Source organism: Hyperoodon ampullatus (genome assembly GCF_949752795.1).
Source record: "Hyperoodon ampullatus genome assembly, chromosome: 12".
In the NCBI taxonomy this organism is placed as follows: Eukaryota; Metazoa; Chordata; class Mammalia; order Artiodactyla; family Ziphiidae; genus Hyperoodon; species Hyperoodon ampullatus.
The window spans coordinates 88,995,167-89,063,681 of NC_136925.1; the positions used below are offsets into that span (position 1 = coordinate 88,995,167).

The 68,515-nt window shown below is 43.2% G+C and overlaps 2 protein-coding genes across 3 annotated transcripts; one reads left to right on the plus strand and one right to left on the minus strand.

Annotated features, from left to right (window-relative positions):
* Positions 1 to 40,287: 40,287 nt before the first annotated feature.
* On the plus strand, positions 40,288 to 40,989 carry LOC307061117 (UPF0669 protein C6orf120 homolog; the record flags this gene model as incomplete). Its single annotated transcript, XM_079716106.1, has 1 exon — positions 40,288 to 40,989. The coding sequence occupies one exon, from the start codon at positions 40,288 to 40,290 to the stop codon at positions 40,840 to 40,842; it is 555 nt and encodes a 184-aa protein (XP_079572232.1). The 3' UTR covers positions 40,843 to 40,989.
* A 683-nt stretch (positions 40,990 to 41,672) lies between these two features.
* Positions 41,673 to 60,498, minus strand: PHF10 (PHD finger protein 10; the record flags this gene model as incomplete). Of its 2 annotated transcripts, none has more annotated exons than XM_079716404.1 (12): positions 41,673 to 41,850; positions 42,946 to 43,134; positions 43,402 to 43,510; positions 48,035 to 48,190; positions 50,095 to 50,248; positions 52,262 to 52,371; positions 52,981 to 53,130; positions 53,221 to 53,354; positions 54,235 to 54,318; positions 54,939 to 55,069; positions 57,552 to 57,658; positions 60,397 to 60,498. In XM_079716404.1, 12 exons carry the CDS (start codon positions 60,481 to 60,483, stop codon positions 41,765 to 41,767), a joined length of 1,497 nt encoding a protein of 498 aa, XP_079572530.1. In that variant the 3' UTR covers positions 41,673 to 41,764. The 2 variants fall into 2 exon arrangements, with proteins under 2 accessions (XP_079572530.1, XP_079572531.1); XM_079716405.1 differs by having other exon boundaries at positions 54,235 to 54,312; positions 60,397 to 60,483.
* Between the last annotated feature and the right edge of the window lie 8,017 nt (positions 60,499 to 68,515).

Below are 68,515 nucleotides of genomic sequence, written 5' to 3' on the forward strand. Positions count from 1 at the left end.
CAATAAAACAGAAGAATAATCCATACTGAAAAGGAAGCATGAGGATTCTAAGGTTCACCCTGATCTCGGAAAAATGTTAGTGAACGGATAGCATGTATCTTCAATCAGATAAATACGGTACTAAGAGACAAAGCCCGTTAAACACACCTTGAGTCCATTACTGAAGAAGTGTTGCTATTCCACAGAGATCTTTCTGATCGTCGTGCTCAGACAAAACACAGGACATTGGAACAATGAGGCTTTTTGTTAGCAATTTCTATTACAAAGACGTTTAGCACTGCATTATTTTATCATCATTCCTCCAAGTTAATAGCAGTTCTACAAAAACAAGTGTGGTAGAGAGTATGAATGTTTGAAAACCTTCCTTCAGGTTCTGTGTGGCCTCGTGGTTTCCTGAGATGCTGAATGAGAACATCGGCTTCTCCAGCTGCCGGCTCTTGGGTGGCGCCTCGTCGGGAGCCAGCGTCCCTGAGAAGCACCGGTCCTCCTTCCTCCCATTCTTTCCCATATACGTAGGTCACATTTGCTTCTTTTATTCATGAAAATAACCTCGATGGCAATAGAGACCTACACAATGTTTTCTAATTGAAAATTTTCAAGTATTCAAAAAAGTTCCTCTGATCAGTTACGCTAAAGGGTATTTTGAGGCCAACATTGAATTTTCAGTATTCCACCTGTCAATCACCACACCCAGCCCCCTGCCACACACCTTACTTGCCTCCTAGCCTAGCTCTTATCTTCTGGCTCTGTCACTCATGACCACTCCTCAGTATTACTGGCTGTGCCACTGAAAGGCTTCAAAAAGGAATCCAACAATGTCAAAAACCACCTAAAAATTTAGAATAGGTAATTGCAATGCATACTATGAATTAAGAAAAGCTGGTACACTACAGTATATGTAGCACAACCTCATTTTGGGAATGAATGAAGCATAATCAAGTGTACATCCCAGTATTGTTTATAAGAGGATAGAAAAATTTAAACCTAAGTACACATCAGCAGAGGATGCAAAGGCTAAATTAGGGTCAATGATGGATGGGGTACAAAGAAGACTGCTCTGTAGTCAAGGACACAAGCTTCATTTATTCAATTTTCCAACATTCAATACAAATGGAAGGTAAACTATGTTGCCAGGCACCATAACAGGCCCTGGACTGCAGCAATCCAGTGTCAGGGAAAGGAAGTAGGTACGGAACACAGCATCGATGGTACAGCCCCACACAGTACACACACACTCACGTGCGCAGTCACACAGCAGTTGCACTCTCGGAATCAAAGCTTCAGACTTAAAGGGACAAAATAAAATCAATATTCCCAAATACTCAAGTTTCATTAATATTTAACATTGCTTACATCTTTTACCAAAAAATCTCCTCTGCATTTTTATACAAGATCATTCACTTTTCTGGGTTGATTTGCAGTTGATGTTACTTTCTCTTAACCCTTTCTCCTAATTAAGATTCTTTAAATTTTGTGGTCCTCCTTCTCCATCTAAATCCCTTTACAAGAATTTCAAAATGATTTCCTTACTTGTCGTGTACTTGCTTTCTTCCTTCAATGTTCCTGTCCATGGATATCTCATTATTTTTTTATATTTCAGTTAGAGCAAATGTCCATCGGCACCAAATGACAAACACTTTCACCATAAAAGAAAACACCCTCGATTTCTCTTTCTCCCCAATAAAGGTCTACTTCCTAAGTTCATCTCCCTGCACTTGATGAAAGCTGGCATGTAATCTTTAATATTACAAAACTTCACCAAAATACAGGCTGACAGATAGAAAAGCTATGATGTGAGACTTGTATGAAACAGAGGAGACCATACCTGGGCAGCGACCGTGTTCATGCGTCCTGCCTGTCTGCAACAGAAAGTGTTGGAGCTGGTTTTGTACATGTACGCCTAGAAGACAGAACGCAAAGCTGTTCCGTATTGCAGACTCGGATGACCCACAAGGAATTGTGCAAAGCTGAAGTATGTTCGCCAGCTGATCAGGCATCAGAGCAGCAGCTGGTCGACAAAAATGCCGCCTAAGCCACGGAAGTAACTTCATGAAATATGCTTTTCTCTTTTCCCTTTTAGAAAGTTTATCATCTTCACGAATTTACTTCATCCTTTCTATTTTCTATCATAAGCTTCCACAATACCCTGTGAACAGTTTTAAATATATGCTCATTAGGTGGATGGACCTAGAGTCTAGAGTCATAGAGTGAAGTAGGTCAGAAAGAGAAAAACAAATACCGTATGCTAACACATATATATGGAATCTAAAAAAAAAAAAAAATGGTTCTGAAGAACTTAGGGGCAGGACAGGAATAAAGACCTTGATGTAGAGAACAGACTTGAGGACACGGGGAGGGGGAAGGGTAAGCTGGGATGTAGTGAGAGAGTGGCATGGACATATATACACTACCAAATGCAAAATAGACAGCTAGTGGGAAGCAGCCGCATAGCACAAGGAGATCAGCTCGGTGCTTTGTGACCACCTAAAGGGGTGGGATAGGGAGGGTGGGAGGGAGACGCAAGAGGGAAGAGATATGGGGACATATGTATATATATATAACTGATTCACTTTGTTATAAAGCAGAAACTAACACACCATTGTAAAGCAATTATACTCCGATAAAGATGTTTTAAAAAAACACTATTTAAACCTTTACATATTTTTTAGCTTTTCAATTCAAATTAGCTGTCTTGTATTACATATTTACATCATAAAAAATGCAATTCTGTCTCATTCAGACAGAAAAAAAAGAGTAATAGCCAATCAGATCTTTTAAATATATAAGGAAAAAAATCTGCTACAATTCTTAAAGATATCAATAAATCATAAGAAAGATTTACGTACTTTCATTCTAAAACTAAGCCTTTTTTTTTTTTTTTGCAGTACGCGGGCCTCTCACTGTTGTGGCCTCTCCCATTGCGGAGCACAGGCTCCGGACGCGCAGGCTCAGTGGCCATGGCTCACAGGCCCAGCCGCTCTGCGGCATGTGGGATCCTCCCAGACTGGGGCACAAAGCCACGTCCCCTGCATCGGCAGGCGGACCCCCAACCACTGCGCCACTGGGGAAGCCCATTCTAAAAATAAGCCATTTAATGATATAAAACATAATTCAAAAATATGAAAATATGGCCCTCACTTTTTTGTGAACTGCATGATAAAATGAGTTAAATTCTGCTTATCCAACACAAGGAGACAGCTATAGGGGTAATTCTCAGAAGAGATCATTACAATGTAGCAGGATGCTTGCAAAAGAGCATCACTGACGCATGATAAATGTGGCTACACTTGTCAATAAGCTTAGAAGAAATTAGAAACGACCTATTTTCTATTTTACTGGAAACAGGACCTTTGGGCCAATTGTGATTTGTGCTTCCCCTGAATTTGGACTTGCAGGATGACAGGTCTTACGGGGCTGTGGTTAGTTGGAGCCCTTTGATGTACACTGAGTAACTGAACAGAAATTTAAGAGAAGTTTAAGAAAACAAGCTATTAAAACATGGTGTAAACCTCCGTAACCTTAAACTCCTGTCCATTCATTCCATCGTATACCATTCAGATGTTTATTTTCAAGAAGTAAAACCAGTTATTTTCCCATCAAAACCCCTCAGCACTGTTTTTCCCCACCTAACACCTCTCATCCAAGAGCACGCCACGGTGAGTCCTGGAATACCACACTCAGCACTGAAAGACCCGGGGGCCTGCGGTGACTCGGGCCCCTGTCCAGTCCCTGCGTGAGCAGCTGCCCAGCACAGAGGACATCCTCAGCCATTTCCTAAAGCAAATGCACTGAAACTCCTAACAAAAAGACACGAGGTTTTCAGAGAGAGGAATTCTCCCCGCGCTGGCATCCCAGACGGTCACTCACAGCCCAGCAGGGAGCATCTGGAAGGAAACTTCCCAGGACCCCTGTAGGGTCACCCCCCTGTAGGGGCACTGGCTCAGAGAGGTGCCACTGTGAGGGGGCCTCACAGCACTGTGTGAAGACGGGTATAGTCACGGCCCACCTCCTTCCTGGACTGCCCCCATGCCCTCCCTGCATCACCCCATGGCTCTCTGGTCCAGACATGGCCACAGAGCCAGGGACCAGGAGGACAGGGGCCACGGCAGACGCTGGGTAGAGCATGTGGAATCTGGAGGATGGTCTCCCGGAGCTGCTTTGTTCTCTCCCGATGGAACGAGGGACCCTCAGACTGCAACTGCAGGACCCACCCAGCATGGGGGACCTGGGAACACCCCCGACAGAGGGGAACCTCGGAGGCTGGTGCTGGGTCCCTGAGCAGGAGCCTGGCTGGGGCTGCCGCCAGGGTCACCAAGTGCCTGCTCTTGGGAGCATGAGGAAGGAGCTAAGTGCAAAGCCCCTTCACCCTCCTGCAGCCCGTTCCCGACCCCGGCCCCGGCCCCCAACAGGCAGAGCCGCACCCAGAGGCTGAGCTGGGCCGCTGGCGGCACGACTGAGCCATTTCCAACGTCCGCATAGACAAGGGGATGCGCAGCACCCACACGCGTGCACCCAGGCACAGTGAGGCCACTGGCCTCCTCCCCAACCCCTCCTGATGGCCCCCCACCCAGAACAAAACCCCATATGACCAAGGCCCATGAGCCCAAGGGACTGACACCTGCCCGGGTCAGCGCCCCCAGTCCAACCCCGCTCCTCCATGACCCCGCTTCCCAAGAGCTGCTCCTCCATCAACCTGGCTCCCTTCCCCACGTCACACACCTGTGGCTCAGGTTACCTATCAGGGAGGGTCCCCCAAGGGGCTCAGGCTCAGGGTGTCTGACCTGCATTGAACCCACTTGATTCTTTCTTTGTAAGACTACAAAATTCTCAAGTGTCAGGACCTTGCTGTGTCATTCACTCACGTGTCCCTGTACTTGGAACAGTGCCAGATACCAGTGGTTGCCAATAGGTACGATACAACTAAAGGGATTCATTCATAGGTAGATTACTATACATGTGCACATGTGCACACACACATGTGCAGGCATACGCATATGTATATACACACATTTACATATACACAAAGGTGCATGTGCATATGTACGCATGAAGCCTGCACGTGTGCACATGCGTGTGTACATGCATGTTACACGGATATACACATATGTACCCACACACTGGCTTTAAGGCAGGAGTTGTTGAAATAAACACTGACAGAGTAAACCACCCTGGGTTATTTCGACTGAATTTTTTACAGAGAGAAAAGAGAAGCACTTGGAAAATCAGATTTTGACAAAACTTAATCTCCTCAAAGTTTCATGTAAAATCCACTGTTACTCATTATTTTTGTTAGAGCTATAAAAACAGGGAGCCTTTAAAAGAAGTGTCACTTCTTAAGGTGCATCTCCTCGAAAGGGCGCTGCAGGGTAAGTCGTGCAGGGAGAGGCTCCCGGCGCCCGGCCCTGGTCTCTGCGGGTCCGCCGGCTGTTCCTGTCCTTCTCCCGAGGCGACCCGGCGGGCTCTGCTCGGAATCGAGCTGCGCCTGAGCCCCCACTGGAGAAAACAGCGCATGGCCTGACCCGGGCGCAAGGAGAGCTCTGCTACGCTAGGGCCGGGAAGAGCGCCACCGGCACGTGCGGGGCAGGCACGCTGAGCGCTGGGAACCCGCGCCCGCCTGCCGCCCAGGGACGGGAGGTGCGCGTCGTGGCGACCCCTCCGGTGGAAGTGACACCAGATCCATGCCGAGCGGGCCCCGGCTGAGTGAGGCGAGACACAGGAGCTCAGCTTCCCGCGTAGGACACCCAGCCGCCTTCATCTAAGAGAGAAGCTCACCAAAACCACACCCACGGCCCAGGCCACGGGGTCCCTCCTGCCTGAGGCGAGGCCCCCGATGGCTCAGCTGGGAGCTAAGGAGGAGGTGGCGTCCCAGCCTGGTTAAATACCGAGCCATGGACCAAGGAGTTTAATGTGAACGAACAGTGTTTGGGAAAAAAGGCAATTTAGAAGAGCAAAAAATGTACTTAAAATGCCAAAATGCCAAAACATAAAACATTCACAGGGTGTTAAAGGGACTCTGACTGACCCCTGCTGAGGTTCCAGCAGAAACAGACTCACAGGCCGCCTTTAGGTCAGGGCCGTGGAGAACCTGAGGCAGGACAGACCCTCCCAGTGCCCCGTGGGCAAACAGAAACGCGCCTCCGCACCATGCAGATGGGCCCCTTAAACTACCCGCGGCAGCCCTCTGGGCTCTGACTATGCAAGGCATTTTTGAGCGCCAACTGTATGCCAGCCAGGTACGGCTCTGTCCTCAAGGAGGTCGGAGTCTCAGGATCTCACGGGGAGGGTGCATCACACACCGTCCCCCAGCACGGAGAGCTTTAAGGAGGCACGGCCGCTGGGCAAAGGAAGGCCCCGATTCCAACCAGACAGGCCAGGCGGCCTCGTGGGACGGCGATGGGGCCAGTCTTGACACAGAAGCAGGAGTTTGCCGCTGGTCCAGGCCACGGAGGCAGGTGGTGGGAGGTGCAGTCTGGCCATCCGCCAAGACCTCCCGGGGGAGTGCTGTAGACGTGGAGGATGTGAGCTCATCTGTGTTCTAGAAACAGCTCCCCGAGGCTGGACGGGAAGAAGCCGGCGTGGGGACCCTCACCCAGTGGCCTTCCGCCAGGGTTTAGAGCCTGAGCTCTGCGGCCAGCCGGTGCCTGAGGTCACACTCACGGCCCACAGGTCTCAGGACTTGCCGATGCCAGGGTCTCAGCCGCCTCGTCTGTGAACTAGGATTCCTGTGAGGACACCAGGCCGGAACATGTGGCGCACGGGAACCCTCGGTGAGCACTGTTTATCACCATCTGCACCCAAGAGAGGACAGGGAAATGCCTGGGGGTTGCCCTTCTTCTGGCCTGGTCAGTGCCCCTGGGGCATCTAAAACTCTCCAGGGCTTGGTGCATCTCACAGCAGCACCCATGGTGCAAGAGAACGGCCTGGGCCCAGCCATTCGGGCCCCCCTTGGATGCCCGGCCCGAGACCAGAGGGTCCACACCCACATCTGAGGAGACCAGGCAGGGATGAGACAAGAGCAGTGGCAAGAGTCTGCCTGCAAAGTTGATTCCAACTCAGAAGCAGCTGGGACCTCGAGGAATTTAAAGCCAGACATTGAAATGGTGGTGTGTGTTTTAGCAGCAGGGTGGTTGGGGAAGAGCCCGGTGCAGACGGGCTGCTTAAAGTGGCAGGAGATGGCAGCTGGGACAGGAAGGCTGACAGAGGGCTGGGCCACACACCCCTGTACCTCCCTTCTGAGGGTCTGCACTCACCGCGGTAACACACGTCAACCCTCTTCCGGGATTTTAAATACGAGTCATTCTGAGAACAGACAGAGGCCTGGGGAGACCCGGGGACCAGTCCAGACCCTCCAATACATGGGAAGTTGAAGGAGTTAAGTCAACCTGCTTCTCTATTTTATGTACCTTCAAAGTCCCCGTAAAATCAAGTTCTGTCTAACAATAGGAAGGACGTGGGATTCCAGCCAAATGCAGCCTTCTCTCATCTTCCAGACAGAATAAATGTCCCAGTGCTCATTGCTCTGCGGCGCCCCTTCCTCTCACTTTACGGTGCTTAAAGAGTCAGCTTTGTATAAATGTTATTCACGCCCACATCTACCACCTTCTAGGCGGCAATTTCTGTGAAAGCAGAAATCATTTCTAATTCAGCTTCTGACCTTCTACTACAGGAAGCAAAATTCTGTGCATTTCTCCCTAAACTCATGGGAACAAACAAATTGTGTGAAATTAGTTGCACATGAAGATTAAAAGTTTTCTAAGGCAATGTCCACCAGCCTTCATAAATTTGTATTTTAAAAATGGCTTTCATTTAATGACTTTAGCATATGCTAAGAAATTCACATGCATTATCTTATTTAATCCTTATAACAGAGAAAAGTATTCTATGCAAAAGGTTAAAATATCTTCTTTTATGAAATGGAAACAGAGAGGAAGATGTCAGACAAAACAGCATCACATTACTTTTCAAAATGAAATAACTTCTCTGAAAATATGAGAAAAACTGGTTACCTAAGTTTAAAAGAATTGTCTTTACAATTATTTTAAAGCCAGGGCTTTATTTTTATGTTATAAGTAAAAGAGCATCTAAAACTCCAAAATTATATTTTTCATTTTTAACTTAAACAGCTGAAACAAATTTGGGAACCAAATTGAAAAAAAATCTCACACTAAGCTCTAATATGCCAAGTTTCAATCAAGTCTTTATGACTCTGTGATAAACTCCAGAAAGAAATAAAGATTAGAACATGCAAAAAAAAAATTTATGATGGAAATGCTGACAAGCCATTTTCCACACGCAAAAAATGATGACGGTGATGATGACAATGATGATGATGATAGCTTTGAAATGACCACCTTTAATAAGAGTCACATACAATAAATTCAAAAGTTAAATGAGCAAAGAAATCTTTTTCTAATACTGTAACTCATAATAATTTAGAGACAGCAAGTGTCCGAAAGCATGGAAAGAAGTATGTTTTAAATGTAACACATAACAGCATTAAAGGAACATCACACGTGAGATTCGTATTTATCTTCATGAATGAAGCATTTTAACTGAAGAATGGCAATATTTGGTAAATTTAGTCAATTCTTACTGCATTATATTAAATAAAGACTCTAAGAAACTCTGCAAAAACTGACCAAATATACAACCTATGTAACATTTCAAGAGAGACACTTGGATGTTAGAAATATGTATCTTTAAGATAAATTTTATGTACTGCATTTTGAGAATAGTACATTAAACATTCTAAATGCTATTCGTCAAACTGTAACCCCTAGAGTCTGTGTGCAGATGGTCTTTTCAAGAAACCCATTGCCCTCAGCACGTACATCTCATTTCCTGTAAGGGACTGTATCCTTTGCTTTCTGTTGGTAACAGTCAGTTGTGACTCAGGTCAGCAGATTCCAGGGATGGACAGCCATCCCGGGGGCACAAGGACCCACGTCTGGAGGTGAATGCCTCTGCCCTTTAAGATTCTGCGCCAAGAACAGCCTGCCAATAGCTCACTGAGTTGCACTTTAATTTTTTTAAAAAACACAACAACTAAGAAATTAGGTGGGTATTAGGCTAACAATCATTTTAAATACATGACTCAATTATCAAACTCATTTAAAAGCCCAGAAATACATAAGGTCTAATAATCAATCTGAAAGCTGATCTTGGCAGATCTTACTCTGAAATGAGCAGCATAAAATCATGGTTCCCAAACACAAACCCCATTCCCGCCATAAAAGACACACCCTTCCCATCACAGCCCTCCCAGAAGACACGCCAGGAGAACAGGGGTGTCACCACACACGGCCACTAACACGCACTCCAGTTCTGAAGTCTGCTATTTTAGTAGCCTCATGAAGTCACAAAATTCTTCAGAGGGATGCCTTCATTCATCGGGGGACCTACTGCACAGGGTTTAAAATATTTCTGTTCTGTTCTTTATGCAGTAAGATCCTGTTCAAAGGAAGGAAGATGCAGAAAAATAAGCTTTACTTCAACAACTCTCAGCAAGCGGATAGCATTATACAAACCGGGAAAACCTCCTCCTACCATAATTGAAAACGTCCTCATCAATTAGCCTCCAAGGGTAAAATGCGGGGCAACGTCAAGCTAGGATCCTATCTGGGCCTTCAGGGCTCTCATCCAAGAGCAGGTGCCCACAGTGAGGAGAGGGCACTTGGCCCCAGGAGAGGGGGCCCCTCGTCCCAGGCGGCCTCCCCGGCCGCTTGCCCGGCCCACGTCCCGAAGCTCTGCCTCTGGGCCACGCGCAGGAGCCATCCAGACTGAGCTCCCAGGACACGGACGTGGAGCCCCAGGCCTGCCCCCCAAATCGGGGGTCCCCCGCTGCACCCCGACACAGCCTGACTCTGGGTCCAGCACATCCAGCTCCCACTCACTGAGAAGGACGCTGGAACAAAGTCCATTCGAGCGAGTTCAGCCCCGCGGTCCAGTCTGTGTTCTGTCCTCATGCACACCAGTTACAAAGGCTCACAGATTATCAGACTGTGCCTGCCCTATTACACAGAAACTTAAAGTAAACCTGGAATAACATGTTGAAACTGTGGATAAGAGAGTCCTTTTAAGCAATATGGTAAGCCTTCACTGAAATAAAGAGGATACCCTTGAATCATAATGCAGATTTCAGAAGGCATTATACATTAAACTCTTAATTTAGAAAGCCATTCCAAATATATGAAAAATCAAAATTGTAGCTGTAGTCCTACAAACAGAAGTTTTGTTCACAAGGCTCTTAGTTGCTCTTTTGGGTAACAAAGTGTCTTCTGAACTAAACTGTGAGGCAATGAATTCATTGAAGGGGCCACCTCCTCAATTCCCCGATTTTCAACCCTCAGCTGTGAGCATTTTTAAACACATCCTCTGTAGAGACAGACTAGCTACATCCTACAGAGAACCTGCAGATTCCCAAAGGCTGTTTCGCATTCCTGCAGAATCTCCATGACTGTCACCCAGTCCACCTAGCGCTTGAAACACCCAAATGCTCCACCACATTTTAAGTGAAAATGGATTACCAGTAAAATCAAAAACTGGGCCCATAAACTAATCAAAGACAAAAGTGTAAACATTAACATTCGATACAGAATTAAAATGTCTTCTAATGTCAAACATCAAGGCTTAGAAGAATTTCATGCCCAGTAAAAACTACCGTTGAACCTGGCAAAAAAACCGATTGCATCGTACCTTTGCATCTGCTAAACACTTTAAACAAAGTTGACAAAGGCTGTGCACTGTCAAAAACTCACTCGCTTTACTTTGACAAATTTGGTGGACGGGGCGAGAATGGGCTCCCGCCGTGATGGCGGCACTGCAGCCGCACTGAGGTCAAAACCTCCAGGGTCCTGCTCCACCCAGCAGCAACCATGAGGCCTGTGACTCGGTTGGGAACTCCTTCCAACCAGAGACGCACAGATGGATGATTAGGTACGATTCTGAGGCCCCACAGCAGAGGCCTGACCACAGCCCCTCCCCTAGCTGATCCCAGGCAACTGGCTGGAGCCAGTGGGCGCACTGCTCAAACAGTGGGGAGACCCGGGCAGTATGGATTTCCAGGTGGGAAACTAAGAGCCTACTTAGAGGTAAGTGAGGCTGCAGATGTCAGACACCCCATATCAGAGGTGGAACGGCCGTCCGGCACGTAGGTACTGAGCTGGAAGACAGGTCTGAGCCAGAGGTTAGACAGCGAGGCCATGGGGGGGAGAGACCCCAGGCACAGGCTGCACACGTGAAGGACAAGCCCTCGACACAGCACGTGGTGGGTAAACTTCATCAATGTGGCATAGGAGGGACAATGTACCAACGACCCAACCTTCAGTGTTTAGCCCAGAGCACTGTCTTAAAAAGTATATGTGGGAGGGCTTCCCTGATGGCGCAGTGGTTAAGAACCCGCCTGCCAATGCAGGGGACATGGGTTCGAGCCCGGGTCCGGGACGATCCCACATGGCGCAGAGCAATGAAGCCCTTGGGCCACAACTACTGAGCCTGCGCTCTAGAGCCCGCGAGCCACAACTACTGAGCCTGTGTGCCTAGAGCCCACACTCCAAAACAAGAGAAGCCACTGCAGTGAGAGGCCCACACACGGCAACGAAGAGTAGCTCCTGCTCGCCGCAACTAGAGAAAGCCCGCACACAGCAACGAAGACCCAACGCAGCCAAAAAGAAATAAATAAAATAAAATAAATTTTTTTGAAAAGTGTATGTGGCAGAAAAGTATAGAGCAGAAAGAGTACTAGATTCAATAATAAACCCAATGCTAACACCAAAATATGCAGAAATCCTCACTCAAGGCCAGAATAATCAGAGTGACACATTTCTGCTAGGTGTTTTTTGTTTGGTTGGTTTGGGGTTTTCTTTTAGCAAAAGGTCCTAGCATAAAAATGTCACATTTCTCACCAAAATATACTAGAACCTGTAACACCTTGTATCAGTCCTTCTGAAATTTCAAGTATAACACTTTCCAAAAGAATTTGACTTAGACCTTTGAATAAATTAAAAGTTTATAAAACGAGTATCTGAAGCTCAGAGCTTTGCTTCTAAATAAATTAAAATCAGTGCTCTTTAATTTAAAATGATGATGTTAGCCACAAAAGCTCAAAACTTAAAGTTTTGGAATCAATTGCCTATTCAACAGCAACTGCTATAATTTTTGCCATCTTCCACATGAGATGGGGTAAACTGTTCAATTCATCACAGGATGCACATACTAAGTGTAGCAGTTTACTTTTTAAATGTACTAAATTACTATGTTATTTAATAGACCGGAAGCATCAGGTTATATCACCCTGCTATATGTCATATGCTCTATTGCCTCCAGTTTTATTTTTCCTTTGAGGCTCTTTTCACTACTGAGATGAAGCCATTACACGAAGGACTATGTGCTCCCCGAGTTCCCGGCGCTCAGCCCAAGCCTGGAGCTTGGACCTTCAGCACATGCTTTTGCTGGAAGGGCAATGGTAAGGATGTGATGGGAGGACGGCAGGAGGAAGGACACAGGAATAAAGATCACTCACTGCTGATAAGCTAGTAATCGTCTGCTGCATCTGTCATGGGGAGCCTGAAAACAGGTGTGTACCTGCTCCTCTGTTTATACCTGGAAGAGAATGAAATATGATCCATCATTTTGTTTCCCTTTCACTACAAGATTCTACCTTTAAAAAACTTGAAAATAAAAAAAAAAGTTTTCATGCCACTTAATAATCATATTTTACTAACACTAAAGGAATAAGCGCGGCCATAAGCACGAAAGGCGCGTCACACGTGACCCCTCCATCAAACCACAAGGACACCTGGATGCACAGCAAATACAGAGCAGGGACGCTGGTCTCAGGAAGAGGAAAGCGGGGGAACGGGGCTCGGAGGGGAGGCCTCCACTTTTCTCTGCAAGGTTTCGTTTCCTCAAAAAGTTTTGAAAACAAAGACAGTAAAGCATTAATATCTGCCAAAGTCAGGTGTGGCCAGGCAGGTGTTAAGTAGCCCACACAAACGTACATCTGTGGATATATATGAAATATTCCGTAATTTCAACTTATTATAAACAGTAATGGTTCTACATACGAAATGAGTTAAATATGTTGCTGAACCAGGGTGATGACCCCCTTTCCTGAGCCCCGGCCACTGGCAAGATCACCCCAAGCTGAGGGATGGCCCTACAGGGAAGCTCCACGTGTGGAGAAGGGGGGTTTCTGGTAACAGGAGGCTATTATCACATTTTGGATGGCATTTGTCAATGTAAACGCTTTGTTTACACATAACTCCTTGTGGAAATGCGGCGCCCCGAGTCCAGAGCGGACAGGCCAGAGAGGAGATGACTGCCTTCATATGGCGCCTTTGCTGGTGTTGATGTGATGCTCGAGCAGCTGAAACTCAAGGCTGAGGACGACAAAATAAACGCATCTATGTAATAAAACTGCACAGACTGTACAGGCTTAGGAAATGTGTCTTTGTCCTGCATTGAAAATCAGTAATCATTACTAACAAAATAAATGTCAATAAAAACTCTACTGCTCTAAATATGAAATCCTTTCATCTTAAAACCAAACATCTCTTTATTCTAAATGTATAGAATGTACTTTGTTAGACCCAGCTTAGTTTTTGGTTCTTCTTCCTGACTTTCTAAAAGATGTTACATGATTAAATTTTACTGTAATGAGTGTTTTGAATTCTGGCTGTTTAAAAACTCTAAAACAACTGGTCAGTAAACATATTTAAGCCAAAATTCTAAATCTGTTTTAAAACATAGTTCTGAGGTGTCTGCTGCCTCATTGCACAGCCCATGTCACAGGGTAAAAGTTGACAGGACTAAGGGCCTAAAACAAATTCCCTCTCTCTTCACCGCTGCCGAGCGCCTCACCCTGCAGAGGCCTGGGATTAACCAACTTTCCCTTCCTGATTAGTTTCCCCAGGATTCAGTCCCTTTTTACAAGACTCATAGAAAATAAATGCTAACAGCTTTCTTGAAAATATGCTTTTTGCCAGCACATAATCTGATGAATCGAAGCCACGTCTCCTGTCATCACCTCTTTTCCTGTCGTCTTCCTGTCCCCCGTTCCCATTCTATTTCCAAATGACCTCCTATAAGTTCACTGAAACAAGGCGTTTTTTCCCCAGAAGGTACTTCCTCCACATAGTATCCCTTGGGCATATTTTCACCTGTACAATAAAATCACATTGAATTTATATTTAAATTATTCCAGTATTTTAGTATTAATCACTGTCATTTTTAGGCCACACAAATGAAAGGCTTATTTAACTGTGTGTACATGTGTATGTGCACACATGTATGTACCTGTGTGCTGTGCGCGCATGCATGTCACGTATGTGTACGCACACACACACACACACGCACACACAGAAGAAAGTCCTGAACCATCGATCAGTGTCACTGTGCTGCCCAGCTGCCCGGCCTCCTGGTTAGGGTAGGAGACGGGGACCATGGAGGAGCTCTGCTTGGACAGTGGACTGCCCGACAGTCTCCCTGGGGTCACCATTACCAGACACAGTGCCAGCTCTGTCCTGCGGACCAACCACACCTTCAGCGTCCGTCCCAGGAAGCAGACAGCGCTCACTGCTCTGTCGTGACCTGAGGGGGAAAAAGCAGGAAGGAAGGACCTAGTACCTTCATCCAAAACACCAGAACCGCACCTCGTCCAGGAAAAAAGTAACGCTGGAAGCCAGAGGCATTTCCGAGCCAAGCGACCCAGGGGAACCAACGCCCAAGGAGGTGGATTTTACTTCATTTAAAGGCTAAATATGGCTTCTGAAGAAGGTGTTGAACTGTGACGTAACCCATCGGCTTGACCAGCAATAACAGCATCAGAATAATTAAACTTGCAGATAGCGGACCGGTTATCACTTACTGCATCCATTCCCTCCTTTTACAGGAAAATAAGCGTCTGCTCAGTTAAGGGAAAGGCAGTACTGCCCAGGTCATGCACCTGGCCAGTGCAACGGCCGTCCAGACGAGGGGTCCCGCGCCCCGTCGGCCCCAGCGCTGGGCTGCCGGGCCCGTCAGCTCCGTCCTGATGAAGCGGCGGGAAGCGCTGTGGTTTCTGTCTGGGCCCCGTCCTGCCCCGCCCTAGTGACCACCTCGAAAGGCCTTCGCAGTGGCGGGGGGGAGGGGCACCCTTAAAGTCACCCCCAGACGCTGCCACCGCCTGCCACGCTGAGGAGCCCATGCGGCGAGAGGCTTCTTGGAGGCGGGTTTCTGGAGTCTGGGAGATGAAAACTGCGGCCCTGCGAGAAGCGGGGTGAAACGGAAAGGGGGCAGGGCTGGGCTGCCCACTAGGCTCCGGTGGGTGCGCGGGCGGGCGGGCGGGCGACGGGGAGACACTCGAACCAGAAAACCAGCGATGCTCCCTGTGCTGCAGCAAAGCTGCGCTTCTGAGCCGCTGCCACGCGCTGGGAAGGGCTCCAGCCCCACGTCCTGGGCGCTGTGATCCTGGGCGATCCAAGGCCTCAGATCTCCCGAGTCTGACACTTCGTGACTGAAATCGCAGGGCTAGGAGACATCCTTGCCGTCGCAAGGAGCTCACCACCAGCTGCCTGTGCTCACGTGGGCTCGGCGTGTGAATTACAGATGGTAATTTAGAGATTAGACCGTGACTTGCAACATCACCACATCACACCTGTCAGAAAACTAACAGGAAGAACTGGAAACACCGGGAAAGATGTACAAGTGCACATTGCAGCTCTGTGACATGACCTCCACAAAACTGAGAGCTAAAATTTACCGAGCAGAGAAATATCCGAAATGGCTTTGCTGCCCTCTGGTGTAAGTTCCCGGGAGCTTCGCCGAAGCACCAAGGCCGGAGAAGGGGCGGCACCTCGGCGCTTCCTCAGGACGCCGCGCCCCCGCGCGCCCCGCGCAGAGACGGCGCTGCGGGCCCCGCGTGAGCGCGGAGGGCCCGACACCGTCCCTCGGACCTCCAGGCGCGCCCCTGTCGCGCTGAGCGGCCTTTCCTCGCACGTCAAACGAGGGCCCTCGCACCACCCACCTCCCCAGGCGGCAAGAGGCCGCGGGGCCACGCGTGGTGTATTCAGCGGGGCCCCCCGTCATCCACGGCGGAGCGGGACACCCTCCTCTCGTCCTCCCAGCCCTCCCACCACTGACGGGCATCCCTCCCCGGCTCCCGACGGCGCGGCTGCGGTACCCAAGCAGGCAGGGGCGCCGCGGCGCAGACGCCGTAAGGAGCCTCCCCGGCGCCTCAGGACAGACCCCCCAACTCCCAGTGACAACAACGGGACCCCAACGGGACCTTCTCCTCCAAGCTCCGCCTGGGCACACGAAGCGCGGAGCCGGAGGCCTGTGCAGACGCGTGGCCTCGGGGTGAGCACCGGGACCCCAGGGACCCCAGCCAGGACGCGCTTTCCTCTGTGTCCACGTGGCACACACGTCTTCTCTCGCCTCCGAAGAAGACCAATGTGCCAGGTGTGGGCGGGGACGCGCTCTAGAAACAGAGCGAGCAGGACACAAAACCCAGGCCCGCAGTCCTCTGTGCCCCAGGGAGGAGGCTCCCGCCCGAGCGAGGGGCAGGACGGACGGTGCGCGGACAGGGACGGGGCGCGAGGTCCCCACCAACAGGACGGGCAGCGGGAAGGGGGCCAACTCAGCAGCGCCCAGACAGACGAAGGACTCAAGACCCAGAAGCAAGAGTTCTCAGCTCAGTTGCATCCTTTTGTAAGAATTCGTTTTCATACAATTCCATAATACTTAATGAAATTTTAATTACTTTAATCTTCCGAAGTGACTGACCCCAGGATCTGGCTTTACACCCCTTGCCCTCAGCCCGACATGAGAGGGGTTGGGCCCCCCAGGGACGCATTCAGACCCACCCAGCCTGTCCCCAAGTCTGCCCGGTGCCAGGCGCAGGCTAAGAGGAGGCATGGGGCCGGGCTCCCCACGTCTCCAGGCCGGACAGCAGCGTGTGGTGGGAAACGTTCTAAAGCCTAAAGCATAAACACAGATCCCCTTAGTAAATTAAATATCATTGTGATCCATTGTTTTCACACGGGACACACCACCTGCTTGTGCTCTCAGAGGTCAGGTCCTCCAGGAGGGAATTTTAATTTAGTACCTAATACTGACCACAATCAAAATATCCAGAATACACTTCTCTTATTTCCCTTAGACGATGATGGAAACAAAAACCCATTTTCCTGCCTTCCAGGTAAACGCTGAGAGACCAATCCTATTTTCAAAGCTGAACTGTATGCCCATTAACCAACTACCCGCCTGGGGTAAAATGCTGTGCTGATAACAGGAAAGGTGGGTAATGATGACTCTTTTCCCCAAAATGGAAATAGAGCACATTTTTAAAATGCAAGCTGGACTATCCACTGCATTTTCTTAATTCAGCAGAAGCCCTTTTGCTAACAATAAAATCCACAGAGAGACGTCCACAACCAACGCAATCACCGTGGACACCCATCATGGGGGTTGCCCGGTGTACGTGCACCAGGGGCCTTAAGAGCGCACTCCCGACACAGGCACTGAGCCCGGCGGAGCCACGGGCCGTCCTGGAATTACATGGGCTAGAGGCTGGGTGGGTGAGGAAAAGCGACGCTGCAAGAAGCACGCCCCCCAGGCCCTGGTCTGCCCTTGGGAAGGGCCGCTCCTTCACTTTGTCCAGAGCCAGCTGCAGACTCTGGGAAGAGCCGGGGCCGGGAACCTGGAGAGAGGCCAGGGCGTGCTCTCATCCACTGCCGGGTGTGGCCTCCCTACCGGCTGGGGCCAGTGACCCCTGGTTCCTCCTCTATAGTTCACAGAAACACACGGATTAGTGACAGATTTTTTGTTTTTTCGGTTGTTGTTAAAATACCTACCAAGTGTTAAGTTTTGCAGCAAGCAGCATCAGGAGTCTCACGAAGAGGGGCGAGATCTCAAGGTTTAGGACCAGGAACCTACAGGTCCCAGTTACAAAGCCAAAGCGGCAGTAATTTTAACATCATTGCCCTCATCTCAAACCTACTTGCTTAAAAAAGTTCCTTGCCTTGTTCCGTTCATAAAAATGTTTATTTACAAATGCTACTAACTTCCAAACCATGTTTCTGTCCTATCTGTAGGACGACTTCACTCCCGCAAAACCTCGGGGCCCCTGCCACAAACATGCCCGCAGTTCTGGTCTCACAAATTACACTCACCCTTCTTGGTCTAGCGGAGCTCAGTGGAATCTGGTTTGTTACAGCTCATCATTTCATTCCCCAAGTCAAGCCATGGTTCTAGTCTGTCCTCGTCTTGAAGGGAACAAGAGTTGCACTTAGCAATTAATAACAGGACCATAATGAGGCCGAAACCATGCCCCATAGGATTAAAAAGCCTGTCCTGAAACCATGCCCACAGGGTTAACAGAAATGGGTGACCAGCGAAACCCCTGAGCTCGTCCTACAGAAAGCAGGTGAGGGAAGAGCTGGTCAGGACCCTCACTGGTAACGTGTCCCGACCAAGCTCGCCTTATCTTTGACTCCCTAGCCAGCTCTATAGATAACGCCTCTGATGTCCGGGTCCCTTGGTTACTGGGGCTTCAGTCCCCACCCCTGAGGAGCAAATCTGGGATGTGCTCTCCCGTCTTGTCATGAATAACCCCATGGCATCTCAGTGTCTGGCAGACGAACCTAGTTTGGTAACAAGACCCACTCATAAATCCACATGAACTACAATTCTACATTTTACCTGAAAAGACAGCAGGTGTCCCTGATCGTCATTGAAGACCAGGGACAAGTGGCTGGCTAAGTCACAGGCCAGCTGCTGTCCATCTCCTGCTTAAAAACGTGAGAGCAACTCCTTATAAATCATAACTCAGAGGAGTCACACTTGCAGCAGATAAAATGTAGCATCTCCAGTTAACCTGATGCTCGTTTTCTCAGGTAGTGAGGAAACCTGAAACAGGTAACAACGGTGTTTCCCCAGCACTGGGCACCAAGGGCCCACCGGGTGCCTCACTTCGTGGCCCGACTTCTTCTACAGCGAGGAGCCTGAGGGCTGGGAGCCAAGGGTCACGCCCAGGACGCAGGTCTGAGCCCAGGCCACCCACTCAACAGCTCTTTAAGAGGCATACTCGGCTAAGCCATTCCATTTGAACAGTTCCCTAAAACAAGGGAGAAATGAGTTATAGACCCCCCAACATTCCAACTTGAGGGCCCACTTTTTAATCAAACACTCCGTAAGCAAGCATGTTGAGTATCACAAAAATATTCAGTTTAACAGCCCATCATATGTGAAGACATCCATCTGGGCCCATCTTCTTTGTCTTTGTGGAATTGGGGAGCAAAGGAAACTGACACAAATATGCTGATGTTAATGCCGCCTGCAGGGCTGTACGCAATATAGTCCTTTGTTTCTGACTCAGGAGTCTTATACGTTCTCCAAGCATTCATGAAACCCTTGCAAGATAACTTGTTACCTTGCTATAGGATAAAATCTCAAATCTTCACATTTCTTGACAATTACATACTAATGGGCTATGCAAGTATGATTTGAGGTAAAGAATGCTTAAATGCATTGTCTTGAGGATTTATGTATCTTGCCCACAATTATAGTGAATAACTTGAAGTCTGGGGGCTGATTCCCATGTATTCTATCTAATATCATTTAAAACTAGAATGAAAAAGCCCAGTGTCTATGAAAAGATGTATTTTTAATATTCTTTTGCATGTACCCTTTAATATCTTTTGATATTCCATGATTATATTCATGTTTATATGATAATTATTAATGATCAAGATGCGTGCTATTATTTTCAGCTAAAGCCATTTAGTACTTCATCGTTTTAAAAAAAAAATCTCTCAGATTTCCTATGATAAAATGGTGCTAAAACAGAATCACTTTTAAGTACTTGCCAACAGCTCATTTCTATTTTAGTTGTATAAAAATATCTATTTATATATAATTTTTACAGGTTCCATGAATGTGAAGTCTTACTTGCTAATAAGCCTGAATAAAATATTTCTTTCCAACAGTAAAAAAAAAAAAAAAAAAATTCAGTTTACTGATAACACTACATATCTAATTTCCTAAAATTATTCAAAAAAACTCTTTGGCTAGAATTATATGAAAAACAGAAGGAAGCCATCACAGCTATAAATAACCGTAAGCTTTTGGGGTCTGCTCTGCACAGATGGCTGGCTGGTCAAGCACTCACGGAGGTTAGGGTGAGGCGGTGCTGGTGCACAGCAGACCCTGGGCTGGGAGCAAAGGCACGTTCTCACCTGTGAGCAAATCTAGGGAGCAGAAATGATGTTCACTTCTGAAAAGAAGAGCTCAGAGTGAAGCTGCCTGGATGGAAACAGCCTCCCGACTTCTTCCAAACTTCACCGAGAAAACTCCTGAGGTCCCAGAAAGGAATTAAAGGCATTCTGATGCGCTTGACGTCCCGGTGCTGCCACGAGGCCAAGAGTGCCCGGCCCTGAGTGCCGGGGGAGGAGGGCTCAACCCACTGAGGAACCAGAAGACCAGGCCTCCAGGGGACAGCTGGTGGCTATTTTGCAGCTTCTCTTTGTCTATGACTAAGCCTCTATGTGCAACCCTCCTGCCAGGCTCCCTTGGAGCTTATGGAGGAGATGGCCACACACACAGAGTGCAGACCTGGACCCAGTGCTCGTGTTGCAGGAACTGCAGGGCACACACAGACGCTCTGGGCTAATTCTAATAACATTCCAGGGGAAGTGAGTTTTGTTTTTAATATTGACTCAAACAGTGTCATATAACTTCAAGTAACCAAGATTTTAAAAATCTGTTTAAAATGGAACAGTGGGCAGAATAAGAGACTCTTACAAATGCAGAGAAGCACGGCTCCGGCTGGACTAGCATACCTGAATACTGAACACAGAGCATGGCAGCTTGGTCATGGGCCATGGCAAACTGCTTGCTGAGCCTGCTTGACAGAGGACTCTCCAAAGGGTACTCCTTACTTTAAGGAAGATAAGAGAAAATAATTGAGATAGTCCAAAGTCGCATTAGAAATAAAAAATAAACTAGAAACAAGGTGAATATTTCCCTATTTACATGTATAACTTTATTCCATAAAATTTATATATATGTATACATGAATTTATATATATATAAACTCTTATTCAAAACCATGAAATACCACCTATATGCTGCCTACAAGAGACTTACTTCAGAGCTAAAGACATATACAGACTGAAAATGAGAGAATGGAAAAAGCTATTTCATGCAAAGGAAACTACAAGAACACAGGAGTAGCAGTAATCGTATCAGACAAAACAGACTTTAAAACAAAGGCTATAAAAAAACAAAGAATGGCATTATATAACGATAAAGGGAGCAATACAAGAGGATATTATACTCATTAACATACATGAACCCAATACAGGAGCACGTAAATATATAAAGCAAATATTAACAGACATAAAGGGAGAAATTGACAACAATACAATAATGGTAGGGGACTTTAACACCCCACTGACATCAGTGGACAAATCATCCAGACAGAAAATCAATAAGGCAACATTAGTCTTAAATGACACAGTAGAGCAGTTGGACTTAATAGATATCTACAACATTCCATCCAAAAACAGCAGAATACACATTCTTTTCAAGTGCACGTGGAACATTCTCCAAGATAAATCACATGCTGGGCTACAAAACAAGTCTCAACAAGACTTCTCTCTCCCCACTGATAACCACTAGTTTGTTCTCTACATCTGTGAGTCTGTTTCTGTTTTGTTATATATATTCATTTCTTTTATTTTTTAGATTCCATATATAAGTGAGATCACACAGTATTTGTTTTTCTCTAACACATTTCACTGATCATAATGCCCTCCAAATCCATCCATGTTGCTGCAAATGGCAAAATTTCATTCTTTTTATGGCTGAGTAATGTTCCATTGTATATATGTACCTCATCTTCTTTATCCATTCATCTATCGGTAGACATTCGGGTTGCTTCCATATCTTGGCTATTGTAAATAATCCTGCTGTGAATATTGGGGTGCATTTGTCTTTTCAAATTAGTGTTTTTGATGTTTTTGGATATACACTCAGGAGCAGAATTGCCAGGTCATATGGTAGCTCCATTTTTTTTTTTTTGAGGAACCGCCATACTGTCTTCCACAGTGGCTCCACCAATTTACATTCCTACCAACAGAGTAAAAGGATTTCATTTTCCCTACGTCCTCACCAACATTTGTTATTTGTGCTCTTTTTGATGATGGCTCTTCTGACAGGTGTCAGACGATATCTCGTGATTTTGATTTTCATTTCTCTAATAATTAGTGATATTGAGCATCTTTTCATGTACCTGTTGTCCATCAGTATGTCTTCTTTGGAAAAATATAAATTTTTTAATCGGGTTGTTTGTTTTTCTGATGTTGAGTTGTACGAGTTGTTTATATATTTTGGATATTAATCCCTTATCAGTCACATCATTTACAAATATTTTCTCTCACTCCGTAGGTTGTCTCTGTTTTGTTGATGGTTTCCTTTGCTTTGCAAAAGCTTTTAAGTTTAATTAGGTCTCATTTGTTTATTTTTATTTTGTTTTGTTTTGCCTTAGGACACAGATCCAAAAAATATTTCTATGATTTATGTTAAAGAATGTTCTGCCTTTGTTTTCTTCTAGGAATTTTATGGTTTCTGATCTTACATTTAGTCCTTTAATCCATTTTGAGTTTATGGTGTTAGAGAATTCTTTTTCATGTATCTGTCCAGTTTTCCCAGCACCACTTATTGAAGAGACTGTCTTTTTCCCCACTGTATATTCCTGCCTCATTTGTCATAGATTAATTGATCATAGTGTGTGGGTTTATTTCTGGGCTCCTATACTGTTCCACTGATCTCTGTGTCTGTTTTTGTGCCAGTGCCACACTGTTTTGATGACTGTAGCTTTGTAGTATAGTCCAAAGCCAGGGAGCCTGATTCCTCCAGCTCCATTCTTCTTTCTCAAGATTGTTTTGGCTATTCAGCATCTCTTGTGTTTCCATACAGATTGTAAATTATTTGTTCTAGTTCTGTGACCCACCTAACTTTTTGACTTCATCTGATAAAATTCTCCTAACATCACTAAGCTCCAGCCTACAGGCTGGTTCTCAGCTCTTCAAACAGTGGCTCCTGCCCTGACTCTCCTCCTCCTCCAGCCCAAGCGCTGCCTCTGCAGAGTCCACGGCACTGTGCGCATCCTGCCCGCATTCCCTGCCAGCATTGCGCTTCCTTTCTCTACCACACTACCCACAACTGTATGCTTGTTTACACGTTCCTGGTCTGTCTCCCACTCTAAGCTATAGATTCACCACTGTCTCTGTAAGGAAAGAATATTTCAACTTGTCTACCTGCTTTCAGAGTTCCATAAAAATCACAGATTTCAAAATAAGACAATCTTGAGATGAAAACTAACGAGCCTATGATGTCAGCTCCACATACAGCCAAGGTCAATAGATTCGAATGGCCTGGTCTGCTTCCTACACAGAACCTCTAGCTTAGACACCTGGTTTCAAGGTTAAAGGAATCAAAAATGATCCCAAACCCTCTTGTATTTATTTAAGAACGAGTCATTCCCTTTGTGCACTTTTTAAATGTGTTTAAAATTTTCCTTTTCCTTGAAGCACTTTCTGTCTGCATTCATCCAGGTTCCACATTATGACATAATCTTGTGATGCAGAACAGATGAGAAGCGGACTCACTCTGTTTCCAAATGCCACGGCGGTGATTGGCTGATGGTGTCCTCTTAGGATTAGCAGCTGAAGAAATTAACAGAAAAAGCATAGATTATAGAAAACATTTAAAAAACAGAAGAACATAACATAACCTCAATCCTAAGGAACTAAATGCATTGAGTTTTTCAAACATATTTATTTCATACAGTCATTTCAACTTCATCTATTAAAACTGCTGTTCATGCACTGTTAAATTACTCTCTCATGTAAACCATTTCACTGTTTTTCAGGATCACAAATGGCACACAAGTGATTACATCCTCCCTCTGTTTCTTCTCTATTTATTAATTAAACAATGCATATTGCATCCCCACTCCATGCCAGAAGAGTAACAGCTAAATATTGAAGGATAAGGAAAATAACAAGGATTTGACAAGAGGAGGAGAGCATTTGGGTCGCTGGGGAAGCAAAGTGTGTTCAAGAAACTGCTGGTCCAAGTAAACTAAGAAGACGAAGCGAGGGCTCCCCTGATGGTGCGGTGGTTGAGAGTCCGCCTGCCGATGCAGGGGACACGGGTTCGTGCCCCGGTCCGGGAAGATCCCACATGCCGCGGAGCGGCTGGGCCCGTGAGCCATGGCCGCTGAGCCTGCGCGTCCGGAGCCTGGGCTCCGCAACGGGAGAGGCCACAGCAGTGAGAGGCCCGCGTATAGCAAAAAAAAAAAAAAAGAAGACGAAGCGAGAGGAAGTTTGGGTCAGGGTGCAAATGCCCTGACAACTACATACGCAGCCTAGATGGAGCTCTGGGGAGTTAGAGGCCAGCAGTGTACAAGCAGAGGGATGCAATGACCAGATTTGTTTTTCACGAACATAAATTTCTGCAAGTATAGAAGAGAGACCAGAGTGGAGGATACAGTGGAAACCAAAATATTCCAAAGGAGATACAGCATAGGCTTGAGCTAAGGAGGCAGAGGTGGAAATGGGAGGGATGACCAATGGACCAAAGGGATGGAAGAAAGGACAAAAGCCAAGACAGTCAGCTTCATAGGCTGAAATCTTAGGTGAATAATGGCATTAAGAAAGAGAGGAAACACAAGAGGAGGATAGGGTGGAATCTGCATGGACGTGGGGCACTTAGCCCAAGGCAAGTTGAGGTGCTCCCAAGCCAACCTCAAGTGGACAGCAGGCAGTCTGCTGTGAAGGCTCTGCTTCAAACGTGAGGCCTAGGAGAGCCCCACCTCCGGCCACAGCTAACTCATCTGCACCAACCTCCTGATGAGAAGGACAAGAAAAACCAGGCAAATTTTGCAAAAAAAATATTTTAAGACATCAGAGAGTAACGAAGGCAATGCATTATTATGATCAGAGAAGAAGAAAAGCGAGGGGAAAGATCCGAGCTACAAAAGGCAGCTCCTGACAATTCCAGTGGAGCATCTGAGAAGTGAGATATTTACTGGGCTGGAGGCACAAAACGGTGTAAATAGATGCATCGTTTCAGGACATAAACCAAAGGACCTTACTGGGAGAAGAGCAAAGAATTCCATCCCGTTACAAAGTACTTCTGAGAACAGACTCAATACCCTTAAGGTGGAGACTCTATATACTGTTTTCTTTAAAACACTACAGGTGGGGACTTCCCTGGCGGTCCCGTGGTTAAGACTTCGCCTTCCAGTGCAGGGGGTGCGGGGTCAATCCCTGGTCATGGAGCTAAGATCCCACATGCCTCATGGCCAAAAACCCAAAACATAAAACAACAGAAGAAATACTGTAACAAATTCGATAAAGACTTTAAAAATAAAAATACAGGACACTCAGTTAAAACTGAATTTCAGATAAACAACAAATAATTTTAAAAAACAAAACAAAACACTATGAGTGGATTTTAATAAATTGCTGCTTTAAAAAAAGAATACAACCTACTCAGGTGGGAGGGAGGGGTATGTTGCCAAACTTTCTAGGCTTAGAGCAGGAACCCAAAGGACCAGACCAAGGAGGGAAGATGAACTGGAAATATAAGAGCCCTCACAAGCACTGGACCCACCTTTTTTTTTTTTTTTTTAAGTTGAACATAATTTCTTTTTTTTCTAATTAATTAATTTATTTATTTTTGGCTGTGTTGGGTCTTCATTGCTATGCACAGGCTATCTCTAGTTGCGGTGAGCGGGGGCTACTCTTTATTGTGGTGCGCGGGCTTCTCATTGCAGTGGCTTCTCTTGTTGCGGAGCACAGGCTCTAGGTGTGCAGGCTTCAGTAGTTGTGGCACGTGGGCTCGGTAGTTGTGGCTTGCGGGCTCTAGAGCTCAGGCTCAGTAGTTGTGGCACAGGGGCTTAGTTGCTCCACGGCATGTGGGATCTTCCCGGGCCAGGGCTCGAACCCGTGTCCCTTGTATTGGCAGGCAGATTCTTAACCATTGCACCACCAGGGAAGACCTGGACCCACCTTTGAGTCCCCTCAATCCCTGACTGGATCAGGGTCATCTGGGGTTGCTAGTGCCCACGACTTGCCAACTACCAGAAGCAAACATAAATTCTTTCTGGAAGAAGCTAAGTGACAGAGCCTCAAACTAGCTGTATTTTTTTTCATATATTATGTCCAGCAATCAATCAAAAACAATCAGGTACTCAAGGAGACAAGACCATTTGGTCAAAAAACAAGAGAAATAAGAAATGATGGAAAATACCCACAAGTCGTTTAGACCTTGAAACCAAACCAGAACTGATCCAGGTGTCAAAACTACTAGATAAGGACATTTAAACAGTCATTATAACTTCATTTCATATGTTCAAAAGGTTAAACAGAGGCTTAGAATATATTTTAAAAAGACCCAATTCTAACTTCAAGAGACGGAAACTAAAATGAAAGACGAAAAACACACTGAGTGGGATTAAAAGCAGATTAGACATTGCAGAAAGAGAAGTAGGTAGTCTAACTAGGCCTATATCTGTTAAAGAAAATGAATCAATAATTGATAACCTTCTGAAACAGAAAGCACCAGGCCAACATGGGCTCACTGGTAAATTCTACTAAACATTTAAGAAAGAAATCAGACCAATTCTCCAAAACGTCTTTCAGAAAATAGAAGAAAAATAAGAGGAAACACTTCAGAAGAAACAGAGGGAATACCTCCTTATTCATTCTGTGAAGCCAGTATTACCTGAATACCAAAACCGGACAAAGACATGACAAGAAAAGAAAATTACAGATCAATACCTCTCAAGAACAGAGATGCAAAAATCCTCAACAAAATATTTAAAATATTAGCAAATCAAACTAAACAATGTATAAAATGAATTATAAACCATGACCAAATGGGATTTATTCCATGTATGCAAGGCTGGTTCAACATTCAAAAATCAACTAATCCACCATACCAACAGGCTAAAGAAGAAAAATCATACAAAAACATCAATAAAGGTAGAAAAAGCATTTTAAAAATCCAACAACAATTCATGATAAAAAAAAACTCTCAGTATACTAGTATCTCAGCATAATAAAGAATAGCTACAAAATATCAAAAGTTATCATATTTAAAGGTGAGAAACTAGAAGTTTTCCCACTAAGATCAGAAACAAGGCAAGGATGTCCCCCTCACCACTCCTTTCACCATCATACTGGAAGTCTTAGCTAATGCACTAATACAAGAAAAGAAAAGGAATAGTGTCTGAGAAGGAAGAAGTAAAACTGTCTTTGTTCACAGATGTTTCCATGATTGTCTATGTAGAAAATCCAAAAGAATGAACAAAAAACTCCTGAAACTAAGCAATTTATAGCAAGTTTGCAGGACACAAAGTTAATATATACAATTCTGTTGCTTTCCTATATACTAGCATTAAACAAGTGGACTTTGAAATTAAAAATACAATAACATTTACATTAGCAAAAATGTAATGTAATATGAAATAGGTACAAATCTAACAAAATATGCATAAGATCACCATGAGTAAAATTATAAAGCTCCGTTGAAAGAAATCAAAAAAGAACTAAATGAATGGAGAGATACTCCATGTTTGTGGATATGAAGACTCAACATTGTCAAGATGTCAGTTCTTCCCAACTTAATCTACAGATTCAATGCAATCCGAATGAAATCAGCAAACTTACTCTGAAGTTTACATGGAGAGGCAAAAGACCGAGAACAGCCACATAATACTGTAAAATAACACAGCTGGAGGACTGATCTACCTGAGTTCAAAGCTACTCCAAAGCTCCACCAATTGAGACTGAGTGATGTTGGCAAAAGAAAAGACAAACAGATCACTGGGAGACAGCAGAGAGCCAGAAAGAGTCAACCGACTTTTAACAAAGGAACAAAGGCAACACAGTGGAGAACACTATACACTTCTCGAAGGTAACATAGGAGAAAATTTAGACGACTTGCGTTTGGCAACAACTTTTTAGATAAGACACCAAAGACATGAGTCATGAAAGTAAAAATTAATAAGCTGGACTTCGTTAGCATTAAAAATTTCTGCTCTGTGAAAGACACTATCAAGAGAATAAAAAGACAAACCACAGACTGGGAGAAAATATTTGCAAAAGACATATATAATAAAGGACTGTTATGCAAAATATACAAAGACCTCTTAAGACACAACAAGAAAATAAACAACCCAATTTACAAATGGGCCAAAGACCTTAACAGACACCCCACTAAAGAAGATATACAGATAGCAAGTAAACATATGAAAAGTATATGTCATCAGGGAAAGTCAAATTAAAACAGCAGTAAGATACTACTATACACTTGTTAGAATGGCTAAAATTCAGAACACTGACAACACCAAATGCTGGCGAGGATGTGGAGCAACAGGAACTCTCATCCTTTGCTGGAGGGAGTGCAGAGTGGTGTGGCCACCTTATTAGAGTTTCTTACAAAATGAAGCATACTCTCATCATACAACTCAGCAATCCTGCTCCTTGGTATTTACCAAAGGAGTTGAAAATTTATGTCCACACAAAAATCTGCACAGAAATTTATGTTTATAGCAGCTTTATTCACAATTGCCAAAACTTGAAAGCAACTAAGATGTCCTTTAGTAGGTGAATGAATAAATAAACTCTGGTCCATCCAGACAATAGAATATGATTCAGCACTAAAAAGAAATGAGCTATCAAGTCATGGAAAGACATGGAGCAACCTTAAATACATATTACTAGAGAAAGAAGCCAATCTGTGTGATTCCAACGTACAACATTCTGGAAAAGGCAGAACTCTGGAGACAGCAAAAGATCAGTGGTTGCCAGAAGATGGGGGTAGGGAGGTATGACTAAGCAGAGCACAGAGGAATTTCAGGCAGTGAAAACACTCTGTATGGTACTAGAGTGGTGGGTACATATCATCATACACTCGTCCAAACCCACGAAATGTACAACACAGAGGGTGAACTCTAAGGCAAACTATGGACTTTGGGTGAAAACAATGTCCATGTAGGTTCATCGACTATAACAGACGTACCATCTGGAGGATGCTGAGCACGGGGGAAAATATGCATGTGTGGGTGCATATCACAGGTACATAGGAACTCTCTGTACTTTCCCCTCAATTTTGCTGTAAACCTAAAACTGCTCTTTAAAAATAATGGCCTCAAAATACAAAAAGCAAGTAAAAAGTAGAATCCAAAAGGAAATGTGTAGCCAAAATTCCAGAGTAAGAAATATTACCAGGGATAAAGCATGTCACTTCATAATGTTAATGGAGTCACTTCACCAAGAAGACATAAAGATACTGAACATTTACATGCTTAATAACAGAGCTTCAAAATACATGGAGCAAAACTGATAGAAGAGAAATAGACAAATTCACATTTAGAGTCATAGATTTCAATATGCTTTTCTCAATAACTGACAGAGCAGGTGGTCATAAACAGAAGACTAGAAAAACACTATCAACCAACTCGATCTAACTGACATTACTAAAACAAAAGACACACAAATATTCATAGCAACTTTCTTTATAATAGTCAAAAGTGAAAATAACCTAAACGTCCACCAACAGGAGAATGGATAAACAAATTACAGTATATCCATACAATGGAATACTACTCAATAATAAAAAAGGAACAAACTGTTGATACATGCAACAATGTAGATAAATCTCAACATAATTATTCTAAGTGAAAGAAGCCAGACAAAATGAGTAAAAACTGCCTGATTCCACTTACATAAAACTCTAGAAAATGCACACTAATATAAAGTTTATATTTAGAATACATAAAGAACCCCTTCAAATCAATAGGAAAAAGATAATTCAGTAGAAAAATGGCAAGAGATTGAACACATATATCACAAAAGAGAATGTCCAAATGGCCAATAAATGTGCACAAAGGAGTTAAACCTCATTAATCATCAGGGAATTGCAAATAATAATTAAGTACCACTACACCCAACAGAAGGGACAACATTAAAAGGACCAAGTGTAGGTGAGGATGTGGATCAGCTGGAAGTCTCACCCACCATGTGAAGAAGGACAGGTTGGTACAACCACTTTGGAAATCTTAGCTTAAACTTTTAGACTAAATATATGCATTCCTTAAGACTCAGCAATTGTATATATATGTGCATCACAAGACATATAAAAGAATGTAGCAATCAAAATATGGAAACCAACCAAACCTCCAATAATAGTAGAATGGATAAAGTGTGGTCTAGCCATACAACGCAATACTGCACAGCAATGAAACCAAGCAATGTGGATAAATCTCATAAGCATAATGGCAAACCAAAGAGACCAGCAAAAAAGAATGTGCTCCAACCAAAAGACACAGACTGGCTGAATGGATACAAAAACAAGACCCGTACATATGCTGTCTACAAGAGACCCACTTCAGACCTAGGGACACATACAGACTGAAAGTGAGGGGATGGAAAAAGATATTCCATGCAAATGGAAATCAAAAGAAAGCTGGAGTAGCAATTCTCATATCAGACAAAATAGATTTTAAAATAAAAACTATTACAGGAGACAAAGAAGGTCACGCTATGATGATCAAGGGATCAATCCAAGAAGATATAACAATTATAAATATTTATGCACCGAGCATAGGAGCAACTCAGTACATAAGGCAACTGCTAACAGCCATAAAAGAGGAAATCGACAGTAACACAATAATAGTAGGGGACTTTAACACCCCACTTTCACCAATGGACAGATTATCCAAATTGAAAATTAATAAGGAAACACAAGCTTTAAATGACACATGAAATAAGATGGACTTAATTGATATTTATAGGACATTCCATCCAAAAAACAACAGAATACACTTTCTTCTCAAGTGCTCATGGAATATTCTCCAAGATAGATTATATCTTGGGTCACAAATCAAGCCTTGGTAAGTTAAGAAAATTGAAATCATATCAAGTGTCTTTTCTGACTACAACACTATAAGACTAGATATCAATTACAGGAAAAAAATTGTGAAAAATACAAACACATGGAGGCTACTAAATAACCAAGAGACCACTGAAGAAATCAAAGAAGAAATCAAAAAATACCTGGAAACAAATGACAATGAAAACACGACAACCCAAAACCTATTTGATGCAGCAAAAGCAGTTCTAAGAGGGAAGTTTATAGCAATACAGTCCTACCTCAAGAAACAAGAAAAATCTCAAATAAACAATCTAACCTTACACCTAAAGGAACTAGAGAAAGAAGAACAAACAAAACTCAAAGTTAGCAGAAGGAAAGAAATCATACAGATTTTAGTCTCAAAAGGGATGTTTTCCTGGCTGCAGGATAATGGGTTTTAAGCTTTTTCTCACTTATTTATAATAGCTCTCTAATTTTTAAGGATAGTGGATAAAGAATGTCACCTGCCATCCCAGTAAACAATGAACGTTGTCTGCCATCAAGCCATCTGCCACGGTGCACACTGAGGGGACTCAGGATGGGGAAAACCAGGGTACTGGGCCTAGGTAGGTAAGGTGCATACCTAAGGAATGATTTCAACAAGCCTAGACTCTTGCATCTTCCTATATATATAAAAGCACGAAAAGTATTAACTTGAGATATCTGTTCCTTGTGACTAGCAGTAATCTTTCGTTGTTCGACTACAGGTTTCTTGTTCGTTTGTTTTGTTTTGTTTTTCAGCAAAAACTCCTGTATATCCTGGCTCTTCCCTGACCACTTTGGAGCAGGTCCTCAGACCCATGTGAGAGGCTGCCTCCCAGGCTATAGTCCTCAGTAAGTTCCCCAAATAAAACTTAACTCTCAACTTCTAGGTTGCACGTTTTTCTTCAATTGACAGGATGTTGATTATTTGTCTTTATTGTTTCAGATTTTTTCAATACTTATTTTATTTTATTTTTGAATTTTTGAAATTTATTTATTTTTTTATACAGCAGGTTTTCATTAGTTATCCATTTTGTACATATTAGTGTATACACGTCAATCCCAATCGCCCAGTTCATCCCACCCCCCCACCACCACTTTCCCCCTTGGTGTCCATACGTTTGTTCTCTACATCTGTGTCTCTATTTCTGCCCAGCAAACCGGTTCATCTGTACCATTGTTCTAGGTTCCACATATATGCGTTAATGTATGATATTTGTTTATCTCTTTCTGCTTACTTCACTCTGTATGACAGTCTCTAGATCCATCCATATCTCTACAAATGACCCAATTTCATTCCTTTTTATGGCTGAGTAATATTCCATTATATATATGTGCCATATCTTCTTTATCCATTCGTCTGTCGATGGACACTTAGGTTGCTTCCATGTCCTGGCTATTATAAATAATGCTGCAATAAACATTGGGGTGCATGTGTCTTTTTGAATTATGGTTTCCTCTGGGTATATGCCCAGTAGTGGGATTGCTGGATCATATGGTAATTCTATTTTTAGTTTTTTAAGGAACCTCCATACTGTTCTCCATAGTGGCTGTATCAATTTACATTCCCACCAACAGTGCAAGAGGGTTCCCTTTTCTCCACACCTCTCCAGCATTTGTTGTTTGTAGATTTTCTGATGATGCCCATTCTAAATGGTGTGAGGTGATACCTCATTGTAGTTTTGATTTGCATTTCTCTAATAATTAGTGACATTGAGGAGCTTCTCATGTGCCTCTTGGCCATCTGTGTGTCTTCTTTGGAGAAATGTCTATTTAGGTCTTCTGCCCACTTTTGGATTGGGTTGTTTGTTTTTTTACTATTGAGTTGCATGAGCTGTTTATATATTTTGGAGATTAATCCTTTGTCCATTGATTCATTTGCGATATTTTCTCCCATTCTGAGGGTTGTCATTTTGTGTCATTTGTGGTTTCCTTTGCTTTGCAAAAGCTTTTAAGTTTCATTAGGTCCCGTTTGTTTATTATTGTTTTTATTTCCATTACTCTAGGAGGTGGATCAAAAAAGATCTTGCTATGATTTATGTCAAAGAGTGTTCTTCCTATGTTTTCCTCTCCGAGTTTTATAGTGTCCAGTCTTACATTTAGGTCTCTAATCCATTTTGAGTTTATTTTTGTGTATGGTGTTAGGGAGTCTTCTAATATCATTCTTTTACATGTAGCTGTCCAGTTTTCCCAGCACCACTTATTGAAGAGACTGTCTTTCTCCATTGTATATCCTTGCCTCCTTTGTCATAGATTAGTTGACCATAGGTGCGTGGGTTTACCTCTGGGCTTTCTATCCTGTTCCATTGATCTATATTTCTGTTTCTGTGCCAGTACCGTATTGTTTTGATTACTGTAGCTTTGTAGTATAGACTGAAGTCAGGGAGTCTGATTCCTCCAGCTCTGTTTTTTTCCTTCAAGACTGCTTTGGCTATTTGGTGTCTTTTGTGTTTCCATACAAATTTTAAGATTTTTTGTTCTAGTTCTGTAAAAATTGTCATTGGTAATTTGATAGGGATTGCATTGAATCTGTAGCTTGCTTTGGGTAGTATAGTCATTTTCACAATATTGATTCTTCCAATCCTAGAACATGGTATATCTCTCCATCTCTTGGTATCATCTTTAATTTCTTTCATCAGTGTCTTATGGTTTTCTGCATACAGGTCTTTTTTCTCCCTAGGTAGGTTTATTCCTAGGTATTTTATTCTCTTTGTTGTAATGGTAAATGGGAGTGTTTCCTTAATTTCTCTTTCAGATTTTTCATCATTAGTGTATAGGAATGCAAGAGATTTCTGTGCATTAATTTTGTATCCTGAAACTTTACCAGATTCATTGATTAGCTCTAGTAGTTTTCTGGTGGCATGTTTAGGATTCTCAGTATCGTGTCATCTGCAAACAGTGACAGTTTTACTTCTTCTTTTCCAATTTGTATTCCTTTTCTTTCTTTTTCTTCTCTGATTGCCGTGGCTAGGACTTCCAAAACTATGTTGAATAATAGTGGTGAGAGTGGACATCCTTGTCTTGTTCCTGATCTTAGAGGAAACGCTTTCAGTTTTTCACCACTGAGAATGATGTTTGCTGTGGGTTTGTCATATGTGGCCTTTATTATGTTGAGATAGTTTCCCTCTATGCCCACTTTCTGAAGAGTTTTTATCATAAATGGGTGTTGAATTTTGTCAAAAGCTTTTTCTGCATCTATTGAAATGATCATAAGGGGTTTTTTTTTGTTTTTTTGCAGTATGCGGGCCTCTCACCACTGGGGCCCCTCATTTCTTCCTGGTTCAGTCTTGGAAGGTTATACCTTTCTAAGAATTTGTCCATTTTTTCCAGGTTGTCCATTTTATTGGCATAGAGTTGCTTGTAGTAGTCTCTTAGGATGCTTTGTATTTCTGTGGTGTCTGTTGTAACTTCTCCTTTTTCATTTCTGATTTTATTGATTTGAGTCCTCTCCCTCTTTTTCTCGATGAGTCTGGCTAATGGTTTATCAATTTTGTTTATCTTCTCAAAGAACCAGCTTTTAGTTTTATTGATCTTTGCTATTGTTTTTTTTTTATTTCTTTTTCATTTATTTCTGCTCTGATCTTTATGATTTCTTTCCTTCTACTAACTTTGGGTTTTGTTTGTTCTTCTTTGTCTAGTTCCTTTACCTGTAAGGTTAGATTGTTTATTTGAGATTTTTCTTGTTTTTTGAGGTAGGCTTGTATTGCTCTAAACTTCCCTCTTAGAACTGCTTTTGCTGCATCCCATAGGTTTTGGATCGTCATGTTTTCATTGTCATTTGTCTCTACGTATTTTTTGATTTCCTCTTTGAGTTGTTCAGTGATCTCTTGGTTATTTAGTAATGTATTGCTTAGCCTCCATGTGTTTGTGTTTTTTTCCCCTTGTAATTGATTTCTAATCTCATAGTGTTGTGGTCAGAAAAGATGCTTGGTATGATTTCAATTTTCTTAAATTTACTGAGGCTTGATTTGTGACCCAAGATGTGATCTATCCTGGAGAATGTTCCATGCACACTTGAGAAGAAAGTGTAATCTGCTGTTTTTGGATGGAATGTCCTATAAATATCAATTAAATCTATTTGGTCTATTGTGTCATTTAAAGCTTGTGTTTCCGTATTAATTTTCTGTTTGGATGATCTGTCCATTGGTGTAAGTGAGGTGTTAAAGTCCCTCACTATTATTTTGTTACTGTCAATTTCCTCTTTTATAGCTGTTAGTAGTTACCTTATGTATTGAGTTGCTCCTATGTTGGATGCATAAATATTTATAATTGTTATATCTTCTTCTTGGATTTATCCCTTGATCATTATGTAGTGTCCTTCCTTGTCTCTTGGAACGTTATTTTAAAGTCTATTTTATCTGATATGAATATTGCTACTCCAGCTTTCTTTTGAGAGAGAGAGGGAGGGTGGGAGGGAGAGAGAGAGAGAGAAAGAAAGAAAAAGAAAGAAAAGAAAGGAAGGAAGAAAGGAAGAAAGGGAGAAAGGAAGAAAGAAAGAAGGAAAGAAGCAGTACAATATCAAAGAATATAAAACAAAATAAAATTCGAAAGATAAAAAATATATTAGGAAAAATAAAACTATAATTGAAACAACCAGTTGATCGGGGTTCCTCCCATCCCCTTTGGGTCCGTGGTCCCCCACCAGTGCCTGGTTGGTGCCCCAGCTGTGCAGAGATGTGAATTTCACGGCCTCCTAGTACGCCATCTTCTCCTGCTAGTTTTTCACCAAAAAACCCTTCCACTTTCTCCCTACAGCCAAACCACATTTCCCGGCCTCTCTGGAAGTCGCACAACCCAGCTGAATGCAGGGAGAAGCTGCAGCCCTACGCACAGGCTCAGCCCCACCGGCACGAGCCTCCGTCCACCAGAACACCAAGAGAGAGGGCGCTTAGTGGAAAGCACCTGGTCACCTGAGCTGCTACCCAGTAGTGTTCACCTGACCAGCAGCACTGGGTTGGAGTGCTGAAAAGCAGGAAACGAACTTCTACTGTGTCAGGCACTGAAACGTGAGATTATTTGCAAAAGCCTGCCCAGACGCACACAGAACCCAGTATGCAGATGGTCCATGGTGACAGAGCATCTGGTTAAACTCCACTTTGTAATGACCTGGAAGGCAGACCCCTCTCTCTGATCCTGTAGCCCTCAAGGAAATGATGGGAAAGAACCAGCATTGGTAGCCCACACTTAAAGTTGGCTCAAGCAAGCTGAAACGAGTGGAAACAGAAAGTATCCAGAAGCCTGGGGGCTTCAGGGAGGCAAACTGGAATGGGTTGCCCCTCAAAGCTCGAAAGAGACCAGGGACCATCTAGACTCAGCCTTCCTGGAAAGGTCAGGTCAAGGATGGTTACCTTCTCACTCAAGCCTTTAGTTCTACATAACCTCCAGGTCTCAGCCATTCAGTTTCAAGAGAGACAAGAGAGCAAGTACACACAGAGAAAAGAAAAAGTCAGGCTTGAACAGCACACCCGGTGGGACTGAGGTAGAGCTGCCGGCTGGCAGGTGGAGCTGACAGGATGAACACAGCCAGGAGCCCACATGCTCCTGGGAGAGCCAGGAGGCCAGAGAAAGGGCACAGCAGGCACGACGGCTGACTGCTTAGGCCTGAGCATCTCTGGGCCCCCACCTTCACAGCTGCAGGAGGGGGACCATGGCAGCCCCCTTCTCACAGACCACTTTACACGAGGCCATGGAGGGGAAGGTCTGAGAGGAGGACCAAAGGCTTCAGAAAACAACCGTCCGGTCCCCAGGCAGTAGAGTCAGGGTCCACTTGGGAAACTCCTCCAACACCCACTCCACCTGATTTCAGCACTGCTATGGACCTGTCTCCCTTAGGAAGGGGAGAGTCTCTGGAGGGGGAGCAGTTCATGGGTCACTGGACCATGAGGAACCACGTCCGGGCCTGACGGGGAGAGCAGTGCATGCTGGGAGTCCTCTGTGTACTGCTGAATGCCCTGCCCAGGTTGTGCCCCGAGGAGGTGGGTTCTCCTTGTGGGCTCAGAGCCAAAGCGGACTTCTGGCTTTAGTCAGATAACGGAGGCTGCCCCTGTTCCCCAAGCCATTCCTTCCCTTCTGGAAACTACAAGATCCAGCTTCCTTGGAGCTAAGTGCCACCACGTGGTTGAGTTCTGGCCAGGGCAGCAGGATCAGGGAGTATGTGGGATAAGCAATGCAGGCCACTTACAAGCCCAGCCCAGAAAACCCTCCCACCTGACTCTCTTCCCTCCCCCCACCCCCTGGCTAGATGGAGAGGCCTTGGAGGGCCTAATAAGGAGGGAACCACCAGGTGGAGAGATGCTGAGGAGTGGCATCCGGCCTGAACAGCCACAAGGACCCTGTGGGCAGGAAGCATGCTATTATCTGTCAGGGTCCTTTGCTTCTGCACTAGTCTACCCACACTGACAGAAATCCTTTAACCTTTTTCATGTACAAAAGCAATACAATGCAAAGTATTTAAACAATCCAAAAATAATAGAGTTGGCCTTTCCCTCCCTACCTCCCCTCCTTGCTGTGTCTTCCCCGGGGAAAATCAATGTAAGAGTCCAACATGCGCATCACAGGAACAAGTCTGAGAGGACACACTACAGTTAGTTTCTAATAAGGTTCTTGTGTATCTCAGGCTACAGAAGCACCTTAGGAAAATCTGGAGACAGCGGCTGCTAGAGAGACTATTGTTTTAAAGTTAAGTCAGTAAACCCCAGACAGCTAGAGGCTGTATATTCAAGACCCTTTCACTGATACAGCAGAGCATGTAAATTGCACAAAATTAGAAAATCCAGACTAGAAAAAAAAAACAAGGGGCACCACTGTTAAAACCTTGCACATCTTCTGTTTTTATTTTCCTTTGTATAAATGTGTATAGGTATATTTTTTAGAAAGAGAAAACTACTCCCTTTTGAGTAAAAAAGATCATAATCTTTCTCTTTTAGCAGCTAAGCCAGCCAGAGATGTGCCAATTTATTCTTGAGTTAGGAAAACACAGTGTGGTAGTCAGGCAGCAGGTTGAGTGCCCACAGGCACCATAATTAAAGTACCCTTAATGGCTTACTTTGTAGCAAAAGAAAATATAAAGTTCTCCACATTCGCTAGAACCAGAGACAGGTTCTAATTCTAGCTCCTCTGAGGACAGAACTAGTATAAAAATGGAGCAATGGCTGATCACAGAGGTATGGGAACACTACCAAATTATACTCAGGCATTCCCGTGACTTTAAGTCCTTTCCTAAGTTATTAAACACTTTAAAAGGTATTACTACTCTTTATATTTAGCTGTTTTAATTTTAAAAAAATTTGATATACTCTTTCTGTTGGTCAGGCTGAGGAAAGCCTGATTTTTACAAACCTGTGGCTCTTGAAACACAAATTTTGTACTTCTATGCCATGTGAATGAAGAATGTTGCCTGCCATATCAGTAAACACAGGATGTTGCAGCCATCAAACCATCACATTACAGCATCCCAACGGTGCACCCTGAGGGGACTCAGGATGAGAAAACACAGGATACTGGCCCCCAGTAGCTGAAGTGCATATCAAAGAATGATTTCAGTGAGCCCAGACTCTTGCATCTTCCCATACATAGAAAAGCACTAAGTTCCTTAACTTGAGATATCTGGTTTTCTTTAACTAACAGTAATCTTTTGATGTTCCGACTACCTGGTCTTTGTTACAAAAATTCCTACATATCCTGGCTTCCCCCTTGCCTCTTCGCAGCAGTCCCTCAGAGCTATCTGAGAGTCCTGTCTCCTGAGCTTGAAGTCCTCAGAATGTCCACCGAATAAAACATAACTCTCAGCTTTTAGGCTGTGCATTTTTTTCAGTCCACACCACCATGACTTGTTAGGCAAGCACAAATCATTGACTACCAATAGCAGTAATGATGCTAAAGTTTTAAAGTCAATCTTTTCCAATGATTTAAAACAGATCCAGATGTATCTCTATAACCTACACACTCTCTTGTATTCCAGTCTGATATGCTTTCTTGACAGGAAAATGTTAAACTTGGAACAGCCCCGGTTCAGTGGGTGTCACAGGTAACCAGATACTTCTTGCAGGAGGAAGTGTTGAGGTCCACTAGTGCCATCTCATCATCAACCCCAACCAGTAACTACCCACCTGGATACAACTTCTCCTAACTTCAGGCAAATCAACCCCCCCAAAATAATCAGCCTTAAGTCTGTCATGTCTCTTTTACATGCCCAAAGGTGACAGCAAATGTAACTATTCAATGCGGCAACAGACACATTCTTTAACCCGACACATGACAATCTCCTTAGCAACATGACCAACCCACATCTTGTAGCTACTTAGCAGAGTTCAGGTCCTGTAGAAAGGAGCACAAGGGTCACTGCCTGTTTTTAATATTTACACTCCACCTGTTTCCACAAAAGTGATTCATTAAGTTCTAAAATGAAACACAGGAATTGGAATCAACACGAAAGTGTGATACTAAAATGCACATAATCTTTCTTGGGAGAATCTTTTCCAATGGCCAACAGGCCTCCATTAACACCATATTCCAAATTAACAAAATAAATCCTGAATATAACTACAACTTCAGTCTGAAGCCTCTCTTAGGAGCATTTCGAGAAGTAACACAGTTAAGAGAAACAGAGAACAGGTAACAGGTGCCCGGACAACGTTCCCTCGGGCACACCTGCTTCTCACCTGGGGACCCTCTGGGACCTGACGCTGAACTCGCCAAGTGGACGCGCAATCCAGGTGAGCACCCTGCGGCGTAGGGCCAGCGACCCGCCCCCGTCGCCCTGGTTACGAGCCCACGCAGCTCGGCGCCCTCACCACCTCGCCATTCTCGCGAGAACCCGGAGCCTACGCACTACCTCATTTCCGGGCTTTGCCTCACTTCCGGGCGCCGGTCAACTGCCGGCTTTCCTCACTTCCGGGCGCCGTGCCACCTCCGGACGCCTTATTTCCGGGCGCGCCTCAGTTCCGGTTCCTCCGGCTCGGCCGCCCGGCCCTCATGCTCCGGGCGCGGCGCCTGCGGGGAGCGGTGGTGAGTGCAGGGGCAGATACCGGACCTGCCGCCCACGCCCACCCCGGCGGAGCCCTGGGCCCCGAGCCGCCTTCCGCCCGACCCCGCGCCCGGTGGGCCCCCGGCCCACTCCCCTTTTCTGCCCCTCCCGTCCCGCCTTCGCGCGCGTCCTCCTCCCCGCGGGTCCCCTCCCCGGGCCGGGGGCGGGGCGGGGGCAGCGCGGGGCGGGCCGCTGAGGTGGCCGGGGCCCGCCCGCAGTTTGCGGCTCCGGACGCGCTCAGCGTGTCCTCCCGCTGTCGTGTGTCCGCAGGACAACTCACAGATGAGGAAGGCACCACACTAGGCGCCCCAGTCATGGCAGCTCCGTGGAAGAGCGCTCTGCTGCTGCTTCTGGCATCTCAGGCTGTCTCCTCGTTGAACGCCTCTGACGAGGAGGAAGTTCCAGAAGAATGGGTCCTTCTGCACGTTGTTCAGGGTCAGATAGGAGCTGGGAATTACAGCTATTTGAGGTTAAATCATGAGGGAAAAATAGTTCTTAAGATGCAGAGCTTGAAAGGTGATGCGGACCTGTATGTATCCGATACCACCCTCCACCCGAGCTTTGATGACTACGAGTTACAGTCTGTCACTTGTGGCCAGGACGTGGTTTTCATACCAGCGCACTTCCAGCGCCCCGTGGGAATAGGGATTTATGGACATCCATCTCACCACGAGAGTGAATTTGAAATGAAAGTGTATTATGATACAACGATCGAACAGCACCCGTTTGGTGAGACTGTTTATTCAGACGGTACAGATACGAGTCGGAAGCAGGCTTATGCTCCAGAAGATGCATCTCAAGAAGAGGAATCTGTTCTTTGGACGATATTAATTAGTATTTTGAAACTGGTACTTGAAATTCTTTTTTGATTCTTTTAACACACTGTTGAGTATAATGCCCTTAATCTGTGAAGCTGAGTGCAGTTCGCTGTGAACCTAGCTACTTGTACCTGGTTGGAATTCTGGTTACCTTTCCTAGATGGGAGATGGAAAAATAAAGCCATACAGTTTTGTTACCTCAGTCACCCCAGAAGTATGAAAAGCATCAAGCACGATATTTATTTTCTTTCTAAACATCAAAATTCCTGTAAAAGGAATGTGCATAATAAAATGTTTAAACCCCATTTTGATTAGTTTGTCAGGTAACTAAACAGATGATTGCAGTGACTTAATGAAGTTACAAAGTGTCAGCTTTGAAGAGTTACTAAAAGCAAGTCTGAAATGTAATGATTTCTCCACACTTGCCTGAGCATGGACTAAAGTCCCATGCCTGCACCCCAAGCAGGGACAGCACCTCCTGTCCAAACGGGATTTCCTGGTAGACAGGTCCCAGTTAAAGACAGTTCTAAACCCAGCTGCACCAAATCTCATCAGGTCATTTGTAATTTTATCATCTTGGGCTCCTATTAAAAGTCTTCCGTTATTAAATAACTTTGCTATGCTACCCATGGTAGACCAGAAAGGATACAGATTAGGGAAGTTTCATGAAAATAATAGTAACTTTTAGGCTAACGGAGTAATAAAGTATTTCAAATTAAGCTGCATGATATTACCACTGAATTTCTGGAAACAGACAGAGTACCAAGAAATAAAGACCTTTTGGAAGATGGAACTATTCTTCTACCTGAAATTGGTTTCAAGGGTAAGAGTAGCTTATAACAAAATGAATGAACTTGCAGATTTTAAGCACATAGTTAGTTTCAAAAATCTTTTATTGGCATAAAAATGAGAATGTGGTAAATTGGCACCAAATACTTCATTGAAATGCACATTACAGTGTTGGGGTCACAAACTATCCCTCTTTGCTGTTTTTCCCCCTTCTGCCCACTTTCCTGGGTGTTGGAGGGGCTTGCTGACAACAGTCACAAATCCAGCGACCTAGGAGAAACATTGTTAGTTAATACAGGATGAGATTTAACTGTTTAGGACTGAATTTTAAACCCAGTTAGCTCTCCTTCCTTAGCAATGGCTATTGATAATCCTCACTGGACTTCTGGTGGGACGGACACTAATGAGTTCCTTAATTTAAGGAGAAAAATGCAAACTTCTCTTAAGGTAATCAGTGTCATCAATGTCCTGTGAAATGCACAGGGGGAGGAAAGGGGTCATGGGAGGAACTAAATAATGGTAGAGACCTTTAAACAGTTAAAATCCTTTCTGAAATTCAAACACTACCATAATCTAAGAGTTCAAGCATACAAATCCCAATAGAAAACCTGTTACTGACTTTCGCTTATTTCCAGCCTTCTGTGCTGCTCAGCGGCAGCTGTGCGCTCCTGGCATCCTCTCAAGTGCTGGTGTGCTGCGCTCACACAGCCCTGTAAAGTGTGTCAAGTATCTGACAGCATTATGATGAGCTCTACAACATACTTGATCTCAATCACTAAACAACTCTGAATAATTAAGTTGCTTGCATCTCAACAAGTCCCAGGAAACCTAGGAATATACTTTATAAAGTATGAGACAGTGTCAACCATGCAAATAAGTTCTAAAGCTACACAATTATGTGTGTAATGTTTTAGTCCGATTACTATGATTTATTCTTTGATTTTGTGTTCATTCTGAAGTTACCTGGAATTGTTATGCTGCCTCAATTTACAAAAATCTGGTTTAATATGTATAAAGGCATAGCAGTCATTCTGTTAAGCTTCTAAATGACTTATAAAATCAAGGCTTTGAAACAAATTGATGCTACTCCTTTAGCTATTTCAGTAGAACACTGGCTCAATCTGTATACACTGAGCTCTACTTCCAAAACGTATAGGCAGTCTGATATCTCACTTGTCCTTTAGTCAGCTTGTCTAAGGATGAAAAACAGGTGGACATGATCACAGCTTTGGTCACTTCTTGTGAATAGAAGGATCTCCAGGCCCTTCATGTGATTATGGTGTTTATGCAGCCTCAAAAAAACAAACAAAATGCTGGAAGAGTCCCTTCACTCAAAGATAACATTCCTTCTTTTTTAATCTTTACCTGATGGAATAGCACCAAGGCCCACACAAAAAGTATGATAACCTCTGTCACACACATCACAGAACATCATTTCTTCTTCATGGTGGGGTTGTCCACATATAATGCAAGTCTTACACTCCATACACTGCCATGGGTAGGTCTTAATCATAGAAACAAGCTCCATGGTCATATCCAGGCAAGAAGGATGGCCTAAACCAAAACCAGTATTAGTTGTATTTCACACATGAATTTTTAACTTAATGTGGCAAAATAAAATGCTAGTTGGCTTGGACGTCTCAAGAATGGCTACAATGTTTAACTGCCAAAGAGGGATGAAAACACAAAGTCAAAAAAAATAGACGGACTTTATATATATTTGATGATTCTTTGGTTCAAGTCTCTAGCTGACAACTAAGAATCCTAGTTTTCAAAGCAACAAATAGGGTGGTTAAAATGTGAAGACATGTCAATACTTACCACTGTTATCACACTGGGAGCAGTGTATAAGTGATTCAGCCTTCCCTTTCTTGTTGGACTCCTTACCCTTCAGACAAATTCCACACAGAGCATTTGGAATGACCTTTGGCTGGAAGGGTAGAAGAGGGCTATAAATTCATGCCAGAAGAACTTACTGATGGGTTCAAAAGGAATTATCACTGTATTGCCTTATCTTTACTTCGGGTTAACTTGCTCATGAGGACCTTTTTGAAGGGCATAACCTGACATGAATCTGCCTTCAACATACAACAGCCTACCGACTAAAGCCTTAGATTTCATTTTTAAATTTTGTCAATGGCATGATCTCATGTTAGGATTAGATATAGCATTCTACACTCCCTACATGCCCAGTAAGATCTGTATAATGAACTGGAAGGGAAGCCTAATACATTGTCAAACTGCACTATTAACTGAAAGAGAAAAACCCAAGTACTGAGTGACCATTACACGGAAGTTTTAGGCTTGTTCCCAAAGAGAAGACTCCATTGTGAGCAGCTTATATGCTCATTTTGTTTAAAACCTGATATTCTCCAAAGTTGCAAAACTAGATTTATAAAATCTTAAGTTACAAAATCAGTGTTTTAACATTTTTAATTGCAAGATGTCTCAGCATACATTGTCATGTGCAAAAAAGGTTTGTGGGAGTCCGAGTTGTGTGATTATTCCCTTTGCATATCTAATACATTAATAAAAGAGCCTATATTTAAGAGAAAAAGCATTCACTATGACATATAAAACATGAAAGAGAAAAGTAGTTCTCAGGCAAAATATGAAATTATCACTTAAAAATATGCAGACACCCTATGTTTTTAGTACCATTCATTTTTCAGATTAAAAACAGGCACTATCCAATGAAGGCATCTGGGCTTTAAGAAAACACTTGGCAACACATGGAAAAGAACAAAGAAGAAGGTTCACTACACCTGAAATTGGGAGGGGAAAGGGGACACTGGAACATCACCGCCTTGACCGTAGTAACATGATGTTCACTGGCCCCACATGAACACGGGGCAGCAGTAGGAAAGGAGGGCAAGCCGGGGCCAGGCAGGAAACGGGGGCCGGGGGCATGTTCACTCACTCATCCACTCACTCATTCGTCCATTTATATAAAAACTGGGAGAAAAAGCATTTTAAATAGAAATATTGTATTTCTGTTTAGTACAGCCCAGCCAAATGCATCTTATGTTTCCCTTTCCTAAGTTACTGAACAAAAGAGGAGCCTAAACAAAATCCAACTTTGCATACTGTATTATACCAGCTTTGAAATGTCTCACTGCCACCTTCAAAACCTGCACAGCCTAATTTGTTCTTAATTCTTTAGGGTTTTTTTATTTTTTAAATTATCTTTCTCTACAAAAGATGACAGAGGCATTCAAAAATAATTTTTGGCTTATTTATTTAAAAAAAGTCAACCTTATACATAAATATAATAAAAACAATAACTAAACAATCACAAATGTCTCTACAAAATAATAAATATCATGGAAGTTAAAACATACATATAAAACTTTACTGTTGACTATTCTACATCTCCTGTATATCTTTATACCCTGCTCCCCAACAAAAGGATAGTGTCACATGCTCAAACCTCTTAAGTCTTGCAGTGTAGTTACCCTCTGTTGTTACTGCTACATTCTAAGCATAAAAGGTTCTCATTGTGTTTTCTTATACCTAAATAAAAAATAGCTAGGAAGTGCACTTCTATGATCCAAATTCTGGTTCAGTTATGATCAAATCTGTAACTGCCATAATATACAGCAGAAAGCTACCTCTCAATCCACCGAAGAAAGAAATATCTTTTGGTTATGGTACCTGCACTAACTGTAAAAGATACACTTATTTAATACTTATAGTTCAAGTTAGATACTGGCATACTAAGTACTTTAATATTTTTCAGTAAAGTCAAGGAAGTAACCACACAATATTAAAATCTAAATCAAGAACTCCTCATAGGAGATCCTTTACAAAAAATCAAAAGGAATAAAACACAAAGCTAAGTCATTCACATTCTAGAGCAGTTCAAGTTCTACAATCATTAAAATATACATTGAACACCTATGATAAAAGGGATGCCAAGAAAATTCTAGGTTTACTTCTAAGCTTAAAATCATAATGTTTTGTTAAACCACTTAAAATTTTTCTTACCCAATAGTCTTCATCTTGATGAAAAGAGGGAGAGACGGGTGGAGAGGGAGGGAGAGAGACAGAGAGACACAGAGCTTGGCAGCATTTTCTATGATGATGCCACAGCTCGACAGAAAAAGATACTTTGTTCACTCAAGCACTCTTGAGCTCTCTCAGAAGCCACACTGCTCACATCCAGGACTGTACACGTCGGGTACCAATCGCTGGTTGGGAAGCTCGTCTCTCGGGCTTTGCAGTGGTGATGGAGGAAGGGAACAGTGTATGGAACTCTCTGAAGGTTAATGAACGGAACCCTCCATACGTGTCTGATGGAGACAGTCCTACTTCGTAACAGCAAACATCAAAATTTCACTACTGACAAGAAAATTAAAGTAATCTCCCTAAGAGTTCTCAGCATCTCAAATAAAAGGCTCACAATACACTTATTTTCCTGCTTGAAAAACAACCAAAGATAGTGAGACTTTCATGTTAGCACTAATATAGCATAGATTTTAATTATATACTTTTAACATAGGCCTGAATCCTAATAATTATGCTTTAGTTTCAGGTTAATGTAACCTAAACAATACTGTCCTACAAAATTAAGGGCAAGCACTAGTGAATCTTATTAAGCAAGACATCAAATACATTATAATTTTTCTTAACTCCCATATTTTAAAACATATTTATATATATGACCTTCAGCTTAAAGTACCCTAATATTTAGGCACATCTTGGCTTATTAATACTTTTCATAGAGAGGTTAACTTTTAATAAACATGTTCACATTAATGTATTGTCTAGATACTGGTTGTTCCAAACTTTGAAATAACTGAAACATTTTTAGGTACTAAAAATGTTCACAGATTATAAAATGTGCATTCTGCATATCAGACTCCCTTGAGTACTACCAATTTAGGTTAATCAATTTATTTCTTCTACCTTAAATCAATGATAGCATTGAATAGTTCTTCATTTTCAGCCTCTAAACATCTGTTTCAGTATTCTTTCTTTTTTAACCCATGATTAATCCAGGCTTACTTTCTGAGAGGTCTATGTAGCACTGACAGTGTGCTCTGAGCTGCAACCCCCATTCCCAGCTCTTCTCGGACCAGAAGCTCACTGTTTACTACACACAGCAGGCTAACTCTCCAAAACTTAATCTCTGGAGTTCATTTGCTTTCAATTATTAAGCATTAATTTAAATCTTTAGTTTAAAAAAATTGGATAAGCTATGTATGTAAAACAAGGACAAAAATCACATGGCTGCAGCCTAGTGCAGCCGTCCTTGCTGAATGAAGCTGGGCTGAAAAAATAGATACTTGAAAGCTGATGATGTAAAGGCATTTTCTAATTAAATATGGAATATGCTAATTTGTTAAGTTGCTTTTTTACTTTAGGAAAAGAAAGGCAATGGACTGTTAGAAGGGCTCTGCTTAGGCTGAAGGGACACTGGCCAGCGCCCACTTGAACCTGTGCTTCTGGATTATACACCACAACCCTGACCTGACATACACAAGTGTTCAGCAACTCCGCTCAGCAAAACTTTTTGATCAACTTACTCTAAAATGCTCCTTCAAAACACCTTCATAACCACATACAAGCATACTGATACCTACCAGACTGAAAACTGTATATTTTACTGTTACCATTCAAAACATAAAACTTGCAGCTAATTCTACTCCTTTTATGATACTCTTAAATGCCCATATATGAATAAGTCTACTTATCTCTCACCCAACCCTCTGAAGGGGAAGGGGCCGACGGCAGGAGGAAATGATACAAATAACCCTATTGCTGACAGCATGCTACTTGACTCTGAGAGTAACCGGATCAAAACGTTAACAAGTGCATCTAAGCCAAATCACCTGCCAGATAATGTGTAAATCCTTGTCACAGAACTGCACAGGCTACCTGCCAAGGTTAGGCTGAAAGCCACCACAATGTAGACCAGTTTTACTGTTCTCCACCAGAGGGTTAAATCAACCTGGCCAGTGAGTGGACCGAAGAGTTCCTAGACTGAACCCAGATGGCTCATAGTGAAAGGCACTGCAGAAATGCAGCCTGGCCTAAGGGGCTCCCTCCCCACTGCATGGCTCAGCGGGCCCAGCTTCACCAGTACCAGGGCGCTTTCAGCGTCAGACCATGATGCTTTTTACTCTGAGGAAACAAGTAAAAAGTTCTGCCTATTAGATCACTCCTTAAAAACCCATACTTGCCTGGTTATTATTTAAAAGAACAAAAAAAGATTCTCTTATCAATTGTACATATACAGAAAACAGAAGCTAAACCATAGCCAAAGTGATAGAAAAGCCACCAGGAAAATAAAGCAAAAAGGAAGGAGGCTCACAGAGGGCACACACCACAGAAGAACAGCTAGTGAAGTGCAGCAGGCAGGAGCTCCACAACTTTGAAATTCAAAGTTAAAATACTTCAGGGAGAGAGGCTGGTCAGGAAGGAAGCTGAGTCAAGGGCTTTTTTCTTCTACCTTGTACCCGGGAACTGACTTGGGCAGTACAGAACGTTTGGAAGCATCTTTTCGTGGAGGAGCAGCCTTGTCCCTGGACCTCTGTCTTCCCTGCAGAGGCTCCTCCTGGCCTTCAGGAAGGCCTTCCCCCTCAGACACGTTGCCAGAGGAGCTGTCCTGCAAGTCAAAGGCACAAACAGAGGTTCCTTGGAACTCACGCAGATTCGAAAACTACAGAATATATCCAAGAAAAGTTTTAAAGTTCCATTAATTCAAAAGTAAAAAGATAATTCTAATCTAAGAAAACATTTTCCAGTGTGAGACTAAAAGAAGTCATGGTAAGAATCATTTATCCATCTTATAAATACATTATAGCTAGTTCCATTTACATCAGCAAGTACCTTAATTGACTTTGTTTTCTGACCTAAGTCAACAGTAACAGAATTATCTACTTCAGCCATCATTACACGACACAGCTTCAACACCATTTTACCATGTCACAAGGGAGCATATTTGTTGCACACAAAAATATTCTTTAAAAAAGAAACTACTTTAACTAAGTGTGGGTATTTTTACTGAGTAATAAAGGTTATTAAAGAAGTCCTTTAAGCCCACACCTGTAACTTCCTAATGTTAAACTAGGCAGAGGGCCAATATCGTCAAGTATTTACAACAGTATCAGACATATTGTACATGTTCAAAGTTTAGGAGTTCAATAATCACTTAATTCTTCATTTTTTAATTTAAATTTTTCTAATTAGAATAAAAATGTTATGCTCATATAAATTATGAAAATTATAAAAGAAAAGATCAGGTTATCCATAACCACCCTGGTTAACATCCTGAGACAACGCCTGGGAACGTGATGTATCTCTTTTCTAGTTACGTGTTTGTACAGATACCCAGTTTCACACACTAACACACACACATCCTACCTACATGTGTGCCCTCATTTTTTAAAACACAAACACGAAGCTGAATTACACTGTGTGTGTGCATCTGCGTTTTAATATTTTTAAGTGTTATGTGCATTTCTTCAAATCATTAAATATTCTTTGAACTGCATTTCTACCATGTAAATATAATATATAACCCACTGTGGACATGATATTTCTAATTTCTGCTATAGAAAATAACACTCCAGTGGACATTTTTTCCTAATTAAATTTTGTTACCATCTGGTCAGGTTCTTCGGATAAACTGTATTAGTGTATTTGCCAAGTCAAATTCCATGGAAGTTAAAAATCTTGGTACAGACTGTGAAAACGCTTTCCCAGAAAGCTGTATTAACCGACACTCCCACTAGCAGTGTAGGAGGAAGTCGACTTGATCACACCCTCGTCACAACACAGCACCCCTTTACCAACGTGACGGAAGAAAAGCAGTGTCATCACTTTAGTATCTGAAGAGCATCTTACTTTAATGCGACATGCATCACTAAATATGTTTTAGAAGCTGTTAGTGACAAAGTGTAGTGCCCATTAATGCTAAGACAACCCCACGTTCAGGTCAGCTAGAAAGATATAAAACGGCCAGCTGCTTAATATGCCATATGCTAAATCAAAACCAAACCCCTGACTACTGTCGTCTTTGTTCTCCTTCAGTTCCACAGAGCACAACAACTTCCCCACTGTCCTGCAATTGCATTTTCTACAAAAAAAAAGATGTCATGCAGGAAAACCTAACTAACAGCACAACATGTTGGTAACCTTAACATTATCCTAGAAGAGGCCGAAGACTATTAATTAAGGAACAGGAACACAAGTTAATGTGCTCCCCCTAACCCAAGATGGTTAAGCATAAGATTGCAAACCAATGTCTAGCACCCTGCCTAACCTGCTTGTGAAAACCACAAAGGGGCAACTTTAAGGATAAAACTTACCAAAGGCCACACACAGACAGTCCGTATCAACACACACAATCAATAACTTTTCCTGATGGAAGCTTTCTGGAACTTATATGCAACTGTCCTTTTTCAAAAAGAGGGTAGTGATACAAGTTCAATTTAACACTCCAGGAAAGCCATCAGCAAAAATTCAAAGGAAAAGGAGACACCTCCTACTGAAGATAAACGTTCTCACCGAAGTGCCTTTATTTTTCCGTTTCTCATCACCTCGACCATCTTCGGCATCATCTGAATCACCATCGCTATCGAGAGCAGGGAGCTCAGGATCCAGGGGGGGCTCATAAAGCGCTGTGTTTAATGGCAAATACCGCAGTTCATCTGGCGAGTACCTATAGTTCAGAGAGAGGATTTTCAGTTTTCCTTTTTTTTTTTTTTTGGCTGTGCCGCACAGCTTGCGGGATCTTAGTTCCCCAACCAGGGATGGAACTGGTTCCATCCCGTGCCCGTGCCCCCTGCAGTGGGAGCTCGGAGTCTTAACCACTGGACTGCCAGGGAAGTCCCCAGTTTTCCTTTATTGTTAAATATATATGGACTAATTTTGAACTACGATAATAGCCTTAATATTAACCACAAATACTTTTGAAAATGATTAGAGGCAATAAATAATTTTTTCATTTTGGTACTCAAATAGGGACAAGGAATAAAAAAAAAGCCTAAACATTTTTTCACCAGTCTAGGAGTATAAAATATGTATTTGATTCTTGTTATCAAAAGATTATGTCTCTCTCCTTTACCCTCAACATCCTCCCCCCGCAAAAAATGTCAGCAGACAAGGACGAAGCTGTGGCAATCCAGAATCCTGCCTGAGCACCTCCACCCTCCCACTGTCCTGAGTCCTCACTGCCTGCGCACGGCTGCTGCTTCACCTGTAAAGCAGGTATGGTAACAAGTCCACCTCACAGAGTCAACGTGAGCATCAAATAAATTAACACAGGTAAGTCACAGCGGTGCACGGTGCAAGATACTATTTAAGAAACAAAATTTCCAGTAACAATTATTTTGGACCAATTTGTGAAGCATGTATTCTAACAAATGTAATCATCTCTTTTATCTGAAACTAGGGATCGGCAACCCCTTCCCCAGGTCAGTCAGCACACGGCCCGCTGACGACGTCCAAGCCGCCCCCACAGGATCACACCAGGCGGCTATGATCTCGGAACCTCAGTAGGGAGAGGACACTAGATCAGCATCCCGCTCACCTAAGACGTCACACCAAAGGGGTTGGGACACAGGCCTATCACTCAATAATGTGCTTTGCCCAAAGTGAGAAAATGAAAATTTGCTGACCCATGATTTAAGTTTGACTTTCAAATAGTGTGATTGTATAGTCTATTTTATTTTTTTTAATTTTATTTATTTATTTATTTAGGCAGTGTTGGGTCTTCATTGCTGCACATGGGCTACCTCTAGCTGTGGCGAGTGGGGTCTACTCTTCGTTGAGGTGCGCGGGCTTCTCATTGCTGTGGCTTCTCTTGTCGTAGAGCATGGGCTCTAGGCATGTGGGCTTCAGTAGTTGTAGCATGCGGGCTCAGTAGTTGTGGCTCTTGGGCTCTAGAGTGCAGGCTCAGTAGTTGTGGCGCATGGGCTTAGCTGCTCCATGGCATGTGGGATCTCCCCGGACCAGGGCTCAAACCCGTGTCCCCTACATTGGCAGGTGGATTCTTAAGCACTGCGCCACCACGGAAGCCCGTGTAGTCTATTTTAAACACTACTGTCTAAAGAATATTTTCTATCCTAGAAAGCGTAAGGTCTTTTATGAAGTAAAAGCTGAGATTTTGACACAAGTGATGTTGTGGGCCCTGTTTTCAGTTACATCCAGGTTAGAAAGGAGAGACAAGCAGCGTTCTTGCTACAGGAACGGAAGCAGTGGCCAGGCCAGGGTAGCAGGAGCTCCCAGGTGGCCATGCCTCCCCACAGCCACTCTGTGCCTTCCTTCATGCCCTCTGCATCGGTGAAAATGCAGATGCCCAGGCAGAAGGTCTGGGGGCGTGCTTGAGAGTCTGCATTTCCAACAAGCTTCCACGTGACACCAGCGATGCTGGGCCATGGACCATACTTTAAGGATGGAGGTCTGGAGAACCCCTAGCACCTGTCCACAGAAACACAAACAGGTGGGCAGTGAGATGGCACCCCAGGCTTTGTCAGCAGATGTTCAAGTTCTGTAAAGAGCATTCTTCACCACAGAACCAGAGAAGACAGAAAAGACTGACACAAATCTTATACATCTTATGGTGATGCTTATAGAGCTAAAAACTCCTAGAAGACAAACACAAGGCTTTGAAGTCCCTCACCAACACTGGTATTAATGGTAAAAAAAAAAAAAAAAAAAAAACACTAAGTACCTTTTGTAATATTCCTGGAACTGTCCAGGGATGAGGGCCACCGGGTAAGAACTGACCTTGGTTCTCTCTGTCGGCAACACTTTGTACTTCCCTTGAGGCACCTGGATAACCTGGTTTAACACAAAGAGAAAGACACACCCGACTCCATGCCAAGAATCAAGGCTTTAGGAAAACAGCCCCCTCTTGCTTTCTACCATGTTTCTCCCCCCAAAAGCTAAAAATATAAGAGACATTAGGAGCTATGACCTAAGGGGGTTGGTATTCCTAGTTCTAGTGAGTTTGTCTGGCTGTTTACCGTGGCCATCATTTCTGAGGAAAGGCAGTGTGTCTGCTCACCACTTAAGGGCTACTTATAAAACCTCTGGAGCTCAACGTCCTCATCTATGAAACGGAAATAGTTAAGTTTTAACCTCATGTGGTAAGGGTGAGAAGTACGTGAACTACTATGGAAATCTCTTGTACCTATCCCTGGGACACACAAGGATGCTATGCAGCTACTAGACTCCTTCAGTAGCATGCCAACCAAAAAGCAAGAGACATATCACACACACGCAGAGAAGTGAAGCAAACAGTATCAGGCACATTAAAAATGCCAGCTTCGGTTCTGGGGAAGAAAAGGACATACTGCTGGTACAAAACATTACAGTAAAGGTGTTCAGTAGCCTACGGTAACAAGCAATTAGCGAGGTTCAGGGATCAATAAATGTAAGAGATCCTACATGTGTCTGTAAGTCAAAATAAGCTCTTCTTTCTTCCATACGTTCCCGGTTTAAGTTGCTGTTAAATTCAGCTGCTTTTTTGGCAGCTTTCTTAATGTACTCAGGCACTTTGCTGGCTTCAACTTTCTGAGTATTCTGTTGTTGCATTTGCTGAAATAAAAATATTACAGTTGGAAGTCACATTTAACTTTATAAAACGTCATTCCCCCAAACCAAGATGGTGGTTTCCTAGATACTTACAGAATATTCTTTATAGTGATCTGTAATTCGTTGGCGTTCTTTTTCTTGAAGAATGACAGAATATTCAGCATGTTTGGCTGGATATTCTTTTATCATTAAATCAATTACTTCATCACTGCGCAATGCTGTTAAGCCTATTTCAGACCAAAGAAAAGGTAAAGAAGCTTTTTCAAGGCTAAGTGAACATACCACTTTTCAAAATTTGCTTTTCCTTCAAACTACTCTACATTTAAGAAGTTTTCCAATAGTCAAACAAAATAGTTTAATACATTCACAAGTAATAAAAAATAATATTCATAATACAAAGTCAAACAATTAAAAAGAAATAGATTACCAAAGTTGCAAAGGCAAATAAATCAATTTTTCAACCAAAACTTTTTTAAGATTCTACGTACTATATATAAACATATATCCCTTTACTAGTAACAATTGCTAAATAATGATGCACACTAACCACTGTCAATCAACATGGGATACTAGATGAGAAAAAAGGCTTTTTCAATATATTTCAGTTCTTAGTCTTCAAATTTGATATACTAGAAATATTATAGAGTCAATTCAAATTTCACCAAAAGCATCAGCACATAAGTCACACAGGCAATTTTTGAAACTCGTGGTATCAGATTATACCAACTGCTGAGATGAACTCCCATGGTTTTATATTAAAAAGTTGCCTTAATATATTTATGAAGGGAAAATTACAAATAAAGCAGGGAGATAACTACACATAACTAAAAATTGAGCAAAATTTGCCTTTTAAGAGACAAGGACCAATACTTTTAAAAAGTACTATACAAATTTTGCACACAAAACATACACACACTTTGACACTTCTGTTAAAGTTACTAGAAAATGATAGTTATAAAACATCATTCTCTTTTGTATTTTAACAATAATCAAAAATGAAGTTAACAGTTTAGCATTTAAATAATTCAATCTATTTATTAATTTTGTAAAATATTTTGGGAAAGAAAATAAATACTCATCCGGTATCGCCTCATTAATGTTCATTACCTAGAGTGCACTGTGTTTCTGTAATGACATTTAGCTCTCTCAGGTACAGTTTCTCCTTATGAGACAAATCTCGTCGCTCTAAATCTCCAAAAAAAAAAAAAGAATAAAAGACTATCAAAAATAGTCTTTTGCATTTGTAAAACTTTTAAAAGCTTAAAAAACTTTATAAAGATGTTTAAAGTTAAAATCTTCATGGATTTAAAAAAGTATTCCCTGTTACATATTCCAAATATTATTAAAAGACTACACAAAAAAGCTTACAAATTAAAAAAATGAAAGTTAAAATAAAACTGAAAACAGAGTAATCCAAAGCCAGAAGGTAAGACAAATAACTGTATTAAACTGATGAAACACAGCCTCTCCAAGTTCAGATATAGCTGATGTAGCTATCTCCGTCCCCAAGGCCCAGAGGCAACAGTCAAGAAACAAAACCCTTAGTTCATTCATGTGGCTACAAAATGATTTCTCCCTAAAGTTTTTCCAGGAAATTCATCTTCCTCATTTAGCTTATAAATCAGTTTACAAGACATAAGAGAGAGATGCTGAATGAATGAAAGGTGCAAATAAAAATCAGCAAGCAGAAGAATATAAAACACGTTATAAATAATCCGTACTCAAATATTCAGAACTTGACAACCTATCAAAAATAATTACTATTAGTTAAAAGTTAGATTTAATCTGTTATATAAACTAAGACTTAATACCTGGATATTTCCGTTTAAAGGAGGTCACACCCAAATATTCACTGACTTGTTCTTGAAGCATATAGTATTCTCCTGTTTCATCAGGTGGCCATTTGTACTCTATCAAATTTTCTGCTGGATAGTAGCTAAAGCTAAGCACAGAAATATATATTATGCCTTAAATGTAGCTTTTATAAAATTTTACTCATTTTTGTTTTAAAGGATATTCATTTTTAAACATTTTTGAGAATATATTTTAAGGATTTGGAAAAACTATTTTAATTATTTAAATTCTCAGTCTTCTACGATTTCGTAATACAAAGAAGTTCTTATGCTTTCATGTGCATCAATGAAATTACAAAAGAGGTAGAGATAAAAGAAACAACCATCTGGAATACCAAAGCAAAAAAGTACACTGGAGGACTTCCCTGGTGGCGCAGTGGATAAGAATCTGCCTGCCAATGCAGGGGACACAGGTTTGACCCCTGGCCTGGGAAGATCTCTTCCCACATGCCGTGGAACAACTAAGCCCATGAGCCACAACTACTGAGCCTGCGCTCTAGAGCCCACGAGCCATAACTACTGAGCCCACATGCTGCAACTACTGAAGCCTGCGTGCCTAGAGCCCATGCTCTGCAACAAGAGAAGCCACCACAATGAGAAGCCCGCGCACCGCAACAAAGAGTAGCCCCCACTCACTGCAACTAGAGAAAGCCCACACACAGCAACGAATACCCAACGCAGCCAAAAATAAATGAATTATTTTTTTAAAAGTACACTGGAAATAACATTTTTCACATATCACAAAGAACAAAGTCTCACAACTGTCAGGAACAAAGGCAACGTCTTTTAGCTTTTGCAAATCAGGGTAGTGATACCAGTTCTGAATTCTTTCTCACGGGCTTAGCACCCATAGCCACTACTTCATGCACCCAAAGTATAAAGTAATCAACTTCTGTTTCCCATCTTCTGTTCAGTGAGTCACAAACAGCAGAGAAAGCAGAACTCTAAAAACCCATTTCTCAATAAACTGAACTATGAAGCACATAGACTCCACATACCCAGTGCACTGCAGATCAATCCCCAATCCTGAAGAGTAAAGACGACAGATGTCTGGACCTGGACCAATTCAACCTCTAAATTTCATCAGTGGATAATACAAGCAGAATATATACCATTTTATGCATCTATCCAATTAAAAGTAACAGGCAAAAGAACAGTTTTCTCAAAAGTGGTGCTGGGAATTTGGACAACCAAATGCAAAAGTATGAAATTGAACCTTTACTTCATATCACACAGAAAAATTAATTTAAAAATGGATCGATGACCTAAATGTAAGGACTAAAACTAGGAAACTCTTAGAAGAAAACATAGGGGGTAAATCTTCATGATCTCAGATTTAGCAGTGGATTCTAGATATGAATCCACTGCTAAATCTGAGCAGTGGATTCATAGCATGAGCAACAAAAGAAAGAGTAAATAATTTGGACTTGAGCAAAATTAAAGATTTTGTGTATCAAGACACTATCAACAGAGTGAAAAGTCAACCCACAGAATGGGAGAAAATATCTGCGAATCATACGTCTGATAAGAATGTCTAAACAACAACAACAAAAAAACAATTTAAAAATGGGCAGAAAACTTGAATAGACATTTCTCCAAAGATATACAAATGGCCAATAAGCACATGAAAAGACGCTCAATTTGACTAGTCATTATGGAAATTCAAATCAAAATCACAGCAAGATTCCACTTCACACCTTTTAGAATGGCTGTTATCAAAAAAAAAAAAAAAAAAGGAAATATAACAAGCTGGTAAGGATGTGAAGAAGTCAGAAACTTTGTACATTGCTGGTGGGAATATAAAATGGTGCATCCACTGTGGAAAACAGTCTGGCAACTCCTCAAAAAGTTAGACATAGAATTGCCACGTGACCCACCTGTTCCATTCCTAGGTATATACCCAAAGAAGTCTGAACAAATATATTTATACACCAATGTTCAAGGCAGCATTATCCATACCAGCCAAAATGTAGAAACAACCTAAGTGTCCATCAACAGATAAAGAGATAAACATAACATAGAGTATAATTATAACAATGGAGTATAATTCAGCCTTAAAGAGGAAGGAAATTCTAGCACAAGCTACAACATGAATGAACCCTGAAGAAATTATGCTAACCAAATTAATCCAGACACAAAAAAACAAACACTGTATGATTCCATTTACATGAGGTACCTAGAATAGGCAAATTCATAATGACAGAAAGTAGAATGGTGGCCACCAGGGGCTGGGGATACGGGAAATGGGAATTTTATTATGTAAAAGTTTTGGAAATGGATGTTGGTGATGGTTACACAACACTGTGAATGTAATTTATGCCACTGAATTATACACTTAAAAAAAGTTAAAATGGTGAATTTAAGTGTATTTTACCACAATAAAAAAATTTTTTTTTGAATTGCACTAAGTAGCAAAAAGCAACTTTGCTGTCACGTTGTAAAACACAATAAAAACATTCTACAATCTTTAATAATTGCCTTTGCCAGGGCTGGGGGATGGGGAGCAGGGAGCTAATGCAGAGAAAAGACTCGTACTACAAAAAACATTATTAAGCAATAAAATGACAGTACCCAAGATCCTGACTGGAAGTGTCACAGCTCCTAGAGCTATCTCCTGAGCCCATTCGCCTCCTTTTGGACGGTTGGGTCCCATCATTTGAATTATCTTCATTATCATCCTAAACATTTAAAAGATTCAAAAAATAACAAGACAAAGAATAATAAATAAGGAAAGATTAATTACGTATCCTCCCAGACTTGCTAAAAGGCTCAACTTAAAGGCTTTCTAAGGATTATACAAATGTTAACTTCCTACTATAATTAACGAGGGACAAGAACTTGGAATGGGCAAGACCTGGGAAAAACTAAAAATTAATCTTCAATACAAATCAAAGTAAGAAAATTTTCAATAAACTTGTAAGTCTAAATCTACTTTTGCTTTCTTACCAAGAGGTTAAAATGCCTCCTGCTTTAGAGAAACACAAAAAATTGCTGCAATACTCCGAAATTAAAGCAAATCCTCCTATCCTAGCTAGGATAAAAATGTACGGATCATTTAGTGTTTAACTCAACTTATAGCTGGTTTATTGGACTATTCTAATTGGCTATTTTAGGTACTTATATCCCTGTGAAAAGAGGACACAAAAGGACTAAAAACAGATGATCAATCCTGTTATTTTTTTTTCTTACATTGCAAAAATTTAGTAAAAATATACCCTAATAAGAGTCATCAATCTATATAAAACCACACACTACCTCCCAAAAAGGAGAGGCTTAAAAAAAATTTTAAGCGACATCTTCCATTAAGTGACAATACGAAAGGCTGTTAAGTTAGACCGTTTCATTAAGGCAATGAATGATGTTATCAAGTGCCAGGAAATTAATTTAATCGCGTATTAGTTAAGGCTTAAAAAAATAGATTAAAAAAAAATCAAGGTAATGTAGCTTCCTAAGACAATACAATTTTGTTAAATACCACGGTTCTAAGAATACAGAGGTAGTAAGTATGTTGGTCAAGCATGCCAAAGCTGGACTGCCTGGCATCTTACTGGGCACTGCCCCTCACGGGCTGAGTAGTTATCCTCTGTGATCAGCTCCTTATCTCTAAAACTGGGACCCTAATACTGCCTCCAATACTTGGCTAATGTAGGGATTAAATAAGTTAATACATGGGAAGCCCTTAGAGCAAGGCCTAGCGAACAATTAAGTGCCCAGTAAAAGTTAGTTAATATGATTATGATGATATGATTACAAAGTGTTAAAAGGCTCCACCTGTTAGGAATTTACTCAGATTCTTTACCAAATAGCAAAAAACGGGGAATATTCTCCTTTTCAGTTCTTACAAAATAAGCATTCAATTGAAGAGCTCTGTATACTCCTATTAAGAAAAACAACCAGGTAGGAGACGAAGAACAGTCTAAATCCATTCTCCAAAAACTTACACATAACAGTAAGCCTCCCAATTGACACATTTCATATTCAATAAGCATTCGAATATCATTTATATTTTACTTGCTTCTGAGCACTTTAAGGATTTTAATATCCATTTAAGCACATTTCCCTTGGCTAAAAAATTTAGACACTCAAAAAGAGACAAAAAGTTAAAAATGCGAAGTCCTCAGAAAAGCTGAAACCACAATTTCACAAGTAGTGTTTGAACTTACTATTACAAATTCTAGGCAAATGTGCTATTACATAAGGTGAACATCGGAGAGGTCAAACAGCAATATACATCCTAATATTATGATGGAATGCAATTAAGTTGAAAGAACTTTGCTTGCAACCTCGATATTGACCCAGAAGTCCTAAGCTTTAAGGCTGCCGAAATCTCCGATATCAGCTACCTGCATTTCAGAGTCACAGGCGGCTCCCATCTTGGGATTAAACCCGTTTCTGGGGGTCCCACACTTGATTCAGACACGCTCCTCCAGCTGGGCCTGGACTTGGGGGCCCCGGCCCACCGTCGCACGCAGGCCCAGCCTCAGGTTCTGCGAGCACAGCTGTGCGGAGACCCACCGCCTGGCCGCCGTCACCGGTAGGGGCACCTGAGGGCCCTCGTGCACAGAGGACCGCACAGGAGGGGCTCCTGGCAGGGGCAGCCTCGCCAGGGGACCGAAGAACCGTCCCTATGTCAACGCTCACCCCGGATCAACGAAGACACGGGTCCTCGGGGTTCCGGTCCCCATCACATTGCAATTCCAACTTTTCAGTTACAACTGAAATACTGAGGTTGTACGAATCATCGCTCCATTCCAACCTTCTGTCACAAACTACTAAACTAACTTTGAAAACAAAATGTTTTAATGCACGACATCCTACCGCTCATCTCGATTCTTCTCCACTCATCTCTGACTTTAAAACACTAAGTCCGTTTTACTTCCTTAAAACAGTGCAAACTACAAAACTTGAAAACAAAAAAAAGTCGGCCTGAAAATAAGAGAACGGTTATTTGTTCTCAAACCAAGTTCATTAACTGGCTGGCTTGTTTTTCCACTTGTACACATTTCTATTTTTTAGGAAGAGCTCAAATATTTCAGAAACATACTCCTCAAATGAAGGCGCTTTTAAAAACATATAGTATCCCAGACTAACGTGAAGAAAACTCTCTCCGTTTCTGAGGAAAGTTTTATTTCTACGCGGAGCAGAACGTCCCCCGGGGGACGTGCTCAGAAGCTCCTTCGGCGAGGAAACCGCCAAAAAGACTTCGGACCGAGGCCGACTCGCCCCCGGACCCGCGCGGGGCTCCGCGACTGTGCCAGGGCTCTGTGGGCCGGACGGGCCAGCCCGACGCCGGGTCCCCGCCGCCCCCTCACGGCCTCCTCACGGCCGCCACCCCCGCCCCCGGCCAGGGGCCGCCCCCAGGCCCCCAGCCCCGGGCCCGGCCCCGAGGCGCCGCCGCCGGTCCACCGCTCCTCACCTTCGGGGACTGCGCTCCGGGGGTGGCCGGGTCGCTGTCGCACGGCCGCGGGGACAGCGCAGTCCCGGGGCCGCCCGCCGCCGCCATCAGCCCGAGCGCCCCGCGCCGCCGCCTCCGCCGCCGCCGCCGCCTCGTCCCGGCCGCCGCCGCCGCCGCCGCTGCCGCCGCCGCAGCGCGGGCCGCCCGCCGCCCGGGCCCCGCCCCCTCCGCCCGCCCGCCGCCCGGGGGCCGGCCCCTGCCTCCACGCGCCCCGCGGCCCGCCAGCGCCGCCGCCACCGCCATGGCCGCCGCCAGCGCGCCGCCCGCCGCCGCCGCCGAGGACGCCGCCCGCCGAGCCCGCCGCCGTGCGCGCCCGCGGGGCCCTCTGCTCCCTCGGCCGCCGCCGCCTCCCGCCGCGCCCGCTGCCGCCGCCGCCGCCGCCCCCCAGCCGCTGCCCTCGGCCCCGCGCAGCCCTAGCCCGCCGCTACCCCGCCTACCGGCCGCCGCAGCCCAACGCGCTCCGCGGCCCCACCTCCCGCCGCTCCCCTCAGCCCCCAGCCCCGCCCCGGCCCGCCGCCCTGGGCGCGCTCGCCGCCGCCCCCTCCCCGCCGCCCCCGGCCCAGCCCCTCACACGTCAGCCCTCTCCTCCCACCTCGCCCCGCCCGGGGCTCCCCGCCCCTCCCCCTCCCCCTCCATCCCGAGGGTCCCTCCCCGCCCCTCCTTCCAGGTGTCCGCGCCCCTGTCCCCACCCCCTCCTTCCCAGGCTCCCCGCCCCTCCCCCGCCCCTCCCCCGCCCCTCCCCCTCCTTCCTGAGGGTCCCCGCCCCCTTCCTCTCTCTACAGGGGTCCCTCTCCCGCCTCTCCCCTCCCCTCCCTCCCGGGGTCCTCGCCGCCCCGCCCCCTCCTCCTCCTTCCGGAGTCTTCACCCCCATCCTCTCCCTCCTGGGGGTCCTCTCCCTTCCGGGCGTCCCCTCCCTCCCGGGGGTCCCCTCCCCAACCCCCCTCCCGGGAGCCTCGTCGCGGTGGGCTGTGGGGGCCCTGCCTCATCTCCCGGTGTTCCCGGTTCCCAGTCGCTGCCCGTCGTCCGCCTTTGTTCTCTGCTCGCGGCCTCGAGCTGTCTGGGGCTCCTGAACCACCTGCCATGGAATGTGTACTTTCCAAAGACATTCTCAGTTTGCTTTAATTTGAAAACTTTATCCACATTCACCTCAGTGCGTGCGGAAATCATAAAACTTACAAGTTCACGTTCGACTTCGTTGGGATGTAGCTGCTGCAGCAGCTCCCACCCAAGACAGGAGAGCGAGCATGCGGAGAGGGAGGACAGCGCTTCCACAGCCGAACATTTGGGGAGTATACGGACCTCCGCTGGATTCTGGCTCCACTTTTTCTGGCTGCATAGCCTTAGTCGATCATTTATTGAATCTTCAGGGTTGTTGTAAAGTACGTACAATGGTAGGCCCATAAAAGTCACCAAGAGACCTGTTTTATTTGAACTGAATTTATTATTAATCCTAGTTCTTAGGCTTCACCTGGTCACTTTTGGACTTCACCAAAAATTAAAAGAAAAAAACAAAGTAACTGAAGCTTAAAAGAACACGAGAGACAGCTGTGATAAGATGACAATGGTATATGACCCAGCAATCCCACTACTGGGCATATACCCTGAGAAAACCATAATTCAAAGAGTCATGTACCAAAATGTTCATTGCAGCTCTATTTACAATAGCCAGGAGATGGAAACAACCTAAGTGTCCATCATAGGATGAATGGATAAAGAAGATGTGGCACATATATACAATGGAATATTACTCAGCCACAAAAAGAAACGAAATTGAGCTATTTGTAAGGAGGTGGATGGACCTAGAGTCTGTCATACAGAGTGAAGTAAGTCAGAAAGAGAAAGACAAATACTGTATGCTAACACATATATATGGAATTTAAGAAAAAAAAATGTCATGAAGAACCTAGGGGTAAGGCAGGAATAAAGACACAGACCTACTAGAGAATGGACTTGAGGATATGGAGAGGGGGAAGGGTAAGCTGTGACAAAGTGAGAGAGTGGCATGGACATATATACACTACCAAACGTAAAATAGATAGCTAGTGGGAAGCAGCCGCATAGCACAGGGAGATCAGCTCGGTGCTCTGTGACCACCTAGAGGGGTGGGATAGGGAGGGTGGGAGGGAGGGAGATGCAAGAGGGAAGAGATATGGGGACATATGTATATGTATAACTGATTCACTTTGTTATAAAGCAGAAACTAACACACCATTGTAAAGCAATTAGACTCCAATAAAGATGTAAAAAAAAAAAAAAAAAAAGATGACAGTGGTGCCAGAAATGTGTTAAAGTTGACCTCTCAGCAGACGCTTTGTATCTGAGAGTGTAGATGACTTGTTTTATGGCAACAGAGAAGATTCTTGGATTTAGAATGCAAGATGGCTTCCCTTTCCTTCATTATTTTCGCTTACACTCAGCAGACAAGTTTGGAAAGATAAGACAAAGGGATTGTTTCTAGCCCATCATGTTGACACAAAGGACCTCCTTTGACTCTCCCAGCCCACCCTTTCCTGGCTTCTCCACTTGCATCAGATCAGAGATGGCATACCAACAACTCAAGACTCACAAGCTGCTGCTAATCTAGACTTTGCTTTATCTCACCACCTCAGTCACAGCAGCTCCCCATTTCCCTGTCAAAAGCCCACTGAAGAAAATGGCCTAATTGTCTGAATGAGCCAAGAAGAACCAACATCTTTCCCCCAAATTCCCTCAACTGATCCAGACCCTCAGTTAGATTCTCTGGATAGAGTTTAATGTTAAATATATATTTGTATATTCAGTTACTTGGTTCTACTCTTGTCCCTTGGGTATTCTGTCTTTAGATCAAATACAAAGTTAAAACTCTTCATTCCAAGTCAATAAACATTGATTCAGCCTTTCAACGTGAAAGGTAAGGCATAATATTAAGGTGGCACTGTGCGGATTACAATCCCTGCACATAGGCAGTTTCAACACTGAAAGAATATGATACAAATATACAGTTGCACTTAAAGGCAATTGAAGTGTGTTGACTGAAAAAAAAAAGCACAACCTAGAAGTTGAGAGTTACGTTTTATTCGGTGGACATTCTGAGGACTTCAAGCCCAGGAGACAGGACTCTCAGATCACTCTGAGGGACGGCTGCGAAGAGGCAATGGGGGAGCCAGGATATACAGGTGTTTTTGCAACAAAGACCTGGTAGTGGGAAGATCAAAAGATTACTACTATTTAAAGAAAATCAGACATCTCAAGTTAAGGAATTTAGTACATTTCTATGTATGGGAAGATGCAAGAGTTTGGGCTCACTGAAAGCATTCCTTTGATGTGCACCTCAGCTACTGGGGGCCAGTATCCTGTGTTTCCTCATCCTGAGTTTCTTCAGGGTGCACTGCCAGGGTGGTCGGGTACTTCAGCACCTGACTGCAGGATGGTGGGGCATCCTGCCTCCATCCTGAGTTCCCCCAGGGCCAACTGTCGGGTGGCCATAACGTGATGGCTTGATGGCTGCAACATCCTTTGTTTACTAATACGGCAGGCGACATTTTTCGTTCACAGGTGGGAGAAAATTTACTTGCAACCAGAAAAATTAAGATTTTAAGGTTGACATAGAATTTGAAAAGTATCTTAAGAGACTGGTAGGACAACTTCCTGTAAATGTACAATTAGAAGTGGAAATATGGGTTCAAGCCTGAAAAAGACTGAGAGGTGGGAAAATAAGAGGCATATTCAAGTGCAAAGGTCATTCCATTGTGGCTTGAGAATAGGGTAAATGAAGGTAGATTCTTGGAGTTAGGAGTGAAATATACAGGGAGGCAGTTTGATGTAATGGCGAGAACAAAGATTTGGAATTAAGACCAAATGAATACCAGCTGTGCCACTTATTAGCTGTGTGATCATGGATAAATTATTTAATCTTTCTGACCCTCCATTTCCTCATTTGCAGGATTAGAATAATAATGTCCATTCAGTTATTTCACAAATATTTTATGGAAACCAACTAAGAACTATGTTAGGTGATAGAAATACAAGGGATCATTTATTCATTTATTCATCAAATACTACCTTACTATGTATTAAATTAGGCCCTGAGTAAAGCACTGGCAATAGAGTGGTGAAGAAAAAAAAGCCATAAAACTGTATGAGACCACTTAGCATATGTAGATATAGGTAAGAAAAAGGCCCAAGGTTAAGAATTCCAGAGATACTGCTGGAAATAGAGAAGGAAGAAAACTTATCAAGTATTGTGAGCTGAGAGGGTAGAGTGTCTCAAACAGGGGACTGATCTACATGTCAATTGAGAAGTTGAGTAAGATAAGGACAGGAAAATGTCCATTGTATTTAGAAATTTGGTAGTAACTACCAATCTTTATTGTCCCAAGCTGTTTCAATGGTGTGGCGATTTCAGAAGCTAAATTGAAGTCGATTAGGGAAGGAATGGGAGGCTAGGAATTGGAACCAGAGTGCTGCACAGAGAGAAGTGTAATAGAGAAAGAGGGTGGGTGGAGAGGTGGGTTGCTGTCGTTTTTATGACAGAAGACACTAGAGCATGTTTGCATGCTGACAAGATGACTCAGTAGAATGGGAAAATCATGATGCACGGAGAGAGAGGAGATAGGTGCTGGAAAGTGCCTGCCATGAGAAGGGTGGAAGGCAGCACAGATGTTGAGATAAGCCTTTGATAGGAGGATGTTTATTGTAACCAGACGGAAACCAGACTGTGGCTGCAGATATGAGTAGCTTTGGAGATCTGGTGGTGGGAACTTGAGGGATTTTTCCTCTGATACTTCTTCTTTCCTTGATCAGGTATGAGGTGAGATCATAAGCTGAAGGTGAGCAGAGGAGAGGAATATAGGGAACTGGGGGAGAGAGGAGGTGTGGGGATAGGAAAACAAAGCTTCTAGGATGCCAAGTGTTTGCCCACTGGAGGTTTGTGGTCGTGAATTTAAAGTGAAACCAGTCAGTCAAGTTCAGGTATTTGAACTCTGGCTTGGACAAAGCAGACAAGGGGATTCCGGATTGTTCGGGAAGGGGTGTTCCCAAAGGAAGAAGAGGGGCAAAGGAATTTGGAGTGTGTTTGTCAGGGAGTGACTGTACAGCAGTTATGAAGATGGGCCATAAGATCTGAGGCAGAAAACAAAGAGCTGTGAAAGAGTGAGGTCAGTGAGCGGGAGGGCTCAACAAGACTGAAAAGTGACTGTCTTCAGGGTGTGCCAGGTGGTGAGCTAGAAGGACAGGAAACCACTGCATGAGAGTAACCTGCTCGAAACTGAGATTTCAGAGGTCATACTGATCTTGAGGCTAACAAGGTCTACAGGATGAACCAAGGAGCAGATGCCCAACGTGTGCTAGATGAAAAGGTCCTTGAATGTGAGTTGGTCAAGGAACTGGGAACCTAGAGCACAGACAGTCCTAGTTGCATGATAGCCCAGGGCCATAAAAACAACCATGGAAGCTGTACAAAGTAATCTTATTAATCAAAGAGAAAAAGTAGAGTTCTTCTACAACTTTAAAAAACTTTCGTTAAAAAACTGAAAACTCCCTTACTGACAATTATACACATATACACAATTTTTTTCAATGTAAAACTTATATTTAGCACACTGTAATTTGAAACACGACAAACATTGAGAATTAGTATTTTCTTTTAAAAACTTTACCAAGAGTAATTTAAATTGTGCTTGCCTTTTTCTCATCCTGTAACTTATCTTTCTTATGCCCTGATAAATTGTCATACTTCTTTCAAAGTTTGGACGGCTTCCAGCATTTTATCTTTTGCATTTTCGATGTTGTAAGTGACCTCCAAGGGTCTCTTTAACATGAAGTCTCATTAGCCTCCTTTCCTCTGGACATCTCCGTCCTTTTCTCACAACCACTGTCTGTAACTAACCTGTGAAATCTGGGTGCATATTTCACAGCAGATTCACCAGATAGGTCGACATGAATCAGTTCATGTCGATGCCTAAAATGATGGAACCAGGCTTTACTCGCAGAAAAAGGTTGTTTTTGTGTCTCTTTGTAATTACAGTTTTCTTTCAACAGAGTAACTAACTTCAACGCTTTGGCCTGAATGTTAGCCAAACTGATTGAGATTTTTAAAAAATTATTATTACAGTTGATACTTGAACTGTGCAGGTCCACTTATACAGATTGTTTTCACTAAATATATCTACACTACTATACCATCTGCCATTGGTTAAATCTGCGGGTGTGGAACAGCAGATACCGTACAGTTTTCTATCCAAAGTAGAAGAAAGTCTTTCACAACCACAAGTGGCTTTCTATTCCTAGACAATTTAAGCTAAAAGATGTTGATGCAACCTCACCTTATTTTTCTTACTTATTGGACTTTCTCCCCATGATTCCTGCAGTACTTCCATGTGGGCTTAGGTCTCATCTTATCTTGGTTTTGCTGTTGTCATGTTCAAATTTCCTAACCAATTTCATTTCTAGCATCATCACTTCTTACTTCTTTGATGCACTTTCACCTTTTTTTGCCCCATTTCCTCTTTTGGTGGTCCATTTTTGTAAAACATCATGTGGTTTTGTCACTGGGAGACAAGGAGGCAACACAACTACATGCTTTGCTGTCTTGTGACCTTGAAGAGCTGAATACCACAAGTGCAGTGACCAGTGACTGACGGACTTTGACAGAAGGCTCATGACGCCCACCTGCTATTTACATAGTGACTTGAGGACTGAAGAGCTGGCTGAGGAGTTTGTACTTTATGAAGTTACTCACGGTTAATATACTGTGGTCACTGAAATGTGAACCATGTTGTTGGGGGACTGGTGTGATTCAACTAAACTGTAGTAACTACAACTTGTGCAAAGCGAGAGCTGCCTTATTGGATGATTATCTACGTGGATATTGAAGTCACAAAGAATGACAGCAGGAGTTGACTGGAGATGAAGCTTGCAATCCAGTAGCTCAGGTTTTCAAGAAATGAGAAGGAACAGGCCAGGGGACTAGGAGGCAACAATGACACACAGAAGTAAAGAACTGTATATCCAGATAGCATAAATTTCCAGGAGCCAGAGCTTTTTACAGTCAGTGGGGTTGCCTACCTACCTCCTGGCTCTGAGGCATTAGCGATGAGGGATGAGAGAAAAACCAGCTTTTACTTGAGAGGGCTGCAGTGGGACTCTTCCTCAGGGAAAAGTCAGGTCCTTGTTAAGGAAAGAAACTCAGAATGCATCTGGAGGAGAGGGAGGGATGACAGAGGAGTTCTGTGAGCCATGTAAACGATGGTCACTAACTGCTATAAAGCTTTAAGAAGCAGGGAATCAGAAGCCCTTCTTAGGTTTGTTATTACTGATTTTCCTGTGACCAAAGTTAGCAAACAATAAATCCTGCTTTAAAGATTCTTTGGGCTACAACTATCATGTCTATGCTGTGTAGTATGGAACTGCCAGTCCTGGATTATCCAACGCATTAAAACACACAAGTGAAAAGAAAACTCTCTTCTGTCTTTCTGTTTTCCTGTTTATAGATTATTCAACTAATCAGTATTTTTACTGTCCATTAAGTTTGGCATGTGTCTTCAAGTTCTGACTATAACTTGAAAATAGTATGAATTATCACAGACATTACTGCTTGGCTCCACCAAGCCCACCCCCTGCCCCCTTGCAGGAGAAGCCCCGATTGACAGTGGTGTCCATTCTCCACATGGCCGTGTGCTTCAGGGAAGGTGAGCTTCAACCCAGCTCAGGGAGTGAATCATGATGATAAAGCCATGAGAACGTGGTTAAATTCTACCAAGTTAAACTCATGTATATAGAATCTGAGGGGAGAGCAGGAAGACAGAAAGAACCCGGATCCTTGATCAAATGCCTGAGAAATACAATTTTCCTCTTTTTAAAAAATAATTATGTTAGGTTTTTCGGTTCTTGCAGCTAAAAAGAGCTTAACTAATGGACTAGCAAATAGAAAGACTGCACACTTGGAAGTGTTTTGATTGGAGGGAGCGGTGTTAGTTAGGGAAGTATTAAATATATCAACATCTTTCTTTCAAACTTGGTGACTTCTTTCAAAAGAATGCATGTAGTATATTAAGATACCATTCAAAATATCTGCCTTTGGAAGTTTTCCAAAAATCTATCT